The sequence below is a fragment of the Glycine soja genome, chromosome 18 (genome assembly GCF_004193775.1).
Source record: "Glycine soja cultivar W05 chromosome 18, ASM419377v2, whole genome shotgun sequence".
Taxonomy (NCBI): domain Eukaryota; kingdom Viridiplantae; phylum Streptophyta; class Magnoliopsida; order Fabales; family Fabaceae; genus Glycine; species Glycine soja.
Window position 1 is genome coordinate 49,965,995 of NC_041019.1, and position 67,989 is coordinate 50,033,983.

The 67,989-nt window shown below is 31.1% G+C and overlaps 3 protein-coding genes and 1 pseudogene across 6 annotated transcripts; 3 read left to right on the forward strand and 1 right to left on the reverse strand.

The window, feature by feature from the left end:
* Positions 1-4,410: 4,410 nt before the first annotated feature.
* Positions 4,411-8,406, reverse strand: LOC114394618 (BTB/POZ domain-containing protein At3g08570-like). Of its 2 annotated transcripts, XM_028356255.1 has the most exons (5): positions 7,938-8,406; positions 7,233-7,299; positions 5,729-6,886; positions 4,896-5,358; positions 4,411-4,673 (listed from the first exon to the last, which is right to left on the reverse strand). In XM_028356255.1, the coding sequence occupies exons 1-5, from the start codon at positions 8,012-8,014 to the stop codon at positions 4,642-4,644; spliced, it is 1,797 nt and encodes a 598-aa protein (XP_028212056.1). In that variant the 5' UTR covers positions 8,015-8,406; the 3' UTR covers positions 4,411-4,641. The 2 variants fall into 2 exon arrangements, with proteins under 2 accessions (XP_028212056.1, XP_028212055.1); XM_028356254.1 differs by having other exon boundaries at positions 4,411-5,358.
* A 9,267-nt stretch (positions 8,407-17,673) lies between these two features.
* Positions 17,674-18,955, forward strand: LOC114397377 (annotated as a pseudogene).
* Positions 18,956-20,275: 1,320 nt separating this feature from the next.
* LOC114396784 (probable LRR receptor-like serine/threonine-protein kinase At1g06840) lies at positions 20,276-37,227 on the forward strand. Its single transcript, XM_028358946.1, has 21 exons — positions 20,276-20,387; positions 25,125-25,226; positions 25,450-25,600; positions 25,740-25,811; positions 25,922-25,993; positions 26,382-26,525; positions 26,619-26,690; positions 26,813-26,884; positions 28,362-28,436; positions 28,684-28,752; positions 28,864-28,929; positions 29,492-29,563; positions 29,754-29,840; positions 30,003-30,071; positions 32,250-32,770; positions 33,699-33,848; positions 33,933-34,216; positions 34,944-34,995; positions 35,585-35,841; positions 36,242-36,376; positions 36,801-37,227. The coding sequence occupies exons 2-21, from the start codon at positions 25,136-25,138 to the stop codon at positions 37,149-37,151; spliced, it is 2,862 nt and encodes a 953-aa protein (XP_028214747.1). The 5' UTR covers positions 20,276-20,387; positions 25,125-25,135; the 3' UTR covers positions 37,152-37,227.
* A 13,298-nt stretch (positions 37,228-50,525) lies between these two features.
* Positions 50,526-55,886, forward strand: LOC114396786 (serotonin N-acetyltransferase 1, chloroplastic-like). 3 transcript variants are annotated; one of them, XM_028358951.1, is made up of 8 exons: positions 50,529-51,443; positions 51,543-51,596; positions 51,728-51,788; positions 52,645-52,828; positions 53,284-53,383; positions 53,517-53,617; positions 54,904-54,997; positions 55,404-55,886. In XM_028358951.1, exons 1-8 carry the CDS (start codon positions 51,422-51,424, stop codon positions 55,481-55,483), a joined length of 696 nt encoding a protein of 231 aa, XP_028214752.1. In that variant the 5' UTR covers positions 50,529-51,421; the 3' UTR covers positions 55,484-55,886. The 3 variants fall into 3 exon arrangements, with proteins under 3 accessions (XP_028214750.1, XP_028214752.1, XP_028214751.1); XM_028358950.1 differs by having other exon boundaries at positions 50,531-51,443; positions 51,543-51,637; XM_028358949.1 differs by having other exon boundaries at positions 50,526-51,443; positions 51,543-51,788.
* Positions 55,887-67,989: the final 12,103 nt, after the last annotated feature.

Here is a 67,989-nt window from a genome sequence, read left to right on the forward strand (position 1 = left end):
ATTATTCTTGATGACACTTGCCCGGTTTATCAGAATCACCAGGAAACTATTGAGCAGTATTTACTCCGATGTGATTATGCTCATGATGTTTGGAGGGCTTGTGGTTGATCGTCCTCGTGGGGATGACTGGATTGCTTGGATCAAGCAAGCTTCTCATAGATTTGGGAACATGGTCCCTATTGTCTTGTGCACTAAATGGTGCAACAGAAATGGTGTTTGTTTGGAAAATCTATTATTTTTTTTTGTAAAATAAATTAATTGTTTTATTTAAAAATAAATAAAATTTTAGAAAAATAATAAAATTTTTATAATTAAATAAATAAAAATAATGATTTGAATGAAAATAAAAAAAAGATGTTTTATTTATTCATTTGATAAAAAGAGTAAAATATAATTTTTGTTTATAAAATGATAAAAAATAAAGAAAAAATAGGTTGTACCTAAATAAATATATTAGGTCAATTTGCACATTGAGGATATGTCCTTATCTTTTTTTTTTTTTTCAATTTCGTTTTTCCTTCTCCTTCTTCCAAAATCATTTTTTTTCCTGCATACATCCAAACCTATCTCAGTAAGATAATGATCTCAGACTCTTTAACCGTTGGATCGTCATGAAATTTGAACACTGTTCGAAATGTTGTGATTTTCAAAATAATGTTTGTACTGAGGGGAATATCCCTCGTATGTAGCTCTTTGTTTTCCCCGCATACACCCAAAGCTATCCTAGTAAAACTACGTTCCCGGACTCATTAATTATTGGATTGTCATGAAATTTGGACACCAGGTTCGAAATGCATTTCCGCACATCTCCACCATTAGGATTTGCAAAGTTATATTAAGACTACACATGTAAGTCCGCTTAGAGGTAAGAGATGAGTTTATCATGATTGGGGTTAGAATAAACATGTGTATGAATCCTTAGAGGATCAAATTGAGGTTTATTTTGAGATGTTTATTGTATTATAATTCTTTTTGTATGATTATGTGAAATTGTTTGAGGGGTTTTACTCCCCATGTTGTGGGAAACATTTTTGTATGATTTGTTTGTGTTTTGGATAAGATTTACTAGTTTATTGTGATAAATTGTTATATTGAGATCGTGAAATTGAGATTTAAATTGTGTATAAGTGATAAATTAAATATGTGATGAATTGTGAGATAATATATTGCTTTGAGATTATAACATTGTTAGTGCAAATTTGAACATGTGTTAATTTTTGAGATACACGTAAACATGTGATGGTGGATTGTGACATTATGAGATGTTAAATTGTGAACATGAAATTTGGTTGTGAATAAGTGTATGGTTAACACTTGATGTGACAATACTTGTGTTGTGAGTTGTGAATTATACAATAACCTGACTGATGTTTACCTTGAGAAGAGTGTTTATGTGCAAAGTGTTAAAGGGAAAGTGTATGATTCCTAGTTAGAAACCTAGAGTGTTAAATTGTAGCACAATGTGTTAAACATGTTTGAAACACGAGTGTGAGATTATGGGTATTGTATAATTCATGAGCAGTGTCTGCATGCAAAACTTGTTATAGGGGTTGGAACTTAATCAGGAAGGTGAGGTCCTAACGGATTCTTTGGAGTCTAGACATTTGGGGTAAAGACACTCGATTTGAGTGCTCCTTTAAGCCTATGTTGATCTCATTCCCATATGGTTGGAGCATTCTCGTAAAACAGAGTGACCCTGATTGGTCACCTTATGATTTTATTTGATGAGAGTGACCTGATATACTTATTGTGTGGTGTGTCTTGTTATGTACTCCTAAGCGTCCGGTGTGATTTTTCCCTAACAAGGTATCACATTGCATATAGGCTTGAGTCTTAGTATAATTTTTGCATAACGCCTGTGAATTATTTATTATGAAATTGATGAGTGTTGTTACGTCTTGACTCGAGTGTGTGATTCATGTATAACGTGATTAGTGATTTCTATAATGAATTTTAAATGATAAAGTGGTGAAGTAATGTAGATTGTATTAAGTTGAGCTATGTTATAAATACTTCTATAATTTATTTTAATTATGTCTTTGTTTATCTGTATTTTATTTAGAAATATGATAACTTACTCTCTATGTATTGTTTGTGTTTAGATCTTGTGATGATCTCGAACCTTGTATTCATGGGAGCAGATGACTAGGTGTATGACTTTAAAGAAACTCGTGTTAAAGGACGCTGAGACACAATGATCTGATAGCATGTGATATTGAGGCATACTTTTTTATTTCAATTGTATGATGTTATTTTACTTTATTTTATTCTACTGTTTAACAAGATTTCTCTTATAAACTTTGACGACCTTGTTTTGAGCCGAATATGTTTTTAATAAGTTTTATTTGGTAATAGTGAAGCGAATGTGACCCTTTCCCACATGATTGAATTTGTGTACATGATTTTGATAAAATTGGTATAATTAAATTCTGTATTTTTATATGTTTTTCTTATTTATATGTATGTCGGGGTAGAGGGTGTCACACTCCAACCTTCTACCCTTTCTTGTGTGGCTAGGGTCTCTTCTTTGAAACAAGCTATTTATAGGGCCTTTGATGTTCCTATGCAGTAGCCCTTTTCTCGGCCCATCACTTTTGGTTCATGGCTGTGGGGAGATGTTGAGATGATTGTCTTAAATGTGGATGAGAGTGTTACCATTGATGTCAGAAAAGCTGGGTATGGAGGCCTTTGCACGAACCATAGTGGTGACTTTTTGGTTGGTATACCGGATAAGTATTTGGACAAGACAAGAAGGCGGACACCTAATGTGACATACCCTATGAAGTTGGGTACCCTTTCGGCCATATGCCTTCTTATTCTATATAACATGTCTCAGTCTTTTGCATATACAAGTGGTGAGTATCATTTGACCATAATTATCATCAATAAACCCGTTTAAGGATAATTATTTGGTCAGAAGCATCGAAACAAAATTAAGAGGCGTATTACCTAATTGGTAATCGAAACATGCTAACCCATAAACCCATGGCCCAATAAGATAAGTATATAAAGGGTAGAGCCTCAGGTACATAAAACTGTTTTTTACTTGAATATTCACTTGACATCCTCGATAGCTATGAGTCGAACCTTCACTTAAGTGTCGAAGTGTCTTTTGCAGGTATCCCTTCGTTTTTTCGAACTCGTACACACCGGAAACAAGTTAGCATCAGAGAGATCCTTTGGCACAACAGGAGATCCTTCTGCAGACGACGAGTAAGTGTGGAGTTCATCAGTGACAGGAACAATTGGGTTTTATGGTTATGCTGGGGATACTATTATCATGCACTCTGAGATCATGGCAGTCTTTTCTGACTCTAAGCATGTTGATGACTTGATTAGAGATGGGTGCCCTCAGCAACATCTTTATGCTAATGAGCTTCACACTATCCATAGGGATTGGAATTTGGATTATTCAGTTCGACCGCAACCTCAGGGAGGATAATACCTGTGCAGATGTGCTTGCGAAGACAGGGCCTCGCTTAAGGATTTGCTTCATCTCGACTCTCTGGGAATGTCTATCCAGATTGTAATTTCTTTGTTTCTTTTTCAGCATTTTTCCACCAAAAAAAAATATCACAATCATATTTATATATTTTTTCTGTTTTTTTTCTCTCTCTCTCTCAGAATAACACATGGAGTGTCTGAAGATATTTATCGGGTACAAAAAACATTTATTGGAAGATCGCAACTTAGAAGGAACATTACTATGACAGGTTTCTTGACACATTATTATTCAAAAGGCCTTCATCATGATGGATTTCTTGCTTGTTGCCTCCTAGGAAGAATTAGGATGTGAATCAAATCAAATATATATAAATAGATTGGTGCACTCTTGGTTCTCATGGAGAAGACTTTACTATTTAATCATTGAATTGAATACATAAATATTCATTGACTGTGATTTTCTGTATCAAAGAAATTTTAAAAGACGTTTTTAAACTACCCCGAACTTACAGTTTTCGTGTACGAGTTTGACAATAACTTAAAATATCTTACATGACCAAAAATGATTTTTGGTGGCAATACAACTTGTGTACCAACAATATGTTTCGGATTTGTGAAGCATGCTGCATGCCAGTAATGTACCAATAATGAGATTTTTGACAGAATGGATAGAGACAATTACTAGTGGGCTGTTTCTTGCTGCACCCATAATTTCTAGCTGCACCATTTTTGGCTTCTAGATTGGCCAGTCCAAAGGTTAAAAAAAATTATCCAGAGGTGCAAAAAGCAATATTTGAGTGCAGGAAGCAACAGACTTACTAGTGTCGCCCATAGGCATCTACTAGCCAAGTTTGGACTTATTATTCCTAAATATAAGACTCTTTTAACTAAATTATATCTTTTAAGTTGGTTAATTTAGTTAGTATCATTAAATTTGTCATTAGAATTTACAGAAACTTAAGCCCGTGGTGAATCATTTGAGTATTTGATGGCATAAGTTACACTATTTTCCTTTTTCAAGCAATCTAAGGGGCAAGTTTGACAAGAAATAAGTGCATTTTAATTTTATCAACAGGAGGGTGTGAAAGTGAGAGAAAGAAAGGAGATGCTTTTACTGTGTCCCTAGGACAAGGTGATGCTACACATTGAATTGAGGTATTTGATGAAGCTTCCTTGGTGTCACTGCAGCAAGCAGTGTCACTGTGTAGTATTCGACCTTAGCTCAGCAGCTGAAATCATATACAGCAGGGAAAAAGAAGAGAATGAGAGACATTCAAGTTCAACTGCTAAACTAGTGTGACCAAGGATGAACACAAACTTTTGATCAACTCATTTACAAGTTGTGAATAGAGAGTGTTGTAAAAGCTTAGCTAAGAAGAAGAACAATATCTATGAAACAGAATATCTCCTACTCCTACCAGTTTTCCCCTCCGAACCCCGAGACTTCCTACCTGATTTCTGGCGCTTTCCCCCGCCTTGACTGCTAAAAATTGCAATTCTCCCTATTCCCTTAGAAAGTGAGGTTAAGAATGTTCTTCCATTTCCTGCCTTGTCAATGATGCCTTGTTTCATGAACATCTGCTCCTTCTCCAACTCACTCAGCCTCACCCTCATTCTTGAAATCTCCAGCTTCAGTTCCCGGTTCTCTCTTCGCAGAGAAGCATAGTTGTCCCTAGGGGACATGGCTGCACTTGGAACACCACTGCTTATTCTCTGCGACAGCAGCCCGTCTCCGGAACTGCCCGACAACGCGTTCTTCAAACGCAGCTGCTCGAAGTACAAGACTTGCACCACCATTTGCAGTGGAAGTCTGTCATTCTGGGCTGCATGGTTGCATGCTTCTTCAGACAGCTTCTGGCAGTCTATCAACTTGCATAGCTTCTTGCATTCTTGTTCTGTTAGTGCTGGATGTGCCTGAACATTGAGTGAAAAGAAATGCTATTATCAACATGAAGAAGGAAAATGAATAGAATAAATAATATATGCACTTACAGTATAAATGTTTTTTTAGAGTCATATAATCATGAATCATCTTTTAAGTTAAGTTTATTGACTTTTATATAGATTAAATGTCATATAAAAAATGATTTGTGATTAGTTGATAGTGTAAAAACTTTTACATTGATGTCTATTAAACTCAAATGAATAACAAACATAACAAACTGGTTAGTTTTGTGAGGGTAAGTGTTACATGATTGAGAATATGAGGTTTAACTAGGAAGTGCCCAACCATTAGAATTTTGGAATCATAGATATTTCTTCCCTATAGTTCAAGCAAAGTTACCTTCAAATAAATGTCCACAGCTCTATAAAGGCCATCATCGATAACACGAGCATAATCAGGAAGTATCTCAATCAAAGCAATGAATTTCTGTAGACTTAAGTAGGGATCAGGAGCAATTTCTGCTAAATAAGCATCAATAAGCTGTCCCACTTTTAGCAGAGAACCATGGCCAGAAGAACAAAACCCATCAGATTCATACCCATAATCTTCGGTTTCTTCCTCTTCAACCCGTTGCAAGAAATTCACCAGTAGCCTGTGAACTGTATCAACATCAAATAAGGAGTCCCCACTCTGTAGAGATGGTATAAGCAGATCATCTAGTGAGACCATTTCCAACCGTAACGCGATCCTCCTTTCAAGCTCAAGCCTACAGGGGATAGTGGCACCCAACATGATAGCCATCTTTAACATGCCAAACAAAAATGTCAATGGAATGGAAGAGCTTTTGTCTGTTGGCATGAGACTTACTAGAGTTTCCACAATTATCCTCTGGTCCTTTTCTACACTAGTTGGACTTGAGTTTGTCCTTGATGGATTCCAAAATTGACACTTTCCAATGCCCTTTAATGATGATTGAGCATAATGCATCAGTGATGCAATAATGCTGTCCGATCTCACCCCCATTCTTCCCATGGCACAAATAACTCTTTGGAAGTAATCTATTCGCAAAACCGAGAGATCTTCAACCCACCATGCAACACAATCCTCCTTTAGCTCTTCAGATTTACCATCACAGTCTAATTTAGATAAACCAGAAACTAGTTGCTCCTTGCAAGCATTCATTGCAATGGCTTCCACGCATCCGTTTGATATTTCAATTTCATCCACTGTATCTGGAGGTAACATCTCACAGGTGGATAGCACTTCCACTGACTTCTGAAGACTTTGAAATACAATCTCATTCAGATAAATATCTGTTCTTGAGATGAGGTTTTGCTCCCTGTATTCTTCTGTCATTTCTAGGTACTCTGCTGCACATCGAAGCCGCGCAACATCAAATGTTGTAATCTCAAAATTCATTCCATAACAGAACTTCATGGCAAGTTCAAATGTCTGGTGACCCCCTGGAAAGTTGATGAGCTCCAAGCTTGAAACATTGGAACCCTTGGCTTCAGCCACCATCTTCCGGATCTTCCCACTTAGAGTCACCAAGGGAAACTTCATGAACAAGCACAAACTAATAAATTAGTTTTAATATAGATTTTGAATTAAGATACTGTTTCTGTAAAGACATTAACTGAATAGTATTGACTTGACTGGTGCAGCTATTTTGTACTCAAAAGAAGCCAAATAGAAGTCATCTACTTTTTTCTTTGGTATCATAAAGTAGGCATAAGACTTTTGGCAAATAGTGGTTGATTTTAGTTGCTTGTTAGCATATAATGGATTCATAGCAGCTGTTAAAAGAGACACCCAAATTAAAGCCATGACAACTAAAGTTTAGCGGATAAAAACTTACAACTCAATGACAAATAGAACACAACCGCATCTTCAAAGATTTTACCTTATGCAGAAGAAAAGACTCGCCATCAACGACAATTGTAATGTCACCAGCAACATCAGCAAATATCCTGCAATCAAGAAAACAATATGACAACTGTCACAAATCCTATTAAGGAAGCATGAATTCTGAAATCCACAGCATCCTCTGACTCTTGCCACCCCTAACCCAAAAAAATTTCACAATGAAACAAATGAAAGAGTTGAGAATAGCAGCACATAAAAAATGTTGTCTTTTAGCATGCAATTCATCTTGAATGTTCCCAAGAATTTAGATAATCTCTGTCTAGCTCAAAAACTTGAAAATATCTCACCATCAAAATTTTGTTGGATAATATGCATAACCTTTGTCAATAAAATCCAGAAGGACATACCAAGCAAACAAATACTTTAATTTCAAGACCAGTTAGATAGAACTAGGATGAAATGAAGAGTAGCAAAACAAGGACATGAAGTTACATCCTCTTTTTTTATCCATAAGAATTGAAGACAGGTATCAGGAGGTTTACAATAACTCACGCACCCTACTCAATCAACTAAACTAGACTACCTTGGTTAGAGATGAAGTTAGATTCTTAATCTACTATCAGATGAAATATAGACACACTAGTACATATTACACTCCCACAACAAGACATACATAACATAGTCAAATAGATAGAAACAAGAAACAAAGAGAGGATATGACATGCGGGTGTTGCTGAAGTACCTAGTAGTGAATGAGTTGCAGAACTTAGGAGTAGCTGGAGAGCGTTTAGAAGAAGAGAGTGAGGTTTCAGAAACCATCTTTCTTTCTCACTATGTATCTATCTATCTATCTGTTAGAAGAAAAGAGTGAGGAGAGTTGAGCAAAGTGCAACTCCTCCTCCTCCTGCTACCTGATCTGTGTATGTTTCAGGAACAGCAACACAAAACTGATGAGGCCTGTGCTGTGCTGTGGCTGTTTTTGATGATTAAACTATCAAATGATGCGTACGGGGAGATTGCAGATTGCTATGGTTCAGGAATATTTTGGAGTAAACGCCCCAAAAGACCCTCACCATAGCATTCAATTATTCACAAGTGCCATCAGAAAAATACAACATAGTAGCTTTTTCTTTTCGTTTTCATAACATGTGCTGTGTGTGTAGTAATAGCCAGCCTATGGTCTTCTTATTACCAGTGCTGAACCATCTTTTGCTTTTTGGCTGCTTTTGTTTCTGGCTTTTGTGTTATAATACAATTACCATACACTATACAAATACAGTGTTCAGACTTCATATTCACATGTTATTATCTAATCAATTACCATTGTTGGCCTTGGACGTGGACACATTACGTTACAAAAAGACTGAGTTTCGGTGGTAATTTTTTTGCTAACAGAAACACAACATGGTTGTGTGCCTGTGGCGCCACCTTGCTTTATTGGGTTTCGATTTTGAATTGAAATGACCAAAACCAAACGCTACAATAATGGCTTTAATAGTCCCCATTAATCACAGTTAGACAACATAGCAAGTTAAAATCAAATGTGAAGTTGTATCTGTTGTATAAATTTAAATGTTTTTATATGTAAAAACTGTTAATTAACTACTTGTGTGGGAATTACAATTGAACTTCAAAATTCAAAACATGAACTTTCTCTTTTTAATTTGTTCATGTTTATCAAAGAATGATGAAATAAGTTTAAATTTTTATGTATGGTTAGTGTAAAAAATTTCACGCTGCATTCAATAAAAAATAATAGTAAATATGATTTTTAAGATAATTATTATTAAAGTAAAAAAATCATAAATAATATAATATTAAGTATTTCAATAATTTTTTCTTTTTTTTGATTTGTTTAACTAATGGTTCTGACTAGCAGTTGTTAAAGAAAATTATCATCTATAATTTATCAGATGATAATATAAATTTTGTTGATAATGATAATTTTTTATATATATATGTATATTAAGATTAAGATTATAAGTTATTTTTATGCATTTCTTACTAGACAAACTAGAATAATGATTGAGAATTCGTCACATACTTTTATGCACGCCACTGTGAAAATCACCTTAATCTTACTTTTACCCTTATGATATTCTTATACAATCTACGGAAGTATATATCCTTGCACAATATAGTAGCAATGGGATTAAGGTTGCAAAGTAAAAGAAGTGACACGTAGGGTAAGGGCACGATCCATATGATGCAACAAATCACGATGGCATAGTGGGGTTGATTTGGTGAAGGTAAGGGTAAGGGGTCAATGTTGGAGCCTAGAAGGCAGAAGAAAGGGAAGGGAGAGAGGTTCAAAAGAAAAAGTGGTCTAAGGACATCTGACATGGATCCATGTCACGGAACTCAATAAAGATGCAATTATAGAGATAGCACCACTACACACTCTGCCTTCTTAATTCCTTTCCCAAATTATTTATATATTATTATTATTATTATTATTGATAATATATTTTTTCTAAATTATATTTATCTTTTTCAGTGATGAAAATAATCTAAGTCTCTAAATGTTTACATGTTTGAAACTTAAATTAAGATTACTAATTAAATTTTAAAAAATAATTTTATATTAATTAATTCATAGTTTCTAATCTTTGTTATATAATTGATAGTATTTGCCAATTATAAATAATATATGGCAAGACAACTGTACTAAGAAACAAGTATATTCCTTTTCTTGTCTGGCGTCTAATAAGATATTAACATCCCGTTTCTATTTTATACTAAAGTTCTCCTTAATTTGTGCGTGACCTTTTATAATTTAACCATTAATACTTTATTTAGCTTCAAGACAAGTATAATCATTTTTCAATATAACGAAATTATTTTCCAAAAAAAAAGTTATGAAGTAAAATTCTGACCTTACAAAATGCTCTGGGCACGTCTTATACCTAAACGGCTCAATTATCATAAACTACATCTGTCCTAATTAAAGGAGAATCTAAAACCCAATTCACATGAGCCCAGAAGCACATCATCATGTACCTGCGACATACCTTAACAAGTGTCTTAAAAACCAAGCAACCATCAGCAAGTATAATGGGATCAAAATGATTAAGGCTATATTTAGATAAATTACAATATATACAGTTCTAAATTCCAATACATAAAATGGTAAAAAGGAAGATTTGTTAATAAAAGTACTTTTAAATTCTCTCAACTGAAATTCAAATAATATCACATAAATATGATATACCTTTATGCAATAGAATAACACGCACACACACACAAAAAGGATACACACCAAAAGGTTCACATTCTTTTCCAGTTTTAATTATCTCTTAGTTTTCGTTTTTACTGAATTTATTGTTAGAATCATCGCACGTAATCTATCACCTTCCATTACTTAGGAGCTTAGAGGAAGAGTTTCCATCATACTTGTTACAGTGGATTTAGTCTCATTGGGACAGCGAGGAGCACAAAACTAAAGTGTGGCACTTGCTATTTACACCTCTAATTTTCTAAGTACACTCCTCCATCCCTACTCTTTTTATTCTTTTGTTGTCAATTATACCATTTTATTTGTTAAAATGTTGTTCTGGAAAATACTTTCCAGAATCATATATATCAATTCTAAAAAGTAATTTCCAGAACTATGTTTCAACAAAATACCTAATCCTAAAAACAACTTTTCAAAACAACATATATCATTTTTGAAAAGTAGTTTTTGGAATTATGTTTTAACAATCATACCCTTTTATGCCCTATTTTTACACCCCCCCCCCCCCCCTTCCTTTTGTTTATATTTTTTTAATTATCAACCATACCCTTTCAAACCCTACTTTTACACCTCCATATTTGTTATTTTTAAAACCCTCTTTTTTATTCTATCTTTATTATTATTTAAACCCTAATTTTGAACCTCCATCTTCATCATTCTTTAAACTTGTTTACATAATACCACATTTTCCATCAAATTTATTCGTGATGAGGGCCAATTCAATAGAAAATGAGGTCAAAGTTGAGAAAAACATTTTCTACCTTAAAGAAATGAGTGATATGCAAGTCATTTTAGTTAATATGTGAGGTCTTTTTTTACTTTAAAAACTAATAGCAAATAACTTTATATTAATGGACTTAAAACTTAAGTTTTAGTTGGTTTATTGGGTCAGTCATGTAAATGTATATTTTTCTTCATGTGTCAGTGTGTATTTCAAGATACATCTATGATTGACTTCATCTATTATACGGTGTACATATGACACTTCTTTTAGGTTTTAATTTTCATCACTTTTTTTTTGGGGGTGGGGGGAGAGAGACAGAAGTTGAAGGGTGTTAGGGAACTGTCCATACCCTACATATCAGAAGTTTTATAAAATACTTTATTAATTCTTAGATTTATTTATTTTTGTATGTTATTTTCTCCCCATTATGCAACATGGTTGGGTTGAAGCATCAATATTTTGTGTGTCTAAGAATTATCATTGATTATGGTTTTACGAGTTTCAGTTATAGGACTGGTGTGGGCTTGGAGCTATGGAGGTGAAGGGAAGCTTGCTTTAGGTTTGAGAATACTTATGGTTTCCTCTCCTCTTCTTGTTCCTTTTATTGATTCCTTGTATTATGGTGAAGAGCAACACTGGTTCGAGGAATCTTTTCGAAGAACCCCCACATTTTAGACATGTTGAACTAATGCCATTTAGATATAATAGTCCACCTAATTACAACATTGAGTGACCCTTAAACTTCACATTGATAAAGCGACAATTTTTTACAAAGGGGACATTGCTAGCAGCTTCTCTAGCTAATGGAAAAGGAGATGGTGACAAGTCTAGTGAATGATTGTAATAGCTTTGTGAGCAATGTAATTTTTTGCGTATTGTAATTACAAAGCAAATTATGTTTTTGCTTTATTGATGTACTTGGAACCTTTTGGTGCTTAAATTAAGTATGTTAGATATTGTCATTTTGTGATTTGGTTTATTCCATTTTGCTAATTTGAAAATATTGATGCAACTAGGATCAATGAACTAGTGCCTTCTCTTCGTTTACTCATTCCAATGAACGTCCTCTCAAGTCGCAGTTTAATCTAGGAACATATAGCACATTGCTAAGTTTCAATCTACCTTCAAGAATCATAATTTCCTTCTTAATTAACATAATCTTCTTTGCATTTAACAATCACACGGAGCATCCTTACATAATTTCCAGCTTGTGCAGAAATATCAATTAAATTTCTAGTAATTTGATTAGACACTCTTGTATCAATAATCCAGATTATTTCTTTAATTACCCATCATCCTCTCAACACTGCTTATTGTTCAGCCTATATATCTACCAGAATTTGTCACTGCTTATTGCTTAACCCAGTGAACCCACCTTTGTCTGCATCAATGAAAAAAAGTCTAGGTAGCAATTGTACAATCACTTCTCCTTCTCCATCCTAATCGTTTTGATTCATGTTCCTTTTCCATCTTTCATCTATGGTGTTGGGAAAAACACACTTCTGTTTACTTGATTCATATTGACGAGAAAACACATAACAAAACAAAAGACATTACCATAAGTTTAAAAAGAAAAGATCACATATTTGTAAGCTTTTTTTTTTTTTTTTGTAATAATCATTCCTAAACAGAATTTGTTAATCATTCCTACATTCATAGTCTCACAGTTTTTGAATAAATTGGACAAATTTATAAACCATTTCTTCACATGATAACCTCCTCTCTCACTTAGCTTAGAGTGATGATCTCTCTTGAGGGTGTAATTCTTCTCATGTCAAAAGTCTCTATTTATAAATCCTAGAATCTTAATTATAAATGAGTAAATAAATCTTTAATATATATATATATATATATATATATATATATATATATATATATATATATTCTAAACAACATTCTAAAAATAAGATAACACTCTTTTTAAATCTAAATAATATTTTAAAGATTTGAAATTACAAATTTAAATTATTTTTCAACAACTAAAATTGGGTACGAATAGGGGATGAGATGCATGAATTTTTTTTAATATAAGATACAAATACATTAATATATATTTCAAAAAAGGATAAATTATGATTTTAATCGTTAAATTTTTTTATATTTATGACTTTAGTTGTTAAATTATTTGATGACCGATCAACATCTCCAAACTTTTTTTTATCCAATATTTTTATTCTGTTTCCAATTTCCATGCGTATTTTTTATCAATGGATTATAAGTCAAGTGAAGCGTGTACCCCGAGTTAAGGGTAAGACATTTTCTCCCAAATCGTCTTCACATGCCACCTGTTTCAAGTTAATGAAAAGTCCATTAGGAAAATTAGATACACTGACATTAAGATGGGAATAATGGAAGCGACTGCTATATACCACACATGAAACAATCCATGAAATTCTCATTTTTTTTAGTCTTATGCATGCCTCATTCGGATATATTATATTGATAGATATATTAGCAACGGGTGTTTGGTTAACATGTTTTTTAATATTAATAAAAAATGAGTTTTTATGGTGATCCAATAATTTGAGAAATTTTAATTCTATTAAATTTTTAACCAATCAAATTATATGTCATTTTCTTATTAATTATTATTTTTTACTTAATCCTTAATTATTATTTTTAAAAATTTGAAAATTGTAACTTTTTAAAATTAGTTACTTTCACACTTTTAAAATTAGAAATCTAAACCCTAAAATATTTTTAGTTACTTTCACACTTTTTATAAAACCTATGCTTAAGAAATAATAATAAGAAATTTTTAAACCCTAAATCTCAAGAGATTTTTTATAAAAAGTGTTAAAAGTAACTAAAAGATTTTAGACTTCTTGTAAGGTTATCTTTAATCATATTTTTTAATTGAAAAAATTTACAACTTAAAATTTCTAAAATTAATAATCAAAAAATAATTTGAAAAAAAATAATCAAAAGGTGACATATAATTTAATTAGTTAAACAATTAATAGTATCAAAATCTCCCAAATTATTAAACGTAACATAGAAACTCTGATAAAAAATATGAAATCACAAAAAAGTTTTTTTTTTCAATTTCGAAGACCCATGACAAGTAAGTCCCACAGTAATTAAGGTATTACCCTAAAAAAAAGTAGTTAAGGTATTAACTTTTTAATGCTCTAAATCAAATAGAGTTTCTTTATGGCTCCATTAAATGTGAAGCCTTGTTAAGATATTTTGTATGCTAACTTTATCTCTCACATAGAAGGATGTTGATACATGACATATTTTGAATGGTCAAGTCAAGTTGTACGTATTTATAAGTTAGGTATTTGGAAGGATGGGGTCATGGTCTCTCCAACTTTTTTTTTCTAATTCTAAATTTGTAATATGTCTATAATTTTTTATTTTAATATTAAGTTAATTAATTTTGTATAAAAATAATATCATCGGTTAAATTATTAACTAATAATCATGACTATGACTAGTAAAGTTATTAAATTAATTATAAATTAAGTTTTTAAATAATTAATAATTTTTAATTTATTTGTAATTAACTTTTGTAAAAAAATTAGTTTATAACTAACCTATTAACTTTATTAATCAAAATTATTAACAGATAAATTAAAATGGTCAATTTATAAAATTTGAAGAAATGTTACAATTAAAATTAGGAGATCAAAATTATAATTTAATCATTAAAATATGATTATTTGATGATAAAACCACATTAAATAGATTAAAAAATATATAAAAATCACTCTTTTTGTCCCAAAATAATTGATATTTAAGGTTTTTTCACACATGCCCAAAAAGTAAGTATTTCAAGATAATTAACATTTATTAGGGAATGATTTTATTAAAATATTTCTCTCTTAATTTCAATAGATATATTATTAATTATTTCAAGATAATATTATTTATTACAAGATAAAAATGGAATAAATGTTTTAATATCTCATTGAAAAGTGAGAATATCAATAATTTTTTTTAAAGACTAAAACTGTAATCATTTTAAGATCTGCAAAATGTGGTTGAAAAAATGTGATTGAGAGAAAAGAATCATATTCAAGATGACCGATTAGATTCTCCAAAAATTAATTATCAACAAAATCAATAAATGCTCCCTGCAATAATAATATGCTTTAAAAAATGTTGATTTTCTATTAAAGCATCTTTAATGTTAGATATTGAGCAAATATATTATACTCAAGATCTAATCTTGCAATAAAGATAGTGCAGAGATCTCTAGGATGAAGAATGAGTTCTTGTAGAAGAACCCTGAAAATCTTTGTACAATGTTTAAAAATAAAATTACAAACAGGACCAACAAACCAACAACCAATCTACAGGAATGACAAAAAACAATGGAAGAAGAAAAAAAAACAAAAACGAAAATGGAAGAACATAAGAGGAAGGAAAAAAAATACCTTTGTTGAGTGCACGTTGGGTGTCGTAGGAGGGGGAGAGGGAAGGGGGAAACAATGAGAAAAAAACGTGGAACGTGGGAGATGAAGAGGCCGAGAGGGAGGAGGAAGAGGAAAAAATGGGGAAATTAAAAAATCTGAGTGGGGAAAGGAGATAGTGGAGCATGGGAGATGAAGAGGCATGAGAGAGGGAGGAGGAAAAAGTAAGAAAAAAAGAGAGGAGAGTGGACGCTGGGGAAGGTTGAGGGATTGAAAATGGTCATTGTGTACATAGTGACCATTACTACACAATAAGCATTTTGCATAGTGTAATAGTCGAAAAAAATGTTTTACATAGTACAACGGTCAAAAAAAAAATCTGAACAGTCGGAAAGTGGTTTGCACAGTATAAATTAATTCAAATAGTAACAATTTGTACACCCAATTGACATTCTCATTTTTCATTTGTCAACCTCTAGTTTCCAAATTCAAGCTCAGTTAATTTTGTTTTGCAAATTCAATCTCAGTTATTTTTTTTCTAAATTCAAGGTTAACTTTTTTTTCCAAATTCAAGCTCATTTTTTTTTCATATTCAATCTCAATTAATTTTTTTTCCATATTCAATCTCATTTAATTTTTTTTCCAAGTTCAATCTCAGTTAATTTTTTTTCAAATTCAAACTCACTTTTTTTTCATATTCAATCTCAGTTAATTTTTTTTCATATTCAATCTCATTTATTTTTTTCCAAATTCAATCTCAATTAATTTTTTTTCCAAATTCAAGCTCATTTAATTTTTTTTTTCAAATGGATCCAAATCAATTTGATTGGCAAAATTATATAAATTTTTATACAAAATCACAACATGTCTCCTTCAATCCAAAATTCACAAAATTGTCTTCTTTTTTCCCCCTCCTTTTTTACCATCACCACCACCAAATTATTTTATGTTAAACACTCAAATCGCTTCTACCGTTAATTCTCAAAGTTTGCAAATATTTCCTTCAATCCGCGCAAACAGTCCTACAATGGTTTCAAATGATGACATTGGTTCGTAATTTCCACAATTTTCTTTCCAAATTGGGCTAGACGAGATCACCATTGACGAAGTAGGAGGGTCTTTGACATAAAGGAAGCCTCGAATCGCCTTTGCAATTGAAAAAGATACACACCTCATTAGTTCATGGCTCAACATCTCAACTAATCCAATTGTTGGAGTTGGTCAAGGAAAAAAAGCGTTTTGGTTGAGTGTCATGGAAAATTACAACAAATTTCGAGGTGAACTTTGTGAAAGAACAGTTAATCAATTGAAATCACAATGATAAAAAATTAATCTCGGTGTGAAAAAATTCAAGAGTCATTACAAGCAAGCAATATCATTGAAGAAAAGTGGTTGCACAAATAACGATATCATGCTTAATGCATATGCCATTTGGAAGGAAGACAAAGGAACCAATTTTGGTTTGGAACATGCTTGGCGACTCTTGAAAGATCAACCTAAATGGTTAGAGTAGTTTACTAAAAATTGCTCCAAAAAGATGAAGATTTCGACATCTAAGGCATATTCTTCATCATCTAATCCAGAAACACTGATCGAAGATGCTAAAGCTGATACACCGTCTACAATTGTCCGTCCAATGGGACAAAAGACGGCCAAAAGGAAGAGCAAGGGGAAAGGAGTAGGAACATCTACCAATACTGTTGATTTGACTAGTGTAGAGGAAGCAATGAGGGAAAAAATGTTGTCAACACCAAACTAGCAGCCTTAAGGGAGAAAGAATTGAAAAAGGAGTATTACGACATTCTAATGAAGGACACTCTACAATGTCTGAGACTCAACTCAAATACCATGAAACCTTTTGTAAAATAATTCGGAATAACTTAGGAATCTAGTATTAATTTATTAGGTAGTTTTAATTTGTAGTAACTGTCTTTTAATTTTTATTTTTAGGAATCATGTTTGATTTGTTTTATTTATTTATTTTAACCGTATTATAATTTGTTCATTTTTTTAATTTCTGAAACTAGCCATTATGGAACTAGATGTTGTACAATTTGGTATTTACTTGTTCAATTCTCATTCATTGTTGTACGTTTCCTTCAAACAATATTCTTCTTTCACTTGTTTGTGCATTCAATCATTCATACAATGGGTTGAAATAATGACTTTGGACCAAGATTGGAAACAAATTGTTTACGAAACAGTTGACGATAGTGATGAACAAATCATGAGATACTTATGTGCGATGCAACAACAAGGAGGCAACAACAGTCAACAAAGAAGGCCTAGAAGAGTCATTAATCGCAATCGTGAAGATGAACATCTACGATTGATGAATGACTACTTCTCAGAAAATTCGATATACACCAAGACTCAATTCCGATGTAGGTACCAAATACGACAAAAATTGTTCATCCGAATTATCAATGCTCTTAGTAATCATGATGAGTATTTTCAAATGAGATCTGATGTTGTTGGTAGAATGTGTCTCTCGCCATTACAAAAGTGCATTGCAGCTATTCGTATACTTGCATATGGATCACATGCTGATTGTGTGGATGAGTACGTTAGAATTGACGAATGCACTGCAACTCAATGCTTACAAAAATTTGTAAGGGGTGTTAATGAGATATTTGGACAAGAGTATTTGAAAAGACCCAACAACAATGACATCAATCACCTACTACAAATTGGAGATGCATAAGGGTTTCTAGGTATGTTAGGTTCTATTGATTGCATGCATTTGGAGTGGAAAAATTGTCCAGTTGCATGACAGGACCAATATCGTAGAGGTGATAATCGCAAACCTACAATAATACTTGAAGTCGTCGCTTCACAAGACTTGTGAATTTGACATGCATTTTTTGGAGTTGCAGGTTCAAACAATGACATTAATGTGTTAAACCAATCGCTTGTGTCTGATGACATTTTGCAAGGTCGAGCTCCTCCAATACAATTTACAATTAATGGAACTCCATATAATATGGGGTACTATCTTACAGATGGTATTTATCCAGATTAACCCACATTTGTGAAGACCATACCAATGCCACAAGGTCCTAGAAGAAAATTATTTGTAAAATTTCAAGAAACAATGAGAAAGGATGTGGAATGAGTGTTTCATGTGCTTAAATCTCGATTCGCAATTATATGTGATCCATCGCGTGCCTAGAACATAGATACAATGAATGATATAATGTTGGCATGCATTATATTGCATAACATGATTGTCAAAGACAAACAAGATACGTTCAATGATAATGTCGATGTTGATTATGATCACGTAAAAAATGACATTTCAAATGTTGAAGTATTTCATGATACTCCTCCTGACTTTGTTACATACTTGCGTTATGCATACAAGAACAATTCATCAACAACTTCAAGCCGATTTGGTGGAGCATATTTGAAAATGTTATGGTCACAACAATAATGAAATTTAATTTTTCTTTGACATTAATATTTTTCAAATTTTTTTATTATCTAATTTATGTATTTTTTATTTCTTTAACATTTAGTTATAAATAAAAATTAAATTTATGTTCAATTTTCCTATTTTTTAATATTTATTATTTTTTCTTCAATGTTTCATTAAAATTAATTACTTAATTATTTATATTTAATTTAACAAATAATTAAATAAAATATTTAAATGTGAGATCCATGTCAGACTTAAAAAAATTATCTAAAATGTAAAAATCAGATCTTATCACTGAAAAAAAATGATCTAAAATCTTTAAAATTTATCACTAAAATGCTCTTTGCGTCTGAAACCAACTTGACAATATTATCAGACATGCGTCTCATGCACGGATTCACCGTTAAATGTTTGTCTTCGATTATTAGGGTTTTCCACTTTACAAGATATGACTATCGTTTCCATTCATACAGTAGTGGATATCATTGTCACCATGCACTTACTACATTTTTTTTATTATATTTTACTATATTAAATGAATTTATAATTATGCCAATTGTATGACCCCTGAATCAAAATATTTTTTAATTATTTTTTATTTAATTATAAATGGACGTATGGATGAATTAAATATTTATATTTTACAGGTTAAAAGACATATTTACTCTTTATGCTTTAGTTTTTTTAGTTTGATCATTTATATCTTAAAAGTTTTATTTTAGTCTCTTAATATTTTTTATTACCTTTAAATTAATCTTGTCATCAATTGCTAAACGTCACATAAAAATAAATATATGTGTTTTTTTAAAAAGATTATTTTCGTCCTTAACATGATTTTAGGAAGGTTCAATTTAATAAAATTAAAAACATGAAAGACTAAATTGATTTTTTTAAAAAAACATTAAGGACACAAAATTATTCTATTAAAAAATAGGTATTTATTTTTGGTTCTTGATATATTTCTTAATTTTTACTTAGTTAATTTTGTATTTATTTCCTGATAAAATAATTTTATTTTTTTATTAGTCTTTTTTCAGAAAGACTAACTTTTTTAAAAGAGACTAATGAAAAATTTTATCAAAAGAGTAAAAATATAAAATTTATTAGATTAAAAAAATATCGAGGATAAAAAATATTTTATTTTATTTTATAAAGGAAAAAAAAAGAAAAAAATTATTAAAAAATAAACATAAAATTGAAATATTTATTAGAGATGATAAATATATTTTGGCATTATTATTATTAAAAATACGTGTGGAAAAGGGGGCTTAATTATCTATTTTGACTAAGTCCACTCCGCGTCAAAACAAGCATTATAAAGTGAGAAGGAAGGGATTAGCAGAATGTGGAAGAGAAAGAAAAGAAAACAGAGGACAGCGAGGAGTGAGAGAGAACAAAAGACGAATCCAGAGAGAGAGGAGAAGAAAAGAAAGAAAAAGGAAGTGCCTGCTAACAAGGTAATTTCTATTATATATGTAATTTCTGACCATCTTTATTTGCTTCATGTTTTGCGAGACTAACTAAGCTGCTCATATCCTAGCTCTAGGCCTGTTTTTAATCTTGTACTTAAGGCCGGATTTAGCTTGTATTATTTTTTTAAGAGACTTTTTGCTTTTAATAATAAAGTTTTAAATTTATTTATTGATAATATAAAATAATTTGAAATTACCATTTAATTACAAATTATTATTTAAATTATTTTAAAATAACTATTTTAAAAATTAATAAACTTATTATTTTTATATATATATATATATATATATAATGGATTGTGATTGAATAATATCTCTCATTCACGATAAAATTTCTTTTACTTACATGACTTTTGATTGGGGGTTTGGATATCCTGCAGTGAAAAATTCACTGCAAGCGGTGCAATGCTAAATTTAACCACACATGTTTATTATTAATTAAATAAAACATTGATAAAAAAATTAGAATAAGAAAAAGTGTGTTGTGTGATATTACACTGTACTTCCTGCAATGAATTTTTTAGGACAGGAGATCTAAATCCGTTTTGATGGGAGTCATTAGGTCCAATAAAAGAAAAGGTAATAATGATAACTGACACGTCGTGCTTAATTACTAAGTTAGACTTTTTTGTTGGGCTTAAATTCAATCTAATCTAAAAAAATGTAAATCAATTAAAAAAATTGAAAATAAATTAATGAAAACTAAAAACTAAAATTTTGGCTCAAAATTGTTTCAAACAAATCTTTGAGGATACACATCCTTTCCATTTCTTTCATTATTAAGCTTTTGAGAAAATAAATATTTCTCTTCATAAAGAATAAAGAATGTATAATCTTCATAAGAAAATGATGAGAATTATTTTCCTATCTTCAAACACCCCTAGTTGGAGCCTTGCAGGGGAAACAAAGGAAAGGTGTTTTTAAACCTTTATTGTTTGATTTAATTTTTAGGAGGCAAAGCAAATGAGGTTGCTCATAATTTAGCTATTTAGCTATATCATTTATTGTTCAAGCTAGGAATCAAATTTTACATTCTATTCCTCTTATGGTGTGTTTGGTAAAAAAGGATGAAAAGAAATGAAAGAGTAGAAACAAAAATGAAAAGTTTTAAATTAAAGTAGTTTAGTAGGTAAAAAAAAAAAAAACCTGGAGAGCAAAACTTTAATTTTTCTTACTCTCTCAATTAATTCACTATTTATATTTTCTTTTTTCTCTCCTTTAAAATGACTTTCACTCAATCTCTAAATTAGAAAAACTATTTCTCTTTCTTCATTTCTATCTGTATTTTTTTATTTTAATTTAATTTTAAATTATAAAATTATAAGAAAAATTATTAATAAATTACAGAGTTTCTTATCAATATAAAATTTAAAATTTGTCCTTATCTAATAAAATTTGTCATTTTTTAGTTATTTAAGTACATTAAAGATTCAAAAAAGTTTTTTTTAGTGTTATAAAAGTATAAATTTCTTCTTATCTAAAATTATTTACATGAGTTTTTATTTTATTTTAAATTATAATAAGTAAATAATGCCAATAAAGGTTAGTCTAGTCGGTAAGAAACTCTATATTCAAATTATAATTTGTTTTGGAGTTTTATGGTCTGTGATGTATCCTTAAAAGGTGTCTTGGTGGGTTAAGAAAGAAAAATGTTTAAAATTTATCTTTGATTTTGATTCCTTAATCATGTGAGACTTTTTGATCGATGAAAATTAAGGATGACAAAAATATGTACACCCACACAAATTCACAACAAATAAACGTACTCATAGATAATGAATATGAATATTTTCACCACATTTTTGTTAATAAGACAGGAACAAGTATCATGGTATTCTTACTCACAAGTACCATTACCTGATAATATTTTAGTTGTTCTTATGTCTTGGAATATAATTTTTTTTGGACTTATATTTTAGTGTAGTCTTAATTGAGTTTATACTTTAGAGAGTCACTTTTAAATAATTTTGTTTGGAGTTTAGAAAATAATTATATATTTTTTAAGAATTATCCATCAATATTTTTAATAGTGTAGAATGTTTGAATAATTTTAGTTATAACTTAATAAATTTTAAAAGAAAGTATTAGAATAAATAAAAATATAATAAAATTTATTTTTGATTTAAAATATTTTTTTGTAAATATCCATGGATACACATTGATATCCCAAATATTAAAAAAATCTAAGTAATCGCTTAAGTGATATTCCTGCTTGTCTCGTCTCGTTGCCATCTTTAATCAGAACATACATGATAAATGTTCACTTTTATATGATTAAAATTTAAAATATATATTTAAATACATAATTATATTTTAAATTTATAATAAATAATTTAAATTATGAAATTATCTTAAAAAATGAAGGAAAATATTGATAATGTATTTTTGAGAGAGTAAGGAAAGTGAAACACTCCAAGTTATGATTCTAATTTATAATATAGTAGAATACTTTTTTTATTATATTTTTAATACTCTTTCTTTAATTCTATTATCTTTCATCTCTATTTCTAAATTAAAATTTAATATTTTTTTAATTTTTCAATAGTTAAATAACTTTATATTATAATTTAAATGACTTATTATAAATTTAAAAAATATTTAGATAATAAAATTCATTATTTTTTTAAATTCAAAATATAATTTATATAATAAAAATAATTATTTATTATAAAAAGTAGGTTAAAATATACTTTTAGTCCTTTATATATTTGATTATATTTAGTTTGATTTCTTATTTTTTTAAATTTGAATTTAATCATTCATATTTTTTAAGTGAGCCAAAATAATTCTTCTGAAACAATGATTATTTTCAATTTTGAATCCTTTTTTATCAATTCGAGATGTGAAATTTGTTTTGTTTGATTTAGTTATATGAAACCGTAGAAGCTAAGGGACGTTCAAATAAAAAAGAACCATAAACATGAAAAAATCACGTGAAAATTAAATCCAACGAGTTATCAGAAATTTGAAAAATGTAATATCATTTATTTTTTGGTAACTTGTAAGACTCACTTAATGATTCTTTTTGTTCTAACATTAGGTGAGTTTCATAATTTTAGTCTAATAGAACAAGCTTATGAATTAGTTAAAAAAGAGCTTTAAATCGTGTAAAAAAAGATCATTATTTTGAAAGGACTAATATTATCTTGTCTCACTTTAAGAACACTTTAAGAACACAAAGTATTAAATTAAACTTTGTAAAATATAAGAGACCAAGATATATTGGAAAACATAAATGACTAAAAAAGTATTTTAGTCTAAAAAGTAAACATTTATCTTTTGTAATCCATAAAATAAAAATTTAATTATGCTTTTAGTTTCTCAAGAGTTTATTTCTTTTAGCCCTTTAAATAAAAAAATTATATCTTTTAATCTCTCAATATTTTTTAATCTTTCTCAAGAGTTTATTTTTTACGTTAATATTTTAAATTAATTATTTTAATTATATCTAGTATTCCATCAAAATTTAAAATATCATGGAACATTAACATTCTTTTAGCAAAAACGAAATAAATGATTAATATGAAAATTTTAAAAATATAAAAAATTAAAATAAATTTTTTAAAATATAATATACTGAAACTTTTGAAAATATAAAAGATAAAAACAAAACTTTAAAACTATATGTACTAAAATGAAAAAAAAAATACTAAAACATTATAAACTAAAAGTGCTTTATAGTTTAGGATTAGATTTGTTTTGAGACTACTCAATTGCTTGGCCTTCTCCACGTTCAGGTTTATACTTTAGATCTCCATGCATGGATTGAGAACAATACCTTACCTTAATTGGGTGGTTGAAGTTGTGGGGGGTCCTTCGGGGTAATGGCCTACGGGGATCGGTTTTGTTCAGAATTTGGTGATTAATTTAGGCTTGGGGTCCATTCCATTGTTATTTTGAAGCAGAAAGAAAAACTGAGAAGTTAGGTTCCGTTCTCCCATAGCACAAGATAACCAAACAGCGTGATGATGTGCATTAAATGCGTATCTGATCAATGACATTAGTGGTATTTACAGGGTTAGAGATGAGTTAGATTATCTGATACAGCGATATGAGCTCAAAGTGTCTTGAGGGCCATGATCTGAGACTTAGTTACACTTAAAATTCATCATTCCTTCTCCCCAATATAGTGTTATGATATGATAACTTTACTCCAGATCAAAATGCAATCTACTGTTTATAAGTGTACTTTAAGCACCCTGCATCTGGGTGTTGACTTCAATCAACAACTGTAGTTTGAGGTTGAGTCACTGAGATATTCTAGGCCGAGGTGTCCCATTATACCGGTTAGGCTGAATGTAAAACTTCTTTCTTATTTAGAGTGTATGAAAATTAAACTCATAATTATTAGAAAGAGTGAAAACAGTAAGTAAATAATAAAGAAATAATACTCGAACCAAATAGTCTCTTAGGTTCCACAAACTAACTAACCAGCTTTGAACTTATTTCAAGTTTGGAACTAGAAAAATCAACATGTTATTGCACATACTTGCTTTCAGCTAGTTTTTCTATTTTTAAATTTCATTGATGCTACCTGGGTAAATGACAAAGATGTCAGGGTTTCCATGTATTTTGGTAGTGGTTAATTCTTCCTTGTTTCAAGAAATTTTAGGCCAATAAAGTATTCATTTTATGTTTTGAATGTAGGATATGAATGAAACTTATTCCTTACAATGTTTCAGTACTTCTTTCGTTCATCCTTTCCATTTGCTTGCTTTCCAGGATATACTGTGATGCCGACTCTAAGAATTCATGGATATGCCTTGCTTGTTTCATCTTGTTTCATCATCCTCATAGCAGCCTCACAAACAGATCCTTCAGAAGGTGAATTTGTAAAGGCCTACAGAATTTTGAATCTTTCTGTTTTCATCTTGTGATTTAAGATTCTAAACGAGTGAACTTGGATTAAAATTTCAGTCCAACCTGGAAAATGAGGAGGGGTTTGCTATCATGATAATGATAAGTTTAGGGGTAGTATGTGCTGTTTACATGTAATTTGCTTTAGCATTTAAAACTTTTAACCTTAAAAGTTGACCTATATTTGTAGTAAATGCACTGATAGACATCAAGAAAAGTTTGATTGATCCCATGGGCAATATGAGGAACTGGAATTCGGGAGATCCGTGTATGGCAAACTGGGCAGGGGTTTGGTGCTCTGATAGGGAGGAGGCTAATGGTTACTTCCATGTCCAAAAGCTGTATGCAATATTTATCCTTCTACTTTCTTTTTTTGTTCTCAATTTCAATTTCTTTTATTTAGATATTATAAAGTGTTTATATAATATTCAAGGGATTTCTATATTCTAATTATTTTCTGTTACCCCACTTTTAATGAAGCTACTTAATGACTATGAATCTCTCGGGAAGTTTAGCACCCCAGCTTGGTCAGCTATCTCATCTTAAGATACTGTGAGTTGTGTAATGTCATAAATTGTTGTCTGGAAGAAAGAAAAAAACAGTATCAGAAAAAATGTAATATCTTATGGCATGTTAATATCCTCATTGTTTTATGCTTGAAGGTCTTTCATGCGGAATAATTTGACAGGCACAATTCCAAAGGAAATTGGAAATATTACATCATTGGAACTCTTGTAAGAACTTTGCTAAAGCAGATAAATTATTAGTATAGTTCCTCATCATGTTTTTATTTGATGGAAATCTGTCTGTCTTACTTGATTGTCCAAGATTTGTTTTAAAAGATGGATCTTATTTGCTTAAGTGTGTACGGGAAATAAAATTTAGACTTCACTTGATCTTGATGTGCTATAAATAAACACATTGTATTTCTTTGTAACATAAGATTGTAGTTCAGATCAGAGTCTAAAATTGACTGAATATACAAGGAAGATTTTTGGTAAAATAAACGCTTCTATCTGGGGGAAACGTCTGGTGTCTTGATTTTTGAATGTCAATGTTCATGATTGAACAGCAGTGATCATGCTAGTGCTGAATAGCTGTTTCGTTATATTGTCTATGTAGGCTTCTAAGCGGGAATAAGTTATCTGGTACTTTACCAGATGAGCTTGGCAACCTTACGAATTTAGATAGATTCCAAGTTGATGAAAACCAATTGTCAGGTCCTATTCCAGAGTCATTTGTCAAAATGGTCAAAGTTAAACATCTGTAAGTGAATCTATAAACCAAACGCACCATCAACTCAGCTAGGAGCTAGAGTTCTTGCATGTACTTTTATCTGCTTCATTTTAATCTTTGCAGCCACATGAATAACAACTCGTTCAACAATCAACTTCCATCCAAGCTTTCAAAGCTGCCCAATCTTGTGCATTTGTGAGTATTGAAGCCAAACTTTTACATTTTGATTGTGATTTAGAGCTTCCATTTCAACTTGGGAAGCATATTGGAATGACTTTGCAAGTTTTCATTGTCTCCTTTTCTAAATCGATTTTCAGGCTTGTGGACAACAATAACTTATCTGGTTACCTTCCACCAGAATTCTCTATGTTAGAACGGTTAAGAATACTGTATGTTCTGCTTCCACATTGTTTAGATTTGTAGCATTTATTACTTGTATTACTGTAGTCGACGTGCATTGCTTAATATGCAGTGTAGATACATGTTTTCTTGAGAGTATGATAATAGAAGATATCGTTTGAAAAGAGAACATAAAGGTATTGGACTCGAAAATACTATTGGACGATGCAGAAATACTATTGGATTCAAAAGCGGAGCTATTGGACTCAACATAAAAGCAATTAAAAGAAACAAGCAACCACACACATGAAGAGGAACAAGATAATTATGACTAAGATATAAAAGTAGGCATCATTAGCCAACAACTAGCTCTTATAAAACAAAGGAATCTTTTAGCCTAGCTTAAAAAGTAATCAGAAAAGTTGCAGAGACATTTCATATAACAGCTGAAAAATCTCAACTTCTAACAGATATGACTTATAGAAGAGCCATGGAGGATCTATCACATAACAGAACTAAATGGCAAAACAAAATGTCTGTGTAGGCATTCTATCCTTTGTTCTCAAGGACTCCCTACACTTTATGCTGATTTTAGCTCTTCAGGGCAAGTATATGATTGCAATTATTGTTGTCTCGCATGCATTAGTGGTTTCTGATAGATGTGAATTATGAGCTTAACTCAACCCTACAAAATCAACTTGTAAGAGGAGGATTGATCTTCACTTATATATTATATCTCGGCACTATCTATAATCAATGTGGCACTTCAACATGTCCCCTTTTGCTCATGACTACTCTCCACAATGTGAGACTTTAACACACCCCTCTTTGCCGACATTTACCTAGGGGTGATCACAATTAGGGTGATTTTTCAACATTTTCATTTTTTATCATTGTGTTTCAATACTTATAGTGTAGCCTTTAGATGTTTCTTCTAGTCTTCAGTTACATGTATACCATACTATTCAGCACATTTTGCAAGTATGTTGGTAAGGCATCTAAAGGGTATTTGGAACAATATTATGCACAAGGCATCTAAAGGGTGGTGATATCATAGGAACTTGGGTATTATGGGGTGCCTAAGTCTCACATTGAGTAGTATAAGACGATCGGTGGAGCATTTAAGTAGTGCTTGGTTCTTTCCCCTTAACAACTAGCTTTTAAGGGTTCCCAAGTACTTAGGTGCTGATCAAACAGTCTCATTTCTATTCTAATTTCCCTTATTAATACCGATTGTTTTGCCTTCAATTGACCATTGTTTATTGTTCCATTATTTCACACTGTTGGTTCTAGTTTGTATCAGATTACAAAAATCCTAAATATATCCTAACTAAATTTCCATGAAACAAATATCTTACCAAAAATAAAATCTCCAAAAACAGAGAAAGATATCAAAATCCTAAATGTATAAGCATTGATGTCACTGTATGCTATCACTTTAAGTGCTTTTATGTGTACATTAACTTGGCTAGAATAGGCACTTTAGCTACAATTTATGATTTTCATATTGACTTTTTCCCATTGCAGTCAACTTGATAACAATAATTTCAGTGGGAGTGGGATTCCTTCTACCTATGCAAACTTTTCCAGTTTAGTAAAACTGTAAGTACTTTTAGGATAGATACTTGTTCTTTTGTTTGTATTAAATTTAATATTTTTTTGATGAGTGGGAATGGAATATTAAATTTACTATGTTAAATAGCATGTTACAGATATTTAATGACCTCTTTTTAGTTCTCACCCGAGTGCTTAAGCTTTTACCTCAAAATGTTCTTTTAAACTATGGATTCAAGAACAAAATTGTGATTATTTTTTGTTTTTTAAGCTCATTTTTTCTCTGACTCAACAGAAGTCTGAGAAACTGCAGTCTGCAAGGAACTATTCCTGATTTCAGTTCAATAGCCAACCTCACCTATCTGTATGTTTAAGTATATCTTGTTGCTTTACTTTATATTTTGCATCAATGACAGTAAAATCATTTACTACTCATGTTTTAGTTACAAACTAATTTGATTGGTTCATGTTTTAGAGACCTTAGCTGGAATCAGTTTACTGGACATATACCATCAGAACTTGCAGACAATATGACAACTATGTACGTAAATAGTCAATTTTTATTTATATATTTTGTATCTATATATGATGTTCTTGGTTTCCTTACTTTCACAGTATTTATATAGAATTTGTAGAAATTTTTTGTTTTGGATGACCACCCAAAGTCTTTATTTACAATAAACAAATAAGATCAGAATTGATTACCTAAGATCAATTTAGTAAAAAAAATGCCCACAATTAAGGGAGGTACTGTTCATCAGTGAATAGAACACACATTGAAAGCGTGAGATGCGCGCGCGTGGGTTCCGGGTAAGACAGGATTTTAGTGATACCTCATCCAAGAATAAGAATATTTTGCTCTAATATCATATAAAAATGTTGTACTATTGTAAGTTGTGTGTGCTCTGATCATCACATGAAGCCTTTATTTTAAAAAAGTAAGTGAGATCAGTATTAATTACATTCATCAATCTAATAATGAGTAACAAGGAATAAATCTCTAATTACTATCTAATAATAAATAAGAGAATATTATGTAATTTAATAATTTATTTAGCTTAATCCTAGCCAATTAATTAGTCATAATTTTCTTGCTATTGCAGTGATCTATCCAATAATAATCATCTCGATGGATCAATTCCTCGAAGCTTCATATACCCTCATCTTCAAAAATTGTAAGAAGATTCTTGTCAACCTGTGTTTCACATGATATTTATTTAATTATTTCATAACAATATCTTGAATTTTCTTAAATAACTCTCTATGTAAGAAGCAAGTTGCCATCTCTGGAATTTAGCGAGACTTCTATCCAAGTGAATTTGTTTGCACATTGGATTGATGTTTTTGTTTCATTGTTAAACACAGGTCACTTGAGAACAATTTACTGTCTGGATCCATCCCTGCTAGCATATGGGAGAACGTGGCCTTAAATACTAAAGATAAACTTACAATGTAACTTCTGAATCCGGGTTACTACTACAGACTCAAGGAATATTGAGTTTAATTTTTGCAACAAACTAAACAATTTTGACAAGGAACTTACTGTTTTAAATTGAGTGTATTTTGATATTTGTTGTTTCCAAAATAAATTCATTTTTTCTCTTATCTATGCAGTAATCTCCAAAACAACTCGCTATTGGAAGTTCTGGGAAATCTGAACCCCCCAGCAAATGTTACCTTAAGGTTTTCTCAATTACATATATGCTCAATCTTTGTTGTTCAAATCGAGTTCATAATATATCACATGCATTTATGTTTAATATTCATTTCATCTGTTGTCACACTTCAGTTGTATTTTAATAATATTTTCCTTCTCCTTTTCAAAATTTTAGGATTTGTTTAGTGGTTCGGATATGAAGATAGGATAGGATAACCTATCTTATTTTATTTAAATCCATAGTTTGATGAACCGACACAATAGAATATCTTATCTCGTTAGTTAAAAATTTAACCTAAAAGGAGAGATGTTGCTTGATACAAAAAAGATGGGCTACAGAGAGGCAGGATAAAATATATAAATATTTTTGGTTTATCCTCAACCACAACCCCACACCGAGCAATTGTTCTTCTTATTTCCACCATGGTCATTTCTGTTAATTACCACTATATAACCATTGCCATTGCTGCTAGGAAACAGGTCACGTGGCCAATCTAGTGCTTATGGTCTAACCCACTTTAGGTTTAGCCTAACTTGACCTATTTTTTTTTTTTTTTTATAAAAAGTTTAAATTTAAATTAGATTATTAATATAAGCTTGTTTAATTAATTAAAATAAGCTTCTTTTTTTTTATCTCCACGGTACCAGAAAAAAAATAAGATAAGCTTTAGGCCTTTATAAAAGTTTGTTAGGCCTGACGGATCCACCTACGTATCTCTCTCACACGCACATATATAATAGTTCTATATATAATAATATATTCATGCTGATAGGCTCGTTGGCGTATTTGACTTCGACAAGTTTCTTCGCTTGTTTATAAACCTTAATCCAAAATAGACTTATTATAAATAGACTTTTGTGACAAATCTAACTTTTAAACAACTCAGAGTAGACTTAACAAATCAATAAATAGTTTCTTTGAGTAATATTAGATTCTATTCTTTTAAGTAAGATTTTATATTTAAGTTTTATTGATAGAAAAATATGATTGGAAGAAAAAATCTCATTAAAAATAGTTAATTAGGTTTTTTGATAGAGATTAATTATCGACAAAATTAATAAATACTCTATTCCAATAGCATAATTAAAAAAAAAAATTAAACTTAACAAGGATATATAATAGGCAAATGAGTTAGGCTAGACTTTGTAATTAGAAACCAAGTTTAACTAAAACCTTACAATGTTTGGCCTAATCTAACTTGTTTTCAAGCTTTATTTACATCACTTCCACCATTATTATCATCATTGCCCTTACCCTACCACCACCATGCCACAATTGCTATATATTGTTACCGTTATCACCACTTGTGGTCATTGTCACATTACTTATATTTTGTCAGTTCTTTATCCCAGTCATTATTATCATTGTCATTATCATTATAATCATTATTCTCATCATATTTTTATTAATAATGTCACTCCACCCTACTAATGTCTCCACACTGATCCCCATTACTCCCAACCCCCATCATTGCCTTTACTTCCACTATTCTTGTCAAAGTCATTATTACTTGTGTCTCCCCTCCCACACTAGTTGATTATCATCATGACTACTATTACTACTATCATTACTTCAACCATCATCATTGCACACTCATCATACAACTCTAAACACAACTGCCATCATCTTTTATAAGGATAATTTTATCATTTATGCATAATTTATATGATTAATTAATTATCTATTAGATTCTTTGGTGTGTATCAAATATGATATGATAACAGTTTATCATGTTTTAATTCTTACCTACTTGTATACCTTATTTGTCTTTATTTTATCTTTATCAAACGTGTTGAATTTGAATCCAACACAATCCTTAAAATTAGTATAAAAAGTGAAGATTATTTCCTACCTATATATTATTTTAGTTATATTACTACTCATTGTCAGCTCTAATATAAATACAAATTGGAATACTATAATAATTAAATAAATTTTAGCATTTTATTATGTATACAACAATTCATGTTCACTTATAAATCACAATTTCTCTCACGATGTATAAGTTTTATTTTATTTTATATATGTTAATTATATATTAAGTTTAAATGTTATACTATTATATTATATATTATATCGCGGTGTCATGCTAGCTCTATCATTTTTAAATTTGCTATTTCGTAGTGTTCGTGTCATTCATATCTGTGTTCCATGTCATTGCATAAATCTCTAATCATATCTTTAATTTCTTTCTTCCTTGAAGGCTTTCTGGCAATCCAATCTGTAACAATTCTAACATACGAAGTATTGGTCAATATTGTGGACATGTTGGAGGTGAAGATGAAGATGAAGTAGACCAAAACCCAACAAATTCAACAACTGCCTGTCCAGTAGTTCTAGATTGCCAAGCAGATAATTTCTATGAATTACATGTCCCCTCTTTCCCAATTCCTTGCTATTGTGCAGCACCTCTGACAATTGAATACAGGCTGAAAAGTCCAAGTTTTTCTTACTTTCTTCCCTATATAAGTGGATTTATAGCATATATAACTGAGTCCTTAAACTTAGACAACTATCAGTTATCAATAAATTCTTGGGAAGATGGACATCGTATTACCATGTATCTAAAACTGTTTCCTTCATACAATGATCCCGGCCAGTTGTTCAATGCAAGCGAGGTTTATCGCATCAAAACTATATTTACATCATGGCTTTTTCCTCCCAATCATTTTTTTGGACCATATGAACTCCTGAACTTCACACTCATTGGACCTTATGCAAATGGTAAGTTTCTTAATCTCTAAATTTTATTATTTTATGTTATCTTATAAACGTACGTATGTAACAAATTTATGCCATGTTGATCTTTATATTGTCATCATTGCATCCCATCAAATGCATGTACTATTTAACACTTCTGTAGAAGATTTTCGTAGAAGTTATTGTCAATTTACCATGCATAATACTGAGAGGTTGTGCACTCTTAAAATATCATATTTGAATTGGATTATTATTATTTAGCTAACTTTTGTTTTTCTTATTTTATCCCTAACAATTAATTATTTTAAATATAAAATTGACTATTGCAAATAACTTTATAGCCCTTTTATTGTAATTTTACTATAAAAATTTACAAATCAAACCGAATAGAATATCTTAAAATCACCTTTTACTTAATATATTCAAATACAAAAGTTATTTCATCAAATAAATTGTTAAAATAATTTTTTTCATAGATAATCTAAAGATAAAGATTATTTTGGAGAATAGAAAGTTTCTTATTTAAAGATAAAATATGATGTTAATTTTACTTATATGATTTGTTCGAAACTCATTGGTAAAAATATTTCAAGTGTTTTCCCTTAGTTGCCCAATTATTATTATTATTATTATTATTATTATTATTATTATTATTATTATTATTATTATTATTATTATTATTATTATTATTATTATTATTATTATTATTATTATCAATAATCTTCAAATTGTTATAGGTTCTCTGTTTTTATATGTACCACTTAACTGAGATGATGATCAATGGAACCTGGTTTGATCTTCGGTATATATATATAGTATATACCTTATGTTTGCGACATTTTGTGCACACACAAAGACAAGCGACCAAAATATGTATCCCTCTTTGTATTCGGTTAAAGATATCTCCTTTTAACCTTTGTTAAGTTTCTCTAATTTAACTTCCATTTTATAGCTAAAGATTCGGAGAGGAGGAGTTCCACAAGTGCAGTCACATTAGCTGCTGCTTTAATAGCAGCTGCTGCTCTTTTGGCATTATCTGCTATAATCATTAGCTTGATTTCTACAAGAAATGGAAAATTTCAGCACTTGATTTCCAGGAAATGTAAGTATTCTATGGCTATCTGCTAATAGTGTGATTTTAGATTTCTTTGAAGAATAAGATTTATATGCCTATTTCTTTTTGCAGCCCCTAATGTATCTATTAAGATAGACAGTGTGAAAGAATTTACTTTCAGAGAATTGGCCCTTGCTACTAACAATTTTAGCAGCTCAACTAAAGTTGGTCAAGGAGGTTATGGGAATGTCTACAAAGGCATTTTATCTGGTGAAACACTTGTGGCCATTAAACGAGCAGCAGAAGGTTCTTTACAAGGCAAAAAAGAGTTTTTGACTGAGATTGAACTTTTATCAAGGTTACACCATCGAAATCTTGTCTCGCTGATTGGGTACTGCAATGAAGAACAGGAGCAGGTATATATCACATTGTATAGCTAGTAACTACACTTTTGTCGTCTGTATCATCTTTAAGCTAGTGTTGTTAAAGAATTCAAATGTGTGAGAAAGTAATTTGTTGTGCACGAATCTGAATAATGATTAAAGAATGCCATAGCATAAGATACATATTCCTCTAACTATCAGGGCAGTTGTGCTAAGATACATAAATTTTCTATTAGTCCTGTTTTTAGTCTGTTTAAACCTTTTCTTATGTTCTTTCTTTATGTTGATCTGTGTAGAAAGAGAGAGAGAGAGAGAGAGAGGCATATGAATGAGGTTTCATTGGGTACACAACAATGTGTAGCTACCCTTATATTTGTATTACTAGGTTAAGTATATACAAGCACATGGGCCAAGGGAATATACATACTAAAACCTTTTTATTCTAAACGACTCTCACAATCTGGTTGGTGTGTCTGTTATGTTAAGCTCACAGATGAGATGGGTTCATCACTTAGAAGAGGCACTTGAATTTCATGCTGCAACTGGTTTCTGTATTTAATCTGTCACTAGATATTCACATTATGTCAATATATACTGTAGTTCCTTTCTTTGATGTTTTTATCTTTTATAATATATAAAAGAAACCTTATCTTTGGAACTCAAAATTTTTAATCTTAGTTTTAGACATATGTTTTGCCATATCAGCTTGACAGTTTACAGTTAATAATATTGTTCTCATATATTCTTTCTGCTGGTTTAGATGCTGGTCTATGAATTCATGCCCAATGGCACCCTAAGGGACTGGATTTCTGGTATGAAATTGTTGGAATATAAATAGATATCTACCACCTTATTTTGTCAGTTCATATTATCTCTTTTTCTTCTTCATATTTTCTGCTCTGCAGTTTTCATTTGCATAAAAACTATATATGCTCAAGCAATTTTAATATCTTCTTGGTAAGTTTAGTATTTGTATAATAAGTTTAATAGCTTTTCTAATCTGAACTCATGTATTTACACGACTGGTGATTTTTTATTTTATTTTTATAGTTGATATGTGTCTACTTAGTTGATTCAGGAAAAATAATATTTCAATATATAGATAGAAATTCAATCTACATGAATGCTTTTTAAAACACTTACTTTTACTCCTAATATTTGAGGCAGACATGTTGAACAAAAGAAATCATGATAGGCAGTCTTTATATTGTTCATGATTTTTTTTTGTCATTCTATTTATATAATTAGAAACCAAAAAGGTAGAAGTTAAAAGGAAGAAAGTGTCAGAAAAGAAAGGAAATGAATAATATAATAATACAACACCATGATGCTGAATTGGTGGTGTTTTCTATGATGCATATAAGATATGATGCAAAGTTAATAGATACTATGCTGTGGCAGGTAAAAGTGAAAAGGCCAAGGAAAGACAAAATTTTGGTATGGGGTTGAAAATTGCAATGGGTGCAGCCAAAGGGATACTATATCTTCATACAGATGCTGACCCTCCTATATTCCACCGAGATATTAAAGCCGGCAACATACTTCTGGATTCCAAATTTACAGCTAAAGTGGCTGATTTTGGACTGTCACGGCTTGCATCATTCGAAGAAGGAAGTAACAATACTAAATACATGTCAACAGTTGTGAGGGGAACACCAGTACGTTTGTCAGAAAATTTTGGAATAATGATTTCAATTTCAATATTTAAGACCGGAGTTATATTGAGAAATTTATGATCAAATAAATATTTCAACTGATACATTTTATGCAATTTTGACAATTTAATTATGAGATTTTTCGGGCTTGTCATATTGTCATATCCTACCCTTCTACTGTTGTTTGCAAAGTTTCTTCACACCTCATCATAGTCTCAAGTGTGGGACTTCCATAATAGTCAAATCCCACTTACCATTTAATTTTTAGATGTAGTAGAGTTTAAATTTGTTCTTATCATTAGATCAGATACATTGGGGTGCGGCAATTTTTGTGTCCATTCTTTCCTAACACTGAAAATCAATACTATCTGAATATGATGACTACTTTGTAATTTTTCTGCAGGGTTACCTTGACCCAGAATATGTGTTGACTCAAAAGTTTACTGACAAAAGTGATGTCTATAGCTTAGGAATTGTGTTTCTGGAGCTTTTGACGGGCATGCAACCAATATCACGTGGGAAACACATTATTTACGAGGTACTCTTTCAAATTTCAATTACTATTTTTCTCTTCCATATCTGATAACTAAAAATATTGTATAAAAATTATCATAAAAAATTATGAGTAAATAATATATACCAGAACAAAATAAAAAAAATTTATATTATCATTCAATCATAGAACAACATAAATGATAAGTTTTATTTTTTAACTTTTAATTATAATAAATATTTTAAGAATCATACCATCAATGATTTTTTATTGACAGGTAGTATAATTTCTTTTACATTGATAACGCATACAAATTAAACTCAAAATTTTTACCATTGTGCTAGTACAATGTACACAGAAAAATGGCACATTTGAATTCTCATATATCTGATTTATTTGCATACCATGTAGAAAGAAGTATTAGAGGTAAACAAACCCGTATCACTAATGGTACACAATTTGGTGTCAGGTTAATCAGGCTTGTCGATCTGGCAAGATATATTCCATTATAGGGAGCAGAATGGGTTTATGTCCATCTGATTGCTTGGACAAGTTTTTATCTCTGGCCCTCAGTTGTTGCCAAGAAAATCCAGAGGAGAGGCCATCAATGCTAGATGTTGTGAGGGAACTAGAAAATATTGTTGCAATGTTATCAGAAAGTGAAGCTAGTTTACCAGATGTTACCTTAGATAATTCAGGTGAAATGGCACCCTCATCATCTTTAGGATCTAACTCAGCAAGGGAGGACCAACACACGTACGCGTATGTGTCAGGAAGTAATCTTGTCAGTGGTGTCATTCCCACCATTGTTCCTCGCTGATATGCTATACTAGTTTCCTTGATGTTGGAAATAATTATATCTAAGATTCAATATATATCATGTAATTAATTGTAATAAAGTATTGTTATTTTATTATTATTTTTATATTGTTCGATAAAAAATAGTTGATTTGATAAGATTCTTAATTAAAATTAATAATTTGTTATCATAATAAAGATTATAAAAATGAGAAATAAATTTTTTATAATTTTAATTAAAATCATTTTTTATTATAAGATTTACTATGAATTTGACATTAATAATCTGGATAAATCAATATGTGTGATGGTATTTCTTGAATAAATATTAATAGATTTCATTTAATAATTTGATATAATTATTGAATTGACTTTGAGATTTTTTAATGGATAATATTACTTTAGGAAATTTTTAAGAATAAGGTTAAAAATTTTTTTTTGACCTATTATTTATTATATTTTGATTCCAGACCCCTGATGTTTTAGAGTATAAGTTAAACATTGAATATAATTTAATACTTGTAGAGTTAATGACTAATCAAGATGAAATTCATTAAGTAATGAGTTTTGAGCACTATAATAAAATTAAGATCTTGCCAAGAGCAATTGAACGAACGAAAAAATGAGTTTTCGTGAATAAATTTTTTATCCACTACATGAAGACTCATATTTTCTTTTACTTGACATACTTCAAAACACTAATGCTAGCAAGTTTATAAGGGATGTAGCTATATAGTGTTTCTTTTGCCGTAACTTTAATGGTTTCCTTTTGAATATTGGTAACCGCATCTGTACTTAAACTGCAGAAGTTTTGGTCTTTTAACATCATGACTTCTCATCTCTTGGTTGCTTATATATCTTTAAGCAAACATTTCCAATATCAGACTGGGAAATATTGTTACTTAATCTAACAAGATTTACCACATCTGTACTTTAAGGAATTAGTGGACATTCTAAACAATGTCAAATCGTATAAGAATTAGTGTACTTAATCTGACAAGATTTATCTCAATTGAATGCATTGCTAATATACACATAACGCAATAATAAGCTGGTCCATAATGGATTTGAGAGTATATGCTTAAATTATGAATGATTTCATTATGGGGTTCATTATCTAGATCTCTTGACAAGTGACCTTAGAAATATATGTTATAAAAAATCATGTAAATCCTAAAAAGTTTCGTGGATAAAAAAAAGCTGCCGAACAATGAACACTTTACAGTTTAAATGCAGGCAAAGATTATTGTGTTCATTTTTTGTTTTGTTTCCATTCTATTTAACTAATCATTAAATCCTTACATGTTTGTGAATTTTACGAGGATTGGATTTCTCTAATTCTATATATATTTTGTGATATACAACTGTAGCTTATGTTTATGATGACACACTACCCACTTCCAAATTTCCTTAATTTTGTTTTAGACATTGATTATTCAAATATCAGTAAAAGTTCTGCTGTTATGGTTCAAAAATAACATGTTTCTTATTAATTGAAAAAATTGTGAGGCTCTAATGCTATGAGTTTAACTCAACAGATCCAAACCCAATAATAATATCAAAGGGATCAATTCAGCTTTTCTTCATTTGGGTGATAAATTAAACTCGTGGTTTTTCTCCTTCTTACATTTTGGTCAAACAATGAGATATCCAGTGTTTTTTTTAATTTAATTTCTATTGTCTTCTTTTCGCGATTATTTCTCTTGGTTGATTCTAGGTTTGCAATTGAGGGTTTGGTTTGGTGGGATGTTTAGCTTGATTCTGATTTGTGGGTGGTGTGTTCACTATGTGTCGTTCGGTTCTCTGGGGCTTTGTCTGGTGGGGGGATTCACTAACAATGATGTAATGCAACTGAATTAAAAGATCGATTTAAATTGGCATATCCGGAACATGATATCTTTTGGTTCAAAATTAGCAGGACTGCAAGACCATTAGAAAATTGGTGTTGATATGTATGGTATCTTTATGATTAAATATGATATGAAGGTTACTATTTTGCTTGGTCTGATTCTTTTGTCCTATCCTTGTAACTCTTTTTGGCTACTTGTAGATAATGGGATATAAGGCAGTTAGATCCAGTGCACACACGGTGACCCCATAAACTTGTTATACTATGGCAGTGAAACATCCTTCAATTAATGGTAGTTGGCACTCCTAATAGAAATTTTATGGTTTACGACCAGTAAAATCCTCAAGTTTAACTATAAATCTTATGAGATGGTTTATTTATAGAAAGTATTTGATAAACTTGACTTATCTCTAGTCTGTTGTAATCATAATACATCATGGTCTCAGATGGGTACCAAAATTTTTATTTAGTTTATATAAATATTATAATTTATCAAATTAGGCATCATAATTATTGAAATATTGTTCATCTTAGATTTTTTTTAAAACTCATTAATAATTCATTCATAATCAAGATTGTTTAAAATAATGATAATATAAATAGTTAATATTATTCTAAAAATTATTATTAATCATAATATGAATAATCAAATAATACATACAAAATCATTTAAAGTAAAACAAAATTAGTTAATTTATCTTGTGACAATAGATCACAAATAGAATTTTAATATTTTCAATTTTGTTAAACTAATTTTGCTTTGCTTTAAATGATTTTGTATGAATTATTAATTATTGATGTTATCATTAATGTTAATAACCACTTTTAAAATAATATTAACTATCAATGTTATTATTGTTTTAAATAATCTTTATTATGGATGAATTATTAATGAATTTTACAACAAAAATTCCAAGGCGGACAATATTTCAATGATTATGAGAACATAATTTTTTTTGTTTGCCCAGAACACCAAAAATCTCATACCAACCATGAATGATACTATAACCTTGGAATTTCTCACTATACATGCCTATTTCACTACGTTTTTGAGTTTAATTCTGAAATAACCTACCCTATGCATAGTACACTATGGTTAATCTTCAAAATTCTTGCGGACAGGACTCAAGTTCTTGCGGCTAAGATTTTCTAAGGCCTAAAATGTTGTTCTTTAGTTATACTTCTAACAATGGTGACTTCATCGATTAAGACTTATGTTTGACAAGTGAATACTTTTTATATGTATGCTCACTTCTATTTGTCAATAATTTATTTATCTTGTATAAAAGCATGGAGTAATGGTGCTTTTTTGCTTTGCCAATTTCCAATAATTGCTTGCCTCAATACATGAAGTGTATTAAGTATCATAATTGTCAATGTCTTCTGTCAAGTGAAGTTTACTTTAATAATTTATCCATGTGTATACATATTTGTAGTTATGATAATTTTATGCCTCGCTCAGGATGATTTCTTATTTTTAGTTTTGAAATTTTTAAAAATCAAAATCAGTTTTGGTTTATTCTTTGTTTTTAGTTTATAAATACAAATTATAAATTAAAATATAAATAAATTGAGTCAACAGTTTTATGTTATTTCGCTCTACTATAAAATATTGACAATGAAAGAGATTATAGGATAGGAGTGGTGACGGTGATAGTGATGTGATGGAAGCTTGCTTGCGGAGCTTCTATAGAGGCTGGATCTTTGAGCTTCAATGAGGTTCTTCAATGGTGATTTTTCACCATGGAGATACAGCGGAAGGCAAAGGAGAAGAGGATAGGGGAGGCACCATCCACTAGGGAATAAGCCAAGGAAGAAGGAGCTTCACCACCAAGAATTGCCTTGGATAAGAAGCTTGAAGAGGATGCTTTAATGGAGGAAAAGAAAGAGAGAAGGGGGGAGCATGAAATTGAAGGAATAAAAGAGGGAAAGAAGTGGAACTTTGAAGTGTATCTCATAAGACTTTCATTCATCAAAGTTACAACAAGTGTTACACATGCTTCTATTTATAGACTAGGTAGCTTCCTTGAGAAGCTTCTTTGAGAAAACTTCCTTGAGAAGCTAGAGCTTAGCTACACACACCCCTCTCATAACTAAGCTCACCTCCTTGAGAAGCTTCCTTAAGAAGATTCCTTAAGAAGCTAGAGCTTAGCTACACATACCTCTCTAATAGCTAAGCTCACCTCCTTGAGATGAGAAGCTAGAGCTTAGCTACACACCCCCTATAATAACTAAACTCACCCCCATGACAAAAAACATGAAAATAAAAAAAAAGTCCTTATTACAAAGACAACTCAAAATGCCCCGAAATACAAGGCTAAAACCCTATACTACTAGAATGGCCAAAATACAAGGCCTGGACGAAGGAATAACCTATTCTAATATTTACAAAGATAAGCGGGCTCATACTTAGCCCATGGGCTCAAAATCTACCCTAAGGCTCATGAGAACCCTAGGGCCTTTCCTTGAATCTCTAGCCCAATCTACTTGGAGTCTTCTAGGCAATGCCCTTGCGGGGTAGGATTGCATCATGATGGTTGATAGAAGACTATCCAAATAGCATAAGGACCTAGAAGCATTTCATGAGCTGAAGGGTCAAATGACAAGGTCCAAAGTCAAGCTTCTACTAGAAGAGATGACCAAGAGGATCAAGGATGAACTACTCATCAAAGTCAAGGAAGGAGAAAATCACAAGGAGCTAAATTGGAGCGTGTTGAAGATTGCTGAACAGCTCGCTTAGCCGCACCAGCTCACTAAGCGCAATTCCAACAATTGGGCTTAGTGCGAGTGTTTGGTTTAGTGCAATTCAAATCCAAGGAGGAATTGAGCTTAGCGCGAAGTGTCTGGCTTAGTGCAAACCTTCAGCGTTAATTTACGAAAATTCTTAGTTTTTGTTTATTTGTGTAATGGGTTTGAACTTGATGTAAATAGGCCTTATTAGAGGTTTAGTTATCTTCTTAAGCATAGATCTATAAATAATCAGAAATTCTTAATTGTAGGAACTTTTTGTATAATTGAAATTAAGTTTGTGCTTAGAGAGAGCTTAGCCTCTTCTTTGGTTTTTGATTGAAAACCAAATTGATTCTTATCAAGGAAGTTATTCCTTTATGGTGGATCCTCCTTCGGCTTATCGATTCTCCGCGGATCATGGCGTCGTTCTGTTCATCTTCATCTTTTCCATCTTTTCTGTTTTTTGTTCCCGTGTTCTTTGAAGATCGACAATGGTATTCTTGAATTTGCATTCATAATGATTTGAACCAAGTGTCCATGTCTTGGATTGCATCATGTGGTAATCAAAGCTTGAATTCAAATAGCAGTTCGAAATTATATCCGTCAATTAGATGCAGTTCTATCATTTTCGTTTTTGAGTTTTTTCGAAAAATGAGAAACTGATTTTCATTTGATTGGTGTTTGTTTGTGTTTAATTGTGTGTTTCTTGTGTGTTTTTTAGTTAATCTTGCATGTGCCTTCGATTTCCCTGTCTTTTTGTTGAATTTAGAGTTGATTTGGTCATAATATGAGTTTGGGTTGTTCTTTATGTTCTTCATGAAATTCATAGCACTGCTAGAAAAATTATGAGTGATCCAACAAAAATTCTACTGGAGAGCATTGGGGCATTTTTGCAAATATAAAAAGTTTCTGGACCTAAAAGAGAAAAATACAAGGAACAAAAGTGCAAAAAGCAAAAATATTTTGGAGTCAAAATGAAAATATAAAAAATCTGAGGACCCAAGTGTAAAAAAATTATTATTAAAAAAAATTACCATCAATATTTTATAACCCCCTCTCCTAGTGTGTGCTTATTGTTGCTTTTTAATACTTCCATTTGTTTTGCATAATTGCAGTGGTTTGTGGTTTATACTTAGCCAAAAAAATTACAACATTAGAGAAGAAAATTTTGTAATTCTTATATCTTCCTATTTGTCTTTATTTGGCCTTCCTTTTTGAGTTGTCCTTTCTTTTTGAGCTTTTACTGCTTGTCTTCTAAACTTCCAAGGTTTTGTCTTAGAGTTTGTTTTCTTCTTTGACCTCTTAAGTCAAGTTTGAATTTGTTTCATCTTTCACTTTGGATACTCCTTGAATTGAAATCTTTGGTTGATCTCAAGGGCTGAAGAAGAGTTAGAGAGTGGAAAAAGACAAGAGTGAACATTATAGAAAAAGTCTTATAAGTGTGAAACACAAATGTTGAAGAGTGTAACACTTAGTGAGTGGTAAGGTCCAATATTTGTTTTTACTAACCCTTTTCTTATAGCAATGGTTTCTGAAAGTGATAGTGATCTACCTTCTCCTAGATCCGCTAAGCTAATGGCTTCATTGGCTAAGCAAATGGATAAGTTGCAAAGAAATTTTGAGAGGAGGATAGGAGAGAGATTTGATGAGATACAAAGAAGCACTTAAGAGTTGAGTGCGAGAATGGAAGACATAGAGAGGAGGAGGTCTCATCGGTAACCTTATTCTTCTCAAGGAAGTGATGATGGCTATAAAGAAGGTAGAAGGCATATGCATATGAGGAATAGGGATGGAATGGATTATATGAAGGTCAAAATTCCCAAGTTACTAGGTACTTATGATCTAAAGGCTTACCTTGAATGGGAGATGAAAGTGGACCAAATTTTCAATTGCAACAATTTTAGTGAAGAAAAGAAAATGCAATTGACTAGCTTAGAATTTGAAGGATATGCATTGGTGTGGTGGAATCAAATCCAAGTGGATAGAGAAAGATTGAGAAGACCTAGAATGGACACTTGGGTGGTAATGAAGAGAATCATGAGGGATATATTTGTCCCACCTCAGTATGTAAGGGAAATGCATAACAAATTGTAAAGGCTCTATCAAGGAAGTAAAAGTGTTCATGATTATTACAAGGAGATGAAGATTTCTTTGATAAGAGCAAACATTGAAGAGAGTAATGAGGCTACAATGGCTAGATTTTTTAAGGGCTTGAATAAGGACATTCAAGATGTTGTAGAGCTTTAAAGCTACAACAACATGGATGAACTTATACATATGGCTGTTTTCTCCAAAATATGTTGTCTCCCTAGACTTGATGATATGTTGGATGAACTTCATGGTTCTTGTGTTTTCTCCAAAATAGATTTGAAAAGTGGTTACCATCAAATTAGAATGAGAGAAGGTGATGAATGGAAAACCGCTTTCAAAACTAAGTTTGGACTTTATGGGTGGTTGGCCATGCCTTTTGGCTTAACTAATGCATCAAGCACTTTCATGCGACTCATGAACCATGTTTTGAGGCTTTTTATTGGCAAATTTGTGATTGTTTACTTTGATGATATCTTGATTTATAGCTTAACAATGGATGACCACTTATACCATGTTAGGAGTGTCTTGGAAGTACTTAGACATGAAAAGTTGTTTCCTAATAGGGATAAATGCACATTTTGAACTAATCAAGTAGTGTTTCTAGGATTTATTGTGAGTGCTACAAGAGTCCAAGTGGATGATGAGAAAATTAAAACTATTAAAGATTGACCCATACCCAAAAATGTGAGTGATGTAAGAAGTTTCCATGGGTTGGATAGTTTCTATAGGAGATTTGTCAAAGATTTTAGCATCATAGCATCTCCATTGAATGACATTGTTAAGGAAAATGTGGAATTTAGGTGGAAGAGTGAACAAGAGAAAGCCTTCAATATATTGAAGGAAAAGTTGACAAATGCACCCATTCTTGCTATACCAAAATTTTCAAAATCTTTTGAAATTAAATGTGATGCATCTAATGTTGGCATAGGTGTTTTATTGTTATAAGAAGGCCACCCAATTTCTTATTTTAGTGAAAAACTTAAGGGTGTCATCTTGAACTATTTCATCTATGACAAGGAATTGTATGCACTTATTAGAGCTTTGCAAAGTTGGCAACACTACTTCCTTCCTTAGGAGTTTGTGATTCATAGTGACCATGAGTCACTCAAACATTTGAAAAGTCAAGGAAAGCTTAATAAGAGGCATGTCAAATGGGTAGAGTTCTTGGAACAATTTTCTTTTGTGATTAAACACAAGCAAGGCAAGGCTAATGTTATGGTCGGTGCACTTTCAAGGAGATATGCTCTAATCTCCATTATTTAAACAAAGATGTTTGGATTTGATTACATAAAATATTTGTATTCTCAAGATCGTGACTTCTCTAAATTGTTTGAGTTGTGTGAAAAGGGGTCTCATCAAGGTTTCTTTAGGCATGAAGGATACTTGTTTTAAAATAACAAATTGTGTTTGCCTCAAAGTTTCTTGCATGAATTCATGATTTGTGAAGCTCATAAAGGGGGGTTAATGGGACATTTTGGAGTTGAAAAGACTTTGAACATTTTGCATGAACAATTCTTTTATCCTAAAATGAAACATGATATCATCAAGTTTTGTTTTAATTGCATTGTGTGTCATAAGGCAAAGTCCAAAGTCATGCATCATGGTTTGTATACTTCATTGTCAATTCCTACCTCCCCTTGGACCGACATTTCCATGGATATTGTACTTGGTCTTTCAAGGTCCAAGAGGGGCAAGGATTCGATTTTTGTGGTTGTTGATAGGTTTTCCAAGATGGCACACTTCATTCCATGTCACAAAGTAGGTGATGCTTGTCATGTGGTAGATCTTTTCTTCAAAGAGGTTATGTGTCTTCATGGATTGCCTAGGAGCATTATGTTAGATAGGGATTCCAAGTTTTTGAGCCATTTTTGGAAAACATTATGGGGAAAACTTGGAATCAAGCTTCTTTTATCCACTACTTGTCATCCTCAAATCGATGGGCAAATCGAGGTAGTGAATGGAACACTCTCACAACTCCTAAGGTGTTTCATCAAAGGTAATTTGAAAACTTGGAAAGAGTGGTTATCTTATATCAAGTTTTCCTATAATAGGGTAACCAACACTACCACTTATTTTTATCCTTTTGAGGTTGTTTATGGCTTTAATCCTTTGTCTCCTTTTGATTTAATTCCTTTACCTAATGATTCTTTTATTTTTAGTAAGGATGGGCTTTCTAGAGCCACTTTTGTTAAGGATCTTCATGAAATGGTGAGAAATCAAATTGAGAAGAAGATGAGCAATATGCACATCAAGCAAACAAAGTGAGAAAGTCCATGGTATTTGAACCCGAAGATTAGATTTGGGTACATCTAAGGAAGGATAGGTTTCCTTCACAAAGGAAATCTGAACTCCAACCTAGGGGTGATGGACCTTTCAAGGTCCTTGAGAGAATTAATGACAATGCCTACAAGATTGACTTACCAAGTGAGTATGGGGTGAGCTCTACTTTCAATGTCGCTGACCTTTCTTCTTGTGATGTAGGTGTTTTGGATGCACAACTGAGGATGGATTCTTTTCAAGAAGAAGGGAATGATAGAGGGCTATCCAAAGAGCATAAGGACCTAGAAGCACTTCATAAGTTGAAGGGTCCAATGACAAGGTCCAAAGTCAAGCTTCTACAAGAAGAGATGGTCAAAATGATCAAGGATGAACTACTCATCAAAAGCAAGGAAGGAGAAAATCATAAGTTGAATTAGAGCACGTTGAAGACTACTGAACAGCTTGCTTAGCCGCACCAGCTCGTTAAGCGCAATTCCAACAATTGGGCTTAACGCGAGTGTCTAGTTTAGCACAATTCCAACCCAAGAAGAAATTGAGCTTAGCACGAGATGTCTAGCTTAGCACAATTCCAACTCGATGAGGAATTAGGCTTAGCGCGAAGTGTCTGACTTAGTGCAAACCTTCAGCGTGAATTTACAAAAATTCTTAATTTTTGTTTGTTTGTTTAATGAGCTTGAGCTTGATGTAAATAGGCCTTTGTTAGAGATTTAGTTATCTTCTTAAGCCTAGATCTGTAAATACTCAGAAACTCTTAATTGTTGGAACTTTTTGCATAATTGGAATTAAGCTTGTGTTTAGAGAGAGCTTAGCCTCTTCTTTAGTTTTTGACTGAAAATTAATTCTTACCAAAGAAGTTATTCCTTTGTGGTGATTCTCCTTTGGCTTATCGATTCTCGACGGATCGTGGCGTCGCTTTGTTCATCTTCTTCATATTCTCCATCTTTTATGTTTTTCTATTCTTGTGTTCCTTGAAGGCCAACAATGGTGTTCTTGAATTTGCATCCGGAATGATCCGAACCAAGTGTTCATGGCTTGGATTGCATCAGTGGTGGAGGTGGAATAATGGCGACAACAATGGTGGCAATGGTGGTAGAATGGTGATGGTCATGATAGTTACAGTGGAATGATGCCAATGTTTTATAACCTGGACCAATCCAGTCAGTCGGACCGATTTGACCACAACCCGAAGGTCTAGACGAGTCAAGTTGCATATCAGATCAATCATGCATTGAACTTGATGTAATCCAATACATCCTGACTAGGATTGTCATTAAACTAGTGACCCACTGACCCAGACTAGGTCACGCCAAAGAGAAGAAATGTGTTGGGTCATACAGATCAAGGTGAGATGTGGTAGTCATGGTGGCAAAGACAAGGTGCGGTGGTGGTGACGATGAAATGGTGGAGACAATAGTAGTGGTGGTGGTATAGTGATGATAGTTAGAATGTGTGTTTTAAAACTAAAAATCAAATTCCCAATTTTTTTTGTTGGTTTTAATAATGAATATAAAATTATTTTGAAATTGAGATGAAAACCAATTCAATGCCGAATGCGTTTTATTTTAAAAATTGTATTTGAAACCCGAAAACCAAAAGCTTGCAACCACCCTAAATGGGGGCTTAGTTTTCCAAATTTTTTGTTGTAGTTCATTCTTTATTCCCAAGATAGTTTTTAGAATGAATCTGAATAGTATGCAGCAACAAAGATATTATGGTAATGACTTATGGTCCTAACTATTAACTACTAAGCAGTATGTATTGGGAGAGATATCTATTGATTCTGTTTACATATATGTTTGGTAAGTAGTGTTCATACAATGTTGTAGGTTATGGATTATGATGAACTGTATAGAAATATGCCTTACATTAGTGTCTTAAGCCTGAACATTACCAGTGATCTTATATTTCTTAGTGAGCACTTGCCACACGTGGAACCTGAAAGCATTGAACATGATTTTAGAATCTGATTTCACTTTATTCACGGAATGAATCACGTGTAGCAGATAGAGATTATTCTGCATAAATTTTACATTTTCTGTTATTGAAAAGTGAAAATCATCTAACGCCTTACATTCTTTTTATTCACATTCTCATTCCTAAAATATGTTTTCCTTCCTTAATTTCCTTTTTCTTTTATGTTGCATGTCTTGAGAAGTTCATACTTTTGTAGTTTTTTTTTTTACTAAAACAAGACATGCTTTCGGATTACACTTTATTGTTATAATTTTTTGGGTCACTTTTATTGTTATCTAGGTGTTTGAGAAGTATAGCTTCAAAGATTCTTTTTAATTTAATGAATTATTGACAACTAGAGGAGAAAGCCATTAGGAAGAAAGTGTATGGAAAAAGAAATTTTTGCAATAAAGATTGGACATTTATTTTTAATCCATTTAAATATTGAGGCATTTCCGTTACTCTATTTCATCATAAGAAAATATGTGGAAAAAGAGAGAATATGCTTAAAAGCTTTTCTTCTATTACGCAGTACAATTGAAATTAACCGTTTAATGTTAATTGGGTAATAACATAGCATTGGAAATTAGTCCATATATAAAACAGCACGTTGTTGTTTATGTGGGTTGTTAGACGTTTGACAAGTATACCAAATGTCTAAGTAATAAAATCTCGAAAGTCCAAGTGTCGAATTCACAGGAATTTCGTGTTGTACTTATATTGGATAACTTTTAATTTATAAGGGAAGAATAATAAAAGAAGGAGTAGAAGAATGACAATGAATTATAATTAAGCACGAAGAAGTAAAATAAAATGGAAATTTCAATGAGATGCAAGTGTTAAGACCTAGCATGTCTTAATAGTCTAAGATGTATGAATTCATAATTTTTCTTAATCAATGCAGTTAGATCTATCCTACCTACATCTATCCATTTACTTGCCTCTGATTCCTCATGATGACAAGTCTATTTTAATTACTTATCTCTCAAATTTCTTTGAAAAGATTCAGTAAGAAAAATGCATGAAGAGTTAATTTTAGATGTTGCGGAAAATGCATGGGCATAAGGAATGTCACCCTATGTCTAGTAATGAATTCTTATGAAATCCTTTCTTTTAGTTCCATTAGTGATCACCCTCTTTCGAGTGGTTAACCCCTAAAACTGATACATGCATAATTCCTTAAATCCCAATTAGGTGTTACTCTCTCCCGAGTGCCTAACCCCTAAAAGGATAATAAGATGAAGATGCAAGATAAAATCAGAAAAGATCATAGGATAGAAAAACTTGGAAAGAACTTCTTTTGCATTGATAAGTCTGAAGTACACCATATATCACTTGACTTTTTAGGTCTGTCAGACCCTAATTAGAGGATTAGCCATTCATGGCCATGAGGGCTTTATAATGAGAGGGGGGGGGGGGAAGAAAGAATGGATACAAATGATAGAGAGAGAAGAGAGGAGGAGTTCTCAGGTTTAAGGTAGAGATAGGAGTACTTTGAGACTCGGTGTGTCGTTCCCCTTGGTTGAGCTTCTATTTATAGCTGCTGAAGTGGGCTTTGAGCATTCGCAGGCTCGCTCAGCGCAGTGCCCCTTGCTTAGCGCGTTCAGATCGTGCGCTTAGCACGCGCTGCGCGCTTAGCGCGTGCTGCTTCTGTTAGATCGTGCGCTAAGTGCAGACTGCGCGCTTAGCGCGTTCTGTTTTCAGTTACACGTCTCAGTTGTGCCACCTGTCTCGCTTAGCGCGAGCTGCGCACTAAGCGTGAGTCTGGGCTGAGTCTTTTCTGATTTCTTCCTTTTTTTTCTTTGTTATTTGTCCATGTTTTGCTATTGATGCCTCCAGTTTTCATATCTGCAGTCGCAATCCATCAAAACATCAATTCTTTAACATTCAAGCACAAATAACTGCTAAATAATTATTTTTAAAGCCAAATTTGTTTAATTTTTTTATTTTCAAAATACAATTATTTAGTAGTTATCATGGGTGAAAACTGAAGTAGGTACATGGTGAAGTTGTTTTCAGGTCCCAAACATTAGTCATGAGATGAAACAAGCTAATAATGAGGTTTACATATGATGGTTTTGAAGACGACGACCAAGTTGCCTCATTAATATTCTTCTTCTGCTATTTTTAATTCCTTCTAATTCTCTTTTTTTGTAGGTTTGTTGGAACAACCTATAATTATTATTATATCAATTATGTGACTCTAACTATGTTTTCATGGGTTGAAAATTGTACAAAGGTTTGAAGTTTTCCTCGCAGTGGTTTCTAAAAAATAGACCACGTGAAAGAAGTTTTATGTCAATGAAGTTCATTTATGTTCTACATGGCACTTTCACTTCTACTTCAATGTTGTTACCTACATTGCCTCCTTTTTTCTTTTGAGGGAAAGATAATTATATTAAATCACTGAGAATATAATGTTCAATACAAGAAGAAATATGATCAAAACAATGCTGACAAGCAAAGGATCTAGATACCCTAACCAAGGAATGAGCAACTTGATTGGCTTGTCGGCTCAAACTAAACACTACAGTTTTGTAAATTTGATATTTTATGGATGCAGCTTTTTATGATATCTCCTGCTTTGTTTGTTGTGGAAATTTCTGACCTTCATCATGTCAAGGATTTACTTGCAATCAGTCTCTATAGTGACACTTATCTGGTCTCGTGAAGATAACCAATCCAGAGTAACAAGAAGATCTCTAGATTCAGCCTCTAAATGAAAACTTGCTGGGTTGATTGCTGCAAACAAATGTTGATTGGCTTATCTATATCATCCCAGACCTTATCATTGCACCTTCTCCAAAACAAACACTTCAATCTTAGGATGCGAGAGTTGTTGAAGAGCAGCGAAGATGAAGGCTCTCATGTCATCCACTGATAGAGCTAGACAGTCCACCTTATGCTTCAATGATACCTCCTGCCAGACCTCTTTAGCTTGCTCACACCCAACAAAAACATGCCAATCATTTTCAACATATTCCCATCATATTCAAGGATTAATTTGATATTAAAGTTTAGAGATTAATTTGTTATTAAATGTTAACAAGACTAATTTTTCACATTTTTTATGAGATTAAATTTGAGTTTTTCATCTGACCAATTTTTTGGACCTCACATTTTCAGGGATAAATTTGAGTATTTATCCTAAAATCTACACAAAAGGAAAGGGAGTGCGTTTAGTAATTAGGAAAGTATAAACACCAATTATCCAGAATTGAAGAGAAGGGAAGAACGACAAAGTATGGCTGGGGACCGAGATACGCATACCATCATCATCATCATCTACATACATGCATCATCAGTCATCAACTGATAACTATCTGAGTGTTTGGTGGACAATACTGACACGCATCATCTCTCTCACACTCTCAAAATGCTAACCTTCAATGTCAATGCTATCTCTTCTTCGTGAGTTATCTTTGTTTATCTCCTATCTTGTACCACTCTTTTTTTTATGCTTACTTTTAGTATTGATTATTACTTATACATGTGTTTATGTTGTTTCAGGTTCTCAGTTGTTCAATTTCATGCCAATTATCCACTGTCTACTCAAACTCAATTGTTAGTTCCTTCCAATCTTAATTTCTCCTTTGCTACAACAGGTAGCCACACTCTCACTGTCTTGCCTTCTTCCCTTGTGTTCATTTCTTATCATAATTTATTTGCTGTAATGCTTTCTCTGTTGGTTTCAGCAACCAGAAAGTTCAAGTCTTTTCAGCTCAAGGCTGGATTCTGGGAATCAATTAAATCTGGGTACCTTCAATTTCCATTCTCCATTTTGCTAATATAAGAAACACAAAAAGGGCACTGGACTTGTATTGTTACAAATCTTATGCATATTAACAGGAAATTGGCCACTTTGTGCCTTATTTTAAAATATTTTGACTGTGTAGGAATGGTGTTTTGGTTTAAGGAAATGTTTTTTTCTTTCATTTTATTTTCACCTTATTTCTTGTTTTAAGAAATTTGTATAGAAAGCAGTGAAAATAACTTTTTATTGTTTTTTTTGTTGTGTGTTTTCACTTTTTCATGTATAAACTTAAGAATTACGTACGATTTATTCCTTCAACTTGCTTAGGTGGTTCTTATATGTTTCATATGACTTTGTGGGTATATGCTTCATCTTATTTTGAAGAAATAATCATGTAGTTTTGTCAACTTCTTGAGAGAGATTTAGAAAAATGAGCTGTTATGTCTCTAAAATTAAGTGAGGGCAAGCCCTGACACAGTGGTAAAGTTCTGTCTTGGTAACCAGTTGGTCATGGGTTCGAATCCGGAAACAACCTCTTTGCATATGCAAAGGTAAGGCTGCATAATAACTCTCGCCCATACTTTCACATAGCAAGGAGCTTTTGGGCATTGGGGTGCATTAGTTAGTATTTCTCTAAAATTAAGTGTTGCCAAACATGTACTTTGTTGCTTTGGGAGCTAAAAGTTTTCACAAATTTTATACATATACATATTTTTCCTTTGATTAGTATATATGTATTGAGTTCCCAGGTATTGAACTCCAAGATTGCCAAGACAGCCTATATATAGTGCAGCACATATGATGATTAGTGTATTATCTTGAAAATATACTTGACTTATGGCTTGTTTCCCCTTTTAGGTTGATGAAGAATAACTCAATGCAAGTCATTGATCCACCCTCCACAGATGAAGAAAATGAAGAGCCTTTGTCTCAAGAGTTTGTCCTTGTGGAAAAGACAGAACCCGATGGTACAATTGAGCAAATAATATTCTCTTCAGGTGGAGATGTTGATGTTTATGATCTTCAAGCTCTTTGTGACAAGGTGCGTATCTAATGTGTCTTTATGTTGTGTGTTGATATTTTTATTTTCTATTGCAAGGTGGCAATTGGGTGTATGCTAGTTTTGAAGTTACTTTTCTGCAGGAATCCATACACTCAAATTGTATTAGAGGAACTTGTGAAACAACATTAAGAACTTCTTTCTTTCACACTCCTATTTACAACATCTTTATTTCATTTTTTTAATCTAGACTGATCAATTTCTTGATCATTATTTTAGTTTGTCAACACTAGACATTTTTACATATGTACATTATTCATGACAATAGTTTCCTTTAGTATAATTTCCTTAAATATACCTTCAGTGAGTGCATTTTTTAACATCATAATTTACAGATCCAGTGTGTAAGTTTTATCACTACTAAAACTTGAGTGCTGAGACTTCATTATTTTATCAAGCACATCTTTGGCCCAACAAATGGTTAATCTATTTGACAGGTAGGGTGGCCGCGTAGACCGTTGTCAAAATTAGCTGCCGCTTTGAAAAATAGTTATATAGTAGCCTCACTACATTCTATAATAAAGTCACATGGGTCAGGTAAAAATAGTATGACATCTTTCTCTCCTCTGTCTAAATTAGTTAGTTAGCTGGTTAAGTGTTTTCTTTATCTTATTGCTATCTAAACCTATTTGATGAACATCTTAGTGTACTTGGCGAAGTTATTTAACTGAGGGGAATGAACAGAAGAGATTAATTGGCATGGCCCGTGCTACGTCTGACCATGCCTTCAATGCCACAATTTGGGATGTCCTAGTTGATCCAGGCTACCAGGTATTTTCTGTCACCAAACATGGATTTGAACAATAACTCTGGTGCCGGTTACTGAAAAAATTAGCGACAAAAGTATATGCAAAATCTCAAGTTCATGTATAATATATTTTAGTCTAATGTACTAATCATGGTAAAGATTGAATTAGAAATGAATTGGCAGCATGGCTTCTTTCGTAGGGTGCATGTGTTACTTGATGCATCTGTTTTTCAGTGTCCATTTGAACTTGTGATGTAAAAATTAAGCTGTCTGTTTATGGACAAAGAAAGTGTACCATGCCAATATTTATGCTCTTGGAACAACATATTTTCAATTATCTGCTTGGAAGTGTGTTAAGTGTATGGTGACATAAAGGAACTTAAATTTAGGCTATATTTGAATGGATGGAGTGGAGTGGTAAAAGGAGCATAAATAGAGGTGGATGGTTAAGGAAGGAAACCTAAATCACTCTTTTTTCCTATCAACTCTGAACAATAGTTCTAATCTAAACTCTACAGAAATTTTCTTTTTTCCATTTGGAAGTCTTCCCTCCAACTGTTTTTCTACCTTTTCATTGTGTCATCTATTTTAAATTACTCCACTAAGAACCATTCTACTTGATCTCCTTCAAAATTCCCAAAAACATTGGCCATGACAAAGCTACTTCATGCTTAAATCTCTGATTTGATTGGATGAATTGTAAAATGCATATAGCAATGCATTCAAGCATTCTGCATTCCTGCCAAATCATTTTTGGGCTTGAGTACCTCCTTTTGTCCTGTTCCATTGTAAGCTTAAATCATGCATATAGGGCCTGTTTGGATAAACAATTTAATCAAGGTCTTATTGAATAAAATGAACACTAGAACTTGTAGGTTGTTTCTTGGTATGACAACATCGTCTTGGGTTTTATACTCTTTTTTTTTGTCATGTGGTATATTTTAGAGGTGGTTTTTCTCAATTCCATGTAATTTGGGTTGGGGTCTGTCTATATTAGTCAGTTTGTGTAATCTGTTTTGTAATTTGGTCTTGGTTTGGTCACTCCTTGTGGCTAAGCTAATGTTTTATTAATAAAATGTTTTGCCTTTTTCCAAAAACAAAATGCTATTTTCATATGCTATTCTTGAGAGTTTATTGAAATAAGTTGAAATAAGCTTATGGACATATCATAAGCTATTTTAATAAGCTCTACCAAAACATATACAAGTGCTTATTATAAGATGAGTCCAAATTAATTGTACATAAGCTCTTCCAAACAGAGCCTATACGGGCTGGAGTACTGCTTATTGATGTTGTTTTCTTTGTATAGGGCCAAGGTCTTGGTAAAGCTCTTATAGAGAAACTGATTCGAACTCTTCTGCAAAGGGACATTGGCAATATAACTCTGTTTGCAGATAGTCACGGTACAACAGTTTTGACAGCCTTTATGCATAGTATCATTGATGTTAATTACGAGATTACGCACAACATGTCAAATCTGGTCTGTCTGTCAAAAGTGCTTTGTTATTTGTGGGCTTGTGTCATGCTTTCTATGGTTTGGTTTTAGTGGATACAAAGCAGTGTCATAAATTTTAAGGGCCAAATCATAGAGCCTTCATTTAGGAATATTCTTATCCATGTAACTTAACAATATTCTTCTTTTACTATCATTGCCTTCATCTTGACCAATGCTTTTCTTTTGGTCCAACTAAATGCCACAGCATTGGCTGCTTATATTGATTGCCTAATTCCATCCAAGTTGGGAATGTAGTTTGGTATTGGTTGGCTGCTTGGAGTCTCACTATTTGCTTTTTTGTACCATGAATGCAGTTGTGGAATTTTATCGCAATTTAGGCTTTGAAGCTGACCCAGAGGGCATAAAAGGCATGTTTTGGTACCCGAACCACTAATTGCAACCCTACCAAAGCTTTTTTTGCTTAGGTCAACATTGCAATTTGCAACCATGAAGTATACAAGAGAGAAGCAGTGACAAATTTATCTATCACTCATAATATGAAAGTAGAAAGGTTCAATCCAGTAATTATTGTGTTTTAGGTTTTATAAGTTATTCATTTTTCCAAAGTTTTGCTACTTTTCAAACAGATGATCATGATGAGGCTTTGATTAGTAGGCCTGCTTTATATTTGAAAAACATAAAATCCACCACTTACTGATTGTGGTTTTTTTTTTTCTTCATTTTTGGATGAATTATTTTACTATATAAGGTTAGTGGTTTTCTTCGGGCGTTTCTATGTTGAGTCTTAATAGGCATGAATTGTCAATGCAAAAGTTTCAAAATTATTATTTGATAGAGATTATTTTTGGCATAAATTTTAAAGGTTTAAATATGTTTTTATCTTTAATACATATTCGATATTTACATTTGTTCTTTGAAATTTTTTTCATTGGGTTTCTAATAAAATAATAATTTTATTTTTTGTTTTCGACACTTTTTGTAGTCACGGGTAAATTAGTAAATTCTATTTTTATTTTTTGATAAAAAAATTTCATTTATAATTATCAAGGACTAAAATAAAATTTGTTAATTATCAACAACCAAACAAAATATCAAGGATTAAATGTAAAATTGTTATTTTATTAAGAATTCAACATAAAATGAAAATTTATTAGGGAGTAAATATAAAAAATTGAGTATTTATTAGGGATAAAAACATTTAAGCCAATTTCAATAAAGTTTTAATTGTTTAAAATTATTATTTATTAAAAGTTAAAAATATACACAGTTATAAAGGAAGAAAAAAAATTCTTAGCCTTCGTCTCTATATATATAAAAGTTAGACTTATAATTTTTTTAACTATTATTAATAAATATATACGCTAAAATCATAAAAAAAAATAAAGTGAAAGCCTAGAAAAATCGTTCCTAATTCATTTTTAGGTCATTAACTTATGATCGGTGGTCTCTGTTTTACTTTCAAAACAAAATGACAAAATATATATAATATATTCATATTATTTGTCTTTATTCGTATATTTTTTTACAATGTGAAGTATTTCAAAATACTTCTCATATCATATGTCTAACAATTGATTATACTTTAAAATTAACTTAATTGAATCAATATAGACATACAACGATACACAAAAAAAAGAGGGTCAAAATAATGCAAACCCATAATAAAATGGCAATTGATGTATATACCACCATATTTCAGTAAAATACCTTCCTTCTATTATTTTTATTTCTAGAAAAACCCATTTATGTTCAACACCCTATTGTTCAATGTTCACATGTACAACAGGCCCAAAGTAAATATTGTAAAACATCATACCAGTAAAGTAATTTTTTTTACTAAAAGCTTTAGGAAGAAGAAATGAGAACTGTGGACGCCCGCGACTATTTAGCCCATGGCTCCTATAGTTCTATGCGTGGGTGAGGCATGTGAGTTTGTTGTGACTATAGCTTAGCTCCACGAGTCCACCTGCTATGTCAAATTAATTAAAATAAAGATAGATTGAAATACAGTGTGATACATGTGAAGAGAATCTATCCCTAGTGTAGAAGGACAAATGAATCCGACAGACGAAAATACTTTCGCATCGTGCAAACCTAATAACATAGTTATAAAATTCGGTTTGTTCAGGCCCGTCAGATCGGTTTAATCGAGATTTAGTGGTCTAATCGGGTCAATTTTATTATTGACTTGAGATGATTCAACCAAACCTGATCGGTTAAGTCATCGGATTCCGATCCGACTTAGTCAATTTTACAAACAAAAAAAATCATCTTTATAATATTGTTTTGATGTCTCATTATTATTAATTGTTATTTTGAATTTTAAAATATAGATAAACTTTTCTAACTCAAATAATGTTAATTATATACTTATAATATATATATATATATATATATATATATATATATATAATTTTGAATTTTTAATGATCAAAATGAACCAATTACTAATACACCAATTAGACCACTGATACATATTATCTTCATCATTCGGGTTTCACAACTATGCCTAATAAGACTTCTCACGCTAGAAGACACCTATTACTCATCATTGAACATGAATTGGACTATTCTTGTTAGCATGGCCAAAATTCAATTTCAATTCCAGAAGCACCGACAATCCAATCCAATGTCTCAGTTACTTTTATTGAGAAAAAATGTCAGAATCATTATATAACATTTTTCAACGTTGAATACTGAAAACACGAAATTATCATATTCCTTGAGTATTTGTCAATAACAATAAAGAAGATGCGATAAGGAAATAAGCTTTGTGTCACAATAATACTTCTTATAATTAACACAAGTATCCTTTTAAGTCTGTTGTCATGCGATAAGGAAATAAGTTTGAACACAAGAAGATGCTCTCTCCCACTAATATGAAATATGCATGAGAAGTCTTCGCCGTGTACAAAAAGCTAAGGATTGTATTATAAGAAAGTACAAATTAGTTAATCGTACACTCATCATGACATACAAAATTTAGTTATATTTCCTACTTGTTGTTGTTATTAGTTTTAAGAATAATTATAATTAGAGCCTTTAATTATCACTGTCGGCCGGTAAAAACTCTGCTGCACTTGTAACATATATACACTCTTTGGCTTTTGGAAGGATTGTATTACAATTGGAAATGAAGTATAGATAGTGTTTTTCTTCATTATGAAAAGGGTATTCTAAGATATACTATTGAATGAATTTATTTACAACTTATTATGTGATATAAATACTTGCTTAAATATTTTAAAAATATGAAAATAATTTAAAATATATTCATCAATCAATTGTTAAATTTATTGAAACGTGAAAAAAATATAATGACTCCCTCAATAAAAATACAAATATGAACTTTTCAATTTATAATAAAATAGTTTTTGTTTTATACTATCAACTCCGTGCATATTGTAGGTACTAATCAGATTAACAATTAAATGGAAGTCTAGTGTGTAACTCATGGACCTTCAATGCAAGGCTGTTTCATATCTCGAAAGTGACACTGAAAAGAAATACAGTATAAATTAAAACAAATATTATTATGACAACTTTGCCAATAAATTAACAAGCTTCCCACGTTTTGCTTAATTATAAATAACTAAGTCAATGGCCATCCCTGTCCAATGTCCATTGTGAAATTTGGAAGAGAAGTTCGTCGGTAATCATTATCAATAACAATATTGTAGTCATTTGTGTACGTGTCGGTATATTATTACTAATTTAATTAATTCGTGTGATTATTTTACTAGTTTAGATTATATTTTAATATCTAAGTGGAATTTATGTGTCTCAATTATCTTATACATAAAAGTAGATAATTGACTGAAGGAATTTGTTGTCACTATTACGAAACTCATTTTTATTTATTTTTTGTCACTCATAAGAAGAATATTTTTGGTATTATAAATATTACAAAAATTTATGAATTGAAAATAATCACACGAATTAATTAAACAGTACCATATTCCATTTCATACTCTTTCTAAATGGTTTACTTATAATGAACAATATTAAAACCTCTTAAATGTATTGCCCCTAAATATTAAATATATTTATTTTTATTTAATAAATATTATAAAAATTTACATTATAAAGAATTATAAAAACATATATGTTAATGAGTGATGTTGTATGTTTACATATCTTCTTTTTTCCTTTATAAAAAATAAGTATATGTAAAAATAAGTATGTGTATAAAGAAGAACAATGAAAATTATATTACACATACTTATTTTTTATTTAATAGATTTTTTTATACAAATTGAACTAAATCACATATTAAAATTATATTGATTTTATTTAATAGATGTTTAGCATTAATAGTTAGTATTATTTAACCTTTTATGATTATAGTATGTGATTTATAAAGCATTTTTTTCTATTATAACTTTGTAATATGTGATTTTTGTTGTGATTATTAATAATAAGTATTAAATAATTTATGACATTTCCTTTTATACTTTGTAATTAATATGCATATTTTAATTTCATATATTAAAAAGAATGTAGTAATAGGGTTAAATATCAAGTGATGCATAATTTATTATTAGCTTACAAAAATAGTTGGTAAATATTTCATTTTATAGTAATGCTAAATAAAAGTAAAAAAAAAAAAAGATAGTTTTCAACGAAATTATGTTAAGCAAAATTTAACAAAAAAAAAGTAAATTTATTTAAAATAATATAACACATATAATAATTATGTGTGTTTGGTTAATAGATTCTAAATTATGATAATAGATTAAAAAAATAAAAGAAGACGTGAAAGATTAATTTGGTTTTCTTTAGATTTGATGTTATATTTAAATCAAACCAAATTAAACCACATCTAGTTGTGTCTCTATAGGACTCTAGGATGTTCCACTCCTTTAAACTTAGGGGTTTTGGCAGCTAGCTTTGATTTGATTTTTCATCAAAAAATTATCCAAACCAAACTTAAAAAACAAATACAGTTTAGTTTGATTTGATATTTATTTAAAATAAAACTTAAACCAAACCAATATTTTAAAGTTTGATTTGATTTGATTGTTGTGAATTTTACTAAAATATTATTTTATTAAAATTTATATACTTTTTTAACTTTTAAATTTAATTACATTAAAAAATTCTTAATACACAATTTACAAAACTTATTAATATATTGAACATTCTACAATATTAGACCAAACTTATTTTAGAAAAGTCATATGAAAAAGTGATATACATCATATAATTTTATTTATGTAAAAATATAAAACACGGTGAAACTCAAATGATATATACATATAAAATACATAACACTAAATTAATATCAAAGGCCAGATTCCAAGAAGTTCTCCAAAAATTTGGAGAAGTTCTCTCCCTCTCTCTATATATATAGACACACACAAGAACCACATTTATTTTATGTTTGATTTGGATTTTTTTTGTCTAAAACTTGAACCAAATCGCGATGTGAACATCCTAATTATCGGTTTTTGCTAAACAACATTGTTTTGTTATCAACATGATGGTAAAAGGTGCAAAAAAAATTTGAGTGACCAAATTAAAAAAAAAAAAACTTTGATGATAAAATTCATGAAACACTACTAAAAAAATACCGTTTAGGGACCCAAATTAGCGACCGCAACTATTCAGTCGCTGTTAGTGACCAAAATAGCGACCATACCAATTTGGTAACTAATTGCGACAGCATTTGCGATAGAACTTATCGTTCGTAGCTAACTTGCCCAGCGATCGTATTCGCGACTAAATTCCTCGTCTACATCGGTCGCGATGCATACATAAATTCGAAAGCACTTTAGCGATGGAATTACAGACCGACCTGGACTTAACTTTTGCGACCGAATATCTTCCCGTCGCTATGTTATGCTGAGAGCAACCGTGAAATGTTCGGTCGCTATTATACAAAATTATTTTGAGGCTGGCAACCGAATTTGAGACCGAGCTTTTTTTCTAGAAAAATTAAGAAGCTAAATTTTTAATTTATTATAATTCATAATCAATATGTAATATTCTTAAATACTTTTATACTTGAAAATTATTGAAATTAATATATTAGTAATATTTTTAAATTAAAAAATGAATATTTTCATTATTTTGTAAATCATAATAATTATATATTATTTTTAATTATACTTTGATGATTTATAATAAAATTAAAATACTAATATTTACATTATTTGATTAAGATAAATAAATCATGGTTATCATTAGCCTTTTAATTTGTTTTTTATACAAAATAATTTTTTGTTATAAAATTATTTAAAAATTATAATAAATATATACCCTTTATATTATGAAAATATGTCATAATCAAATTTTGTGAAATTAAGAATTTTATAAAGCTAGAAAATTGACCGACGTTTTCTTAAAAAAATAAGAACTTTAAAAGGTTTGAAGAAGGACTAGAACCATAGTCTTTGAAGGACGAAACACACTCATTTACACTACACTCAACTACTCATTTGAATGTTTGGTACAAAATATAGTATTAATATAAGTTTTTACACTACACCGAACTACTCATTTGAATGTTTGGTATAAAATATAATATTAATAAAAGTTTTAGGTGAAAATATTTCAAAATTCAAAATTTATTTTTTAAAATTTATTATATTTTTAGTCTTATATTATCATTTAAAATATAAGATAAAATAAATCTTATATAAGTATACACATTCTATTTTATGTGAAAAATAAAATTTAATCTTATATATTATATTTTAAAGATAATATATAAGAGTATAAAAATATAATAAATTAAAAAATGAAACTTTGAATTTTAAACAATTTTGGCATAAAACTTATATTAATACTATATTTTGCATCAAATATTCAAATGGTCACATGATTGTAATGAATAAAGAATATGTCATTCAAATGGTCACATATATTACATGTTAAGCTCAATTTTTTAATTATCTTGTATAAAAATAATTATTGTATATTATATTGATAAAGTTATAAAAAATTTAAGAAAAATTAATAAATATAATTGAGTTATAATTAAGTTAGGAAAATTTCATAATAATAATTAGATAATAATTTTAGGTTAGGGGACTGAAATAGCTTGAGGTTTTGTTTGACCCAACTTTTTTGGGCTTAAAAGCTACTTATAAGTTAAAATAAGAAAAATTAAACCTTTAAAAAATAAGTAGAAGTTGTTTATGAGTTTTCATTTTTATATTTTAAAAACTCCTTTTAAATTAAAAGTTAGACAAAATAATTGAGCCTACAACCTATAAATATTAGAAGGTGGAACATTATTACCCATCATTTTGAGTAAAAAAAAATATTTCAAATATTGGGACCATTCAATTTGAAGAAATTTCTAATTAAAAAGGATTTAGATATTATTTTAGGTAAAGTAAATTTAATAATACAAGTAAATTAATTGAAAATAATATTTTAATAAATTGATTTAAGAGTAAAATAATAAACTAATTATATTGATTAAAATGTGTGCTTAATTAAAATGTGAACAACACTACTATTATTACTATAGAAGTGTTGTTGTTGTGTAGCCAAAATGGTGCATTTAAACTTTTAAGGAATAGGAGTAGGTAAAGCGGGTGTCAACTGCTACATATCACTCTCCTTCTTCTCTGGTCCTCCTCTTAGTTCTTCTTTTTCACTACTCTTCCTCTTCGACTAGGGTTTCATCTTTTGAACCCCATCTACATTTCATTGCCGCAATTATACCTTCCTCTCTTCTATTTTGTATCGATGGCTCTTACACGGTACGTTGTTTCATCTTTTTTGCTTACTATGTTTGTTTCTTCATTTCTGGACAAATCTAAACTTTTATATATTATATTGTAGTCTATTGTATTTTATAATTTTTTAATATAAGTTAATGGTTTTGTCCATGTAGTGCTAATTAATTAAGTGTTTTTGAACAATTTTAGTGAACATTATTATATCTATATGATGAAGGTGGGTGCAGGATGGTTTGACGTGTGGATTGCAAACACCAGAGGAACCAGATATAGTGGCAGACACATCTCGTTGGATCCCTCTAGCCTGGTTTGTCTTTCTTGTTCAGGTTTAAATTGATGCAGTGTATGTTATAATATTGATACAATAGATTAATTAATTCAATATATTTAAATTTAAGTTAAAGATAATTCATTAGATAATTTAAAATTAATCATTCTTTTCTATTTTATATTTTTTTATGCTCACAATTAAATGTAAGTAAATTTATAATTACTTTAGCTTAGTCTACATAAGCCATGTGTTTTCCTATTAGATTGTGTGCAGTATAATTTTTTGCAACCCCATTATATGTCTCAATTGATGCAATCAACCAATATTAGCAAACCAAACTAGTATCTTTATTAACAATTATAAACTTGAAGCGTAACTTGTTTTATTTTATTAATAAAGGGGGCTAATAATTTAATGTCTAATAAAATCTGCTTCCAAATACAGAGTAGGTAGCCCTTATCATATTTCCAATATTATGTGTTATAATAACTTCTCTGATCATGTGTGGTTTGTCTATATAAATTTTGCACTATTTTTCCCTATTAATTAATTAAGATTTAATATAATGTATTTTATTAATTTCATGCAAGAGTTTTTCTTCATTGTGTTAATTATAGTGTTTCATAGAAATCATAACTTTAATTTGAATAATTTCTTCCATTTGCTCGGTTCCATGCCACAATTATGCCTTATACACAATCTTAAACTTTTGTAAATGTACATTCAATAGGCCTTTCTAAAGGCTTGCAAAGCCACATGCCAGAGCAACTCACATATCTCGCCTCATCGTACCAGCAAAACGGACATTCTTGTTGAAGCCTACTACCTTCAGTGGTCCATGCAAGTCTAATTATACCTACATTCAGGTACTTGTAATACACAATATCCATGTACCATCATCAACCTTACTTTATATAAAGTTTAAAATCAATCATAGTAAATAAACATTAAATTGACTGTTTCAACTTTCATGCAAACTGATATATGCCCATTGACAGTATTAGTATGTATAGTTTAAGCCAAAGGGCCTAATATTGATATCTCCTAGGAATTGATCAAATTAAGATATTTTGTATATTTGTTCCTTAGCTTTCAGGGAACATTATTGCACCTAAAACAAAATTAGAATTTTCTAGATTCCACACGAACACATGATAATTTGTTAGATCTTCTTCACCTTCAATTTTGATGTGCCTCATACTTATATAAGTGGTGGCTTCATTGATGTAATAGTATGTCTCTTGTGTGTTTGCATGAACACACTCCATTGAATACTACCGAATCATTTCATTTCATGATTATATTTTCTTACTCCTTGACGTTTCTTAATGGAGATTTGTTATTAGTAGTTTGTATCAATGTAGATTCCTAAGAATCGAAGGTGGATGTATCAGAGGTTGGATGGTAATAAATGTTGGACAAATGAGTTTAGAGAAGGAGTGTTTGAATTTGTATAGTTTGTTACTAGTCAAGTCATGTTTCAAATGTAAGGAGAACAAACAAGGTATCCCTACAAGAAATGCAAATGTAAAGTTTTCAAGTTTGTAGATGATGTGATGAGGGATCTTTATGAGGAAGGGTTCATGCAATATTATTATTGGTAGACAAACCATGTTGAAGAGTTAGCACAATTTCCTCCAGTAGTGTTGCAAGGTTCATACTGCGAAAATGGTGGGCAAAGGAAAGAATTGAATCCTTACGAGCAAATGATCATGGATTATGTTGGACCATCAATTGTCCATTGCATAGAACAAGAGGGTGTAATTGAGACAGAATGCATGGAGGAAAATGCTATTCTTGAAGCTCAAAAGTTCTTTGATGTGCTTGTAATTGCTCAAGCACCATTGTGGGAAGGATGTGAGCATCATTCAGAATTGTCATCTTCTTTGACCTGTCTTAGCTTGAAATCTGATTATAATATGCCAGAAGGGTGTTTTAATCGTATGGTTCAACTTATGGGTGACACCATTCCAAAAAACAATACTATGGTTAGTAATTTTTATCAAGCTAAAAGGTCAGTGCAGAAATTGGGTCTCGGTTGTTTGAAAATTGATTGTAGCCCAAATGGATGCATGTTGTATTACAAAGAAAATTCAGATAAGAGTATAACTAATTATTATTTTTTTGTAAAAGTGATCAGTACTTGATAGTTAATAGGAGAGGGATTGAAAAGAAGTTTCCTGTTAAAAAAATGTGGTACTTTCACTCATTCCAAGACTAAAAAGATTGTACTTTTCAATGGCCACTGCATCTACATGAGATGGCATAGTGAAAATCAAAGGAACTCGAATGTCATGTGTCATCCATTTGATGGTGAAGCACTAAAGCGTGGAAGCATTTTGATAGAATGCATCTAGAATTTAGTCAAGACCCTAGGAATATCAGATTGGGATTATGTTCAGATGGATTTAGTCCTTTTGGTCAATTTGGAAAGACTTACTCTTGTTGGCTGATTATCTTAGCTCCATATAATCTTCCTCCTGCCATGTGCATGAAGAGAGAATTTATGTTTTTAACTATCTTAATTTCAGGTTCATTAGATCCAAGGCACAAGATTGATGTGTACTTGCAACCACTCATAGATGACTTATGCACCTTGTGGAATGACAACATATCAACTTTTGATGTGTCATTGAAGCAGAATTTTTTGATGAAGGCTGCTTTTATGTGGACAATCAATGACTTCCCGACTTATATATACGATGTTGTCAGGTTGGACAACTACTGGCAGACTTGGTTGTCCCACATGTATGGAACGATCAAAGCATTCACAACTTTTAAATTTTCACAAGGTCTGTTATTTTGATTGTCATCGCAAATTTCTTCCGCTTAATCATGCATATAGGAGGAATAAAAAGTCATTCAAGAAATGTCGACTTGAGACCTCACCCCATTTTCCACATTTGTCTAGTCTTGACATTTGGAATAGAGTTTCACATTTACCACTCTGCCTCGAGTCGCAAGAAGAAAAAGATTTTTTGGGTTACGGTGTTGAACATAATTGGAAGAAACAAAATATATTTTGGTTGTTACCGTATTGGAAAACCCAACTTCTGCGTCATAACATTGATGTCATGAACACAGAGAGAAATGTGTTTATGAATGTCTTTAACATTGTGATGGAAATCAATGGCAAAAGTAAGGATACACACAATGCTTAAATAGATTTAGCAGAAATATGTAATCGAAAGAAGCTTGAGTTGGTAGATGTTGGCCGTGGCAAGTTCTTTAAACCAAAGGCAACTTATGCAATGACCAAATCCGAGATACTTGTTGTTCTTAAATGGGTCAAAGAACTAAAGTTACTAGATGGCTATGCCTCCAATTTAGGTCGGTGTGTGGATCTTAACAAGGGAAAAATTCATGGAATGAAAAGTCATGATTGTCATGTTTCCATGCAACGGTTGCTTCCAATTGCATTTGACTTATTACCAAAACCTATTTGGAAGCCACTTGTTGAACTTAGCCAATTTTTCAGAGAACTAACTTCGACAACATTAAATGTTGAACAAGTATGAATTATGGAAAATAACATACATGTGTTGTTGTGTAAGTTAGAACAAATATTCCCACCAAGCTTCTTTGATTCAATGGAGCATCTTCCAGTTCATTTACCTTATAAGGCAAGACTTGGTGGTTAGGTCCAATATCGTTGGATGTATTCTTTCGAGAGGTATAAAATGAGAAATCATTTATACACCATTGTATTATATACATATGGTCATCTTTAAAAAGTACTTATTCATATTAATTTTAGGTTTTTACACTCCCTCAAAAATAAAGTCAAAAATAAAGCTAGAGTTGAGGGATCGATTTGTGAAGCGTACTTAGTGGAGGAGAAATCTACCTTTGCCTCGTTTTACTATCCTGATCAAATTACAACGAGAAGGACTAGGATGCCCCGAAATGTTGATCCGGATGAAGGTTCTTCATCTTCTCCTCCTATATTAATTTTCAATTACCCAGGAAGAGCGAGTGGTAAATCCAAAACAATTTTTTGGACCAAGTTGATCTTCATGTTGCTCACTTGTACGTTCTTCAAAATTGTCCAGAGGTTGAGCCATATTTAGAGTAAGATGATTTTAATACTTTTATAACTCTAATTAATATTTTAATGATGTTATGTTTTTTACGTTGAGTATTTATGAGGCGGTGTTATATAAGGCGTCAATTGTTAAATTTTTTAGGTTCTAAATCCAGAAAATAATATTCAAGATTCAATATTGGTTAATTTGGCATGGGGACCAAAGAGAAAAGTTGAATCATGGCATATCTACATTATAAATGGATACAAATTTCAAATAGTTAGCTGGAATGAAGGCATGAATTCTTCTAATTATGGTGTTCACGTACGGGGAACTGATGTTTTATGGAATGTTGTATGATATTATTCAATTGGAGTATACTGACATCCCATTGATGAAGTTAGTTCTATTCAAGTGTGATTAGTTTGATAATACTCCTTATATAGGGACACGAGTAGATAAAAAGTATGAGATTGTTGAAGTAAGGCAATCAAAAAGATATACTAAAACATATGACTCATTCATATTTGCACAACAAGCAGAACAAGTTAATTACACAACATATCCCGAGGGACATCGAGGATAGTTAGCCGTAATGAAGATAAAAAGCTCGCAGCAGAATCACTGACAATATAGTAAGTGAAACTGAGCAAAAGGCTCCATACCAAGATAATGAGCTTGTAGGGCTTCAAGAAGTGTTGGAAGTTGACCCTGATGTCATTAATGAATCTCTTGCGGATGTTGATGGAGGTGGAGAAGAGATAGATGCAAATTTACTCAAACAACTAGACTTGGTTGAACCAAACGAGGATAAATGCATGTTAAGTGAGAATGACATTGAGAGTGATTTTGATGATACAGATACTTCTTAGGTAATTCATACATTAAAGCTGATTGCATGTCTTATGTTCATTGTGTATATGTGTGTGTGTGTATTTTTACATTTGTA

What these genes read in the sequence shown, in the direction of transcription:
- LOC114394618 (XM_028356254.1), bottom strand. Translation starts at nt 8,014, where the DNA reads ATGGTTTCTGAAACCTCACTCTCTTCTTCTAAACGCTCTCCAGCTACT. An exon ending in AGTCTTTTCTTCTGCATAAG is followed by an intron (nt 6,887 to 7,232) that starts GTAAAATCTTTG and finishes TTGTTCATGAAG; the next exon opens with TTTCCCTTGGTGACTCTAAG. An exon ending in CTGTGGACATTTATTTGAAG is followed by an intron (nt 5,359 to 5,728) that starts GTAACTTTGCTT and finishes CTCAATGTTCAG; the next exon opens with GCACATCCAGCACTAACAGA.
- LOC114396784 (XM_028358946.1), top strand. Translation starts at nt 25,136, where the DNA reads ATGCCGACTCTAAGAATTCATGGATATGCCTTGCTTGTTTCATCTTGT. An exon ending in ATGGTCAAAGTTAAACATCT is followed by an intron (nt 26,526 to 26,618) that starts GTAAGTGAATCT and finishes TAATCTTTGCAG; the next exon opens with CCACATGAATAACAACTCGT. An exon ending in GGAAACACATTATTTACGAG is followed by an intron (nt 36,377 to 36,800) that starts GTACTCTTTCAA and finishes ATTTGGTGTCAG; the next exon opens with GTTAATCAGGCTTGTCGATC.
- LOC114396786 (XM_028358949.1), top strand. Translation starts at nt 51,409, where the DNA reads ATGCTAACCTTCAATGTCAATGCTATCTCTTCTTC. An exon ending in GTCAATGCTATCTCTTCTTC is followed by an intron (nt 51,444 to 51,542) that starts GTGAGTTATCTT and finishes ATGTTGTTTCAG; the next exon opens with GTTCTCAGTTGTTCAATTTC. An exon ending in TTCAAGCTCTTTGTGACAAG is followed by an intron (nt 52,829 to 53,283) that starts GTGCGTATCTAA and finishes TCTATTTGACAG; the next exon opens with GTAGGGTGGCCGCGTAGACC.